Genomic DNA, 72089 nt, shown 5'->3' on the forward strand with positions numbered 1-72089 from the left:
CTAGTCCCTCCTTGGGGCACTGGCATATGGCTCTTCCAGAAGCAACCTCCTCCACACATGTTCCCGGTCACTCTCCACCAGCTCTAAATACCCTGAGATCAGCAGCAGTAGAAAGAAACCATAGGCACAATGGAGAATCTGTTCCCAACACAAGCCACTGGATTCCACGAGGGATTTGTCCCTTTAGCAACCCGAGAGAGAGAGAGAGAGAGAGAGAGAGAGAGAGAAAGTAAAGGAAACAGCAAGAAACAAAACTAGGCCACCTAGAAATACAAGCCAGTCTGAAGGTTTTACTTAAAGTAAAAGCAAAGTGAGAATGATTTTATCTTGGGATCAAGGCCATCCCAGAAAGAGAAAGAGGCACTGGGCCACTTTTTTTTTCCACAGGCAGAGTGGAGAGTGGACAGTGAGAGAGAGAGACAGAGAGAAAGGTCTTCCTTTTGCCATTGGTTCACCCTCCAATGGCCGCCACAGCTGGTGCGCTGCGGCCAGCGCACCGCGCTGATCTGAAGGCAGGAGCCAGGTGCTTCTCCTGGTCTCCCATGGGGTGCAGGGCCCAAGCACTTGGGCCATCCTCCACTGCACTCCCGGGCCACAGCAGAGAGTTGGCCTGGAAGAGGGGCAACCGGGACAGAATCTGGCGCCCCAACCGGGACTAGAACCCGGTGTGCCAGCGCCGCTAGGTGGAGGATTAGCCTATTGAGCTGCGGCGCCAGCCAACACTGGGCCACTTTCCTACTCCCTTTTCCTGCCACCAACCAGAGACAGAACATAAATATGATCTTCAAGTATATAAAAGACTAGCACACAAACAAAACAAAAGGAAAAAAACAGACTGCCACTTGCGGGGGTGGGGGCCCTCAGGGTAAAGGTACAGCATGACATTTCTTTTTTTTAAGATGAATAAATTTATTTGAAAAACAGAGTTATAAAGAGAAATAAATGGAGAGAATGAGCAAGAGAGGGCGAAAGAGAGAGAGACAGGCAGAGAGAGAGAGAGAGAGAGAGAGAGAGAGAGACAAAGTGACTTCCATCTACTGAGTCATACCCCAAATGACTGCAAAGGCCAGAGCTGGGCCGATCCAAAGCCAGGAACCAGGATCTTCTTGTGGGTCTCCCAAGTGAGTGCAGGTGCAGAAGCACTTGGGCCATTCTTCACTGCTTTCCTAGGCACATTAGCAAGGAGCTGCATCAGCAGTGAAGCATCCAGGACTCAATCCAGTGCCCATATGTGATGCTGGCGCCTCAGGTAGCAGCTTAACATACTTCACCACAGCGCCGGCCCCACTGTGTGATATTTCAACACTCCTGTACAGTGTATGATAACCAGGATAATCAGTATACACATCTCCTTAAACATTTAACCTTTCTTTGTGTTGTTAACATTCAAAATTCTCTCTTCTAGCTATTGTGAAATAAACAATTAGTTGCTATCAATTACAGTTATACCACTGTACTACAGAAGACATTCCTCTGAGCAAACTGCATCCCTGTACTCGCTCACCATCCTCCTGCACTACGGTTTGGAAGTGGTTGAGTTTGAGCCATGATACTTTGTTAATGGTGGGTCATCAGAAAAACAAGGAGAGTGCTGGCATTGTGGTATAGTGTGTTAAGCTACCACCTACAAAACCAGCATCAATTATGGGTGCCAGTTCAAGTTCCAGCTGCTCCATTTCCAAAACATGTCCCTGCTAATAAACCTGGGAAACCATCAGAAAGCGGTCCAGTTCCTTGGACCCCTACAGCCACATAGAAGGCCCTAATGGATTTCCAGACTCCTGACTTTGGCCTAGCCCAACATTAGCCATTTGGAGGTGAACCAGCAGATGTACAATTCTCTCTCTCTCTCTCTCTCTCTTTCTCTCTCCCTCCCTCCCTCCCTTCCTCCATCCCTCCCTCCATAACTCTTCCTTTCAAGTTAATAAATCAATCTTTTTTTAAAAAGCAACTAAAAGAGAAATAAAAATTGTTTGAAATAAATGAAAAGAAAAAAAGCATAGCAAAGCCTGTGGGATATTAAACATATTAATAGTAAAAGCAATATTATGACAGAAGTTTAGGTAGTTTCCAAGAAGGCTGAATAGGGAATTGATTTGCTGCTTCTGACCAAGGGGAAACCTCAAAAGAAAAGTTGAGGAAGTGCATTTCCAGGGGAGACTTGGAGAGAAGATTGTAGTGGAAATTCTACGGAAGGGAGAAGGACATTATGGAGCAGCATCAAGGGTGTAGGTTTGCACTAGTGAGTGGGGACACCACACATGGGTGCACCACATGGGGACACCACACATGGGACTCCTGCAACAGCCAGTGCTGTTGGTGATCTTGCCTGAGGGAACACTTTGTGGACTGCACAGACGTTGATCTCAGCCTGGAACCCTAATACTGGGAAGGTACCCACATAGTACAGTGAGAAAAAGCACATTTCTTTCTCCCTATACCCTCACAAGGGCACCTGGCAACTGGAGCAGAGGAGGTACCATTTTAACACCAGTAGACTCTGCAGCAGGCACTCATGTGGGCATGTGACCAGAGAGAAAAATCTGTGTTCCTCACTTTGAGTCTAACTAGGAGGAAAGTCAGGGAGCTAGGCATCCACATAGGACTGTGAGGTGCCCCCATCCTCTCAACATATGAGGCTCCAGGGTTCAAACGGACATGGTGGAGCACCTCAATTCCCCATGTTCATCATTGGACAGATCAACTAGACAGAAAATAAACAAATAAACAACAGAAACAATGTGCACTATGGACCAAGTGGAACTGATTTCTTTTCTTTTCTTTTTTTTTTTTTTTGGACAGGTAGAGTAATAGACAGTGAGAGAGACAGAAAGAAAGGTCTTCTTTCCGTTGGTTCACACCCCAAATGGCCGCTATGGCTGGAGCTGCACCGATCTGAAGCCAGGAGCCAGGTGCTTCCTCCTGGTCTCCCATGTGGGCGCAGGGCCCAAGCACTTGGGCCATCCTCCACTGCTCTCCCAGGCCACAGCAGAGAGCTGGACTGAAAGAGGAGCAACCGGGACTAGAACCCAGCGCCCATATGGGATGCCGGCACCACAGGCAGAGGATTAGCCAAATGAGCCATGGCGCCGGCCCTGGAACTGATTTCTACAGAACATTTCATCCCACAGTTGCAGAATAAACATTCTTTCCATCAGTGCATGGAACCTACTCTAGGACCACATGCTAGCCATAAAACTAATCTCAGAAAAATTTTTTTTTAAAAAACCTGAAATCTTGCCATATATCTTTTCTGACTACAATGAAATGAGGCTGGAAATTAACAACTCAAGAATCTCTACGAAATATGGAAAAACATGGAGATTAAACACCACACACCTGAATGAATAGTGGTTCATAGAACAAATCAAAAGGGAAGTAAAAAATCCTGGAAATGAATGAACATGACAACACAATATATCAACACATGGGGTATAGCAAAAGCAGTGTTAAGAGGGAAGTTTACTGTAATTAGTGTATACATCAACAAATTGGAAAGGCATCAATAAATGAGCTATCATTGAATCTTGAGGATGTAGATAAACAACAAACCAGGGCTGGCAATGTGGCGCAGTGGGTTAAAACCCCAGTCTGCTGTGCCAGCATCCCATATGGGCACCAGTTTAAGTCCTGGCTGCTCCTCTTCCAATCCAGCTCTCTGCTGTGGCCTGGGAAAACAATAGAAGATGGCCCAAGTCCTTGGGCCCCTGCACCTGCCTGGGAGACCCAGAAGAAGCTCCTGACTCCTGGTTTCAAATCAGCTCAGCTCTGTCCATTGCAGTCATTTGGGGAGTGAACCAGTGGAATGAAAGATCTCTCTCTCTTCTCTCTCTCTCTCTCTCAACCTCTCTCTGTACATCTGTCTTTCAAATAAATAAAATAATTATTTAAAAGAAAAAAACAATTCAAACCCAAATTGGTAGGAGTAAATGAGGAATTAAAATTAGAGAAAAAATAAACAAAATTAAAAAAATCAGTGAAAGGAAAGGTGGATTTTCCAAAAATAAGAAAAATTCATATACCATTGGGCTAACCAAAAAATAAAAAGACCAATGTCAATGAAATAAGACATAAAAAAGGAGATGTATCAATGGATAACACAGAAATAAAAAGAATCATCAGGAATTACTAAAAACAACAATATGCCAACAAATTGGAAAATCTAGAAGAAATGGACAGATTTCTAGAAACATGTAATCTACCAAAATTAAGTCATGAAGACATAGAAAAGACAAACAGATCACTAACCAAGACAAAGGTAGAGATTGAATCACTAACAAATACTCTCCAAACAAAGAAAAGTCCAGAATCAGGTGACTTCACTACTGAATTCACAGCTGAAACTTTTCATGAATATCTAATTCCAATTCTTCTCAAAATAGTCAACAGAATTGCAAGGGAGGAATTGCAGCAGCATCACCTTAATTCCCAAACAAGAAAAAGATAAAACAAAGAAAGAGAACCATAGACCAAAATCTCTGGTGACCATAGTTGCAAAAATCCTCAACAAAATACTAGTTAATCAAATCCAACAACACATCAGAAAGATCACTCACCTGGAACAAATGGGATTTATCCCTTTTATGCAGGGATGTATCAACATACACCTTAACATACATCTTAACATACATCTTAATGTGTTGTATCACATTAAGAAATTGAAGGGGGTTCCAAGATTGTGTAGTAGGGACGGAGCTTACTGCTCTAGCCCAGAAGATAATTTTTTAAAAGTGAAGATAATATAGTCTCAGGGAAGAGTTAGAGAAAAAACGGCACAGGAAACTCTAAAGAAATTAGAGGGATATGTGGACGTATGTGGAAGGCATGGGCGCCCACAGCTCGGGACTCCAAGAGCCAAGAGCCTATACACCAGCACTGGAAAGTGAGGTGAGACCAGACTGCAGCAGCCAAAGCCACTGGTGAAAAAGCAGCAGGAAGAGCCTAGAGGGAATGAGACTTGAAGCCCCATAGGGAAAAATATACCAGCCAAACTAAAGGAGAGAGAGAAAAAAAGGATGAGATGCACACCTTTCTCTCTCTCTCTCTCTGATCACTTTACAAAGGTGTACTGTGACAAGCCATAAGAGCAGGCATCATTTTGGACGTACGTAACAGCTGCGCTAGCTCATGTCTGCACCTAGCAATCAGCTGAATGGAGACTCCTGACTCTGGTGGGGAGAAACAACAGGGGGCTAGGAGCGTGTGACTGTGTGAAGCTTCTGAACTGGGGCTGTGAAAAAAACAGAGAGTATGTGGGAGGAATCACAGTGTGGATGGGACTTTGAGCAGTCTCAGTGGGAGATGTCACAAGCTCAGGAGTTCCTTACTTGGTGAGAGACATTGATGGGGAATCTGAACTTACACTGAGGACTACACAGATCCTTTGGTTGTCTTTGGGACAGAGCAGATGAATATTATACCCAACAGGGCTAGCGCTCAGGCACTGGTCTCCACCGAGGAGAAGAGCTCAGCTGAGCAGAATATACGTTCCTTCAGACTAAAAAAAAAGAGTGAGGGATAATTTACCATGCCAAACCTGGGTGTGTCACCTTAGGCATGCCCTTAACCCTGGAGAACTAACTAGAGCTCTCCAGCCATGCCCACTAAAAGCCTCTAGAGATTCACTGAAAGAAGACATTCCACTTATCTACAGAGTCATAGTACAATGATAAAAGCCACCACAGCGAAGAAGAAGGGGAGGAGGAGGAGGAGGAAAAGCGAGAAGAAGGAGAAGGAGAAGGAGAAGGAGAAGGAGAAGAAACCAATGGGTATCTCCACAAATGCTAAACAACAAATGCAATAATCCAAGAAACAAAAATAAGGAAGACAACATGACACTCCCAAAAGAACATGGCACTTCAATACTAGATTGTGAAGACAATGAGATGGAAGAAATGCAAGATACGGAACTCAAAAAATTGATCATAAAATTACATAGAAGTAATCAAAAGCAAACACACGAACTACTGAAATCAATGCAGAACATGAAAGAAAATTTCTCAAATGAAATTGAGATCTTAAAGAGACATCAAATGAAATGAAGAATTTAATAGAACATGAAATTGAGATATTGAAGAGAAATCAAAATGAAGTGAAGAACTAAATAGAACAAATAAAAAATGCAGGGAAGATCCTTAAAAACAGAATCAGTGAGGCAGAAGAGAGAGTATTGGACTTAGAAGACAGAGCACAGGAAAGTATACAGTCAAACCAAAGACAAGAGGAATTTAGAAAACTAAAAAACACTGTTGGGAATCTACAGGATACTATAAAAATACCCAATATACAGGTTCTAGGAGTTCCTGAAGGCATGGAGCGAGAGAAAGGATTAGAAGGCCTTTTTAGTGAAATACTAGCAGAAAACTTTCCAAGTTTGGAGAAAGAAAGGGACGTCCAAGTACAGGAAGCACACAGAATTCCCAATAGACATGACCAGAAAAGATCCTCACCACAACACATTGTAATCAAACTCACCACAGTGAAGCATAAAGAGATACTAAAATGTGCAAGAGAGAAATGCCAGATTACTTTCAGAGGCTCTCCAATTAGATTCACAGAAAACTTCTCATCAGAAACCCTACATGCTAGGAGAGAATGGTGAGATATATTCCAAGTCCTAAGAGAAAAAACTGTCATCTCAGAATCTTATACCCTGCAAAGCTCTCATTTGTGGATGAAGGTGAAATAAAGACTTTCCATAACAAACAGAAATTGAAAGAATTTATCACCACAAGACCAGCGCTGCATAAGGTGCTAAAGGTTGTGCTGCATACAGAAACATGGTCATCGATACAAAAGAAGGTAAACGAAGAAAATCTCGCAGTAAAAGATCAAAGGAAGTTCAAAGTGTAAATTAGGAATATCTTTGGAAAAAATGGCAGGGCAAAGTCATTACTTATCAATAGCCACATTGAATGTAAATGGCCTCAACCCCTCAGTTAAAAGGCACAGACTGGCAGAAAGGATTAAAAAACAAAACCCTTCTATTTGCTGCCTACAAGAAACACATCTTACCAACAAAGATGCATGCAGACTTAAAGTGAAAGGATGGAAAAAGATATTCTATGCCAACAGAAACCAAAAAAGAGCTGGCATATCCATCTTAATATCAGACAAAATAGACTTTAACAAAAAAAAAAAACAGTTAAAAGAGACAAAGAATGGCACTATATAATGATTAAAAGATCAATTCAATAGTAAGATGTAATTATTATAAATGTATATGCACCTAATATAGGGCATCTGGCTATTTAAAAGAAATGTTAAGTGACTTAAAGGGAGACTCAGACTTCAATACAATAGTATTGAGAGACTTCAATACTCCACTTTCAGCAATGGACAGATCAACAAGACAGAAAACCAACAAGGAAATAGCAGATTTAATCAACACTATAGATCAAATGGGCCTAACATTTTTCTACAAAACTTTTCATCGTACAGTTGCAGAATAAACATTCCTTTCAACAGTGATGGAACTTTCTCTAGGGTTAACCACATACTAGGCCATAAAGCAAGTCTTAGCAAATAAAAAAAAAAGCGAAATCATACCATGCATCTTCTCAGACCATAATGGAATGATCTGGAAATCAGCAACTCAGGAATCTCTAGAGCAGATGCAAACACATGGAGACTGAACAACATGCTACTGAATGAACACTGGGTCATAGAAGAAATCAAGAGAGAAATCAAAAACTTTCTGGAAACAAATGAAGATGACAACACAACATATCAAAACATATGGGATACAGCAAAAATCAGTGATAAGAGGAAATTTTATAGCAATAGATGCCTACATCAAGAAATTGGAAAGGCACCAAATAAATAAGCTACTAATGCAGCTCAAGCATCTAGAAAAACAACAGCAAATGAAACCCAAAAACCAGTAGTAGGAAATAATTATAATTATAGAAGTCAACAAAATTGAATCAAAAAAATAAAAATACCAGCAAAAAGAAGAGCTGGTTTTTTGAAAAAAATAAACAAAATTGACATACCATTGGCCCAACTAACCAAAAAAGGAGGAGAGAAGACCCAAATCAATAAAATTAAAGATGAAAAAGGGAATGTAACAACAGACACCACAGAAATAAAAAGAGTCATCAGAAATTACTACAAAGAGTTGTGTGCCAACAAACTGGGAAATCTATCAGAAATGAATAGATTCCTGGACACATACAATCTAGCTAAATTAAACCATGAAGACTTAGAAAACCTAAACAGACTCATAACCAAGGTGGAAATTGAATCAATAATAAAGGCCCTCCCAACAAGGAAAAGCCCAGGACAGGATGGATTTGCAGCTGAATTCTACCAGACATTTAAAGCAGAACTAACTCCTATTCTTTTCAAGCGATTCAAAACAATTGAAAGAGAAGGAATATTCCCAAATTCTTTCTATGAAGCCAGCATCACCTTAATCCTCAGCCTGAAAAAGATGCAGCAGAGAAAGCAAATTACAGACCAATTTTCTGATTCACATAGATGCAAAAATCCTCAACAAAATCCTAGCCAACAGAATCCAATAACACATCAGAAGGATCATCCACCAAGTGGGATTTATATAAATTTATATTAATTAATATATATATTTATAGAAATCGCAGTGGAATTTATCTCTGGTATAAAAGATGGCTCAACAATCGCAAATCAATGTGATACACATTAATAAACTAGTGAACAAAAACCATATGATTATTTCAATAGACACAGAGAAAGCATTGGATAAAACACAACACCCTTTCATGATGAAAACTCTAAATAAATTGGGTATAAAAGGAACATTCCTGGAGCCAGCACTGTGGCGCAGTGGGTTAAAGCCCTGGCCTGAAGTGCTGGCATCCCATATGAGCACCGGTTCTAGTCCTAGCTGCTTCTATTCTGATCCAGCTCTCTGCTATGGCCTGGGAAAGCAGTAGAAGATGGCTCAAGTCCTTGGGCCCCTGCGCTCACGTGGGAGACCCGGAAGAAGCTCCTGGCTCCTGGCTTCGGATCAGCGCAGCTCCAGCCATTGCAGCCATCTGGGGGGTGAACCAGCAGATGAAATACCACTCTCTCTATCTCTACCTCTCTCTGTAACTCTGTCTTTCAAATAAAGAAAATAAATCTTAAAAAAAGGGAACATTCCTCAACACAATCAAGACAATTTATAACAAACCCACAGCCAACATCATATTGAGTGGGACAAATTTGCATGCATTCCCACTGAGATCCAGTAATAGACAGAGATGACCACGCTCACTATTGTTATTAAATATAGTACTGGAAGTTTTAGCCAGAGCTATTAGGCAAGATAAAGAAATCAAAAGGATACAAATTGGGAAGGAAGAAGTCAAACTGTAACTTTTTGCAGATGACATGATTCTTTATTTAGGGAATCCAAAGAACTCCACTAAGAGACTATTGGAACTCATGGAAGAGTTTGGTAAAGTAGCAGAATATAAAATCAATACACAAAAATCAACAGGCTTTGTATGCACAGGCAATGCCATGGCTGAGAAAGAACTTCTAAGATCAATCCCATTCACAATAGCTACAAAAACAATCAAATACTTTTGAATAAACTTAACCAAAGGAGGTCAAATTCTCTACGATTAGAATTACAAAACTTTAAAGAAAGAAATAGAATAAGATACAAAAAAAAAAAAAAACGAAAAAAAGTCTGCCATGTTCATGGATTGGAAGATCAATATCACCAAAATGTCCATTCTTCCAAAAGCAGTTAATAGATCCAATCTGATACCAATCAAAATACCAAAGATATTCTTCTCAGATCTGGAAAAGATGATGCTGAAATTCATATGGAGGCACAGGAGACCTCAAATAGCTAAAGCAAACTTAAACAACAAAAACAAAGCCAGCAGAACCACAATACCAGATTTCAAGACATACTACAAGGCAGTTATAATCAAAACAGCCTGGTACTGTACAAAAACAGATGGATAGACCAATGCAACACAATAGAGACACCAGAAATCAATCCAAACATCTACAACCAACTTATATTTGAGCAAGGAACTAAAATCAATTCCTGGAGCAAGGACAGTCTATTCAACAAATGGTGCTGGGAAAACAGGATTTCCAAGTGCAGAAGCATAAAGCAAGACCTCTACCTTACACCTTACACAAAAATCCACTCTACTTGGATTAAAGATCTAAATCTACGACCTGACACCATGAAATTATTAGAGAACACTGGAGAAACCCTGCAAGATATAGGCACAGGCAAAAACTTCTTGGAAAAGACCCCAGAGGCACAGGCAGTCAAAGCCAAAATTAACAACTAGGATTACATCAAATTTAGAAGTTTCGGTACTGCAAAAGAAACAGTCAGGAAAGTGAAGAGGCAACTGACAGAATGGGAAAAAATATTTGCAAATTATGCAACTGATAAAGGATTAATAAAGAGAATCTACAAAGAGATCAAGAATATTCACAACAACAAAACAAACAACCCACTTCAGAGATGGGCCAAGGACCTAAATAGACATTTTTCAAAAGAGGAAATCCAAAGGGCCATCAGACACATGAAAAAATGTTCAAGATCACTAGCCATCAGAGAAATGTGAATCAAAACCACAATGAGATTTCACCTCACCCCAGTTAGAATGGTCTTCATACAGAAATAAACAAACAGCAAATGCTGTCAAGGATGTGGCGAAAAAGGCATACTAATCCACTGTTGTTGGGAATGCAAACTGGTAAAGCCAGTATGGAAGACAGTTTGGAGATAGCTCAGAAATCTGAATATAGCCCTATCATATGACCCAAGGGGAATTAAATTGGCAAATAAAAGAGCTTTCTGCACCTCAATGTTTATTGCAGCTTAATTCACAATAGCTAAGACATGGGATCAAACTAAATTCTTGGTCAACAAAAGAATGGATAAAGAAATTATTGGATATATACTCTATGGAATACTACACAGCAGTAAAAAAATGAAATCCAATCATTTGCAACAAAATGGAGGAATCTGGAAAACATCATGCTGAGTGAAATAAGCCAGTACCAAATGGACAAATATCACATGTTCTCCCTGATCTGTGACAACTAACTGAGCACCTAAAAGGAAACCTGTAGAAGTGAAACTGACACTATGAGAAACAATGACTTGATCAGCTCTTGTCCAGACTGTCAAAAAACAGCTTATTATTTTATTCTTTTTAATGTTTTATTTTTCTACTTAATACCATCGGTTGAACTCTCTACTTAACACAGAATTGTTCTTAGGTGTTTAAATCCAATTGAAAATTGATTCCTATTTAAAAGAGTGGAAATAAGAGAGGGAGGAGATGTACAGTTCGGCACATGTTCCCTCGAACTTAGCCCAAAGGGTAAAGCTAAAAACTTGCCATGGGACTACTAATCCCATTAAGTTGGCAGGTACCAATGCCATCTTACTAGTTAAAGTGATCAGTTTAAGTTCATAACTGGTAATAAAGATAGGAATAAGTGTCAAAGAGATCACATAAATAAGACCAAGTGTCTGCTAATAATAATTGATAGAATTAAAAAGGAGAGAATGATCCAACATGGGAAGCAGGACACACAGCAGACTTATAGAATAACAAATGCCCTAAACAGCACTCTGGCCTCAGAATCAGCCCTTCAGGTATCCAGATATGGCTAAAAAGCCCATGAGAGCATTTCAGGCATAGAAAGCCAAGACACTGTGGCAAAAAATGATCTAAATGAGAGATCTATGTGAGTGAGATCCCACGGGAAAGAACAGGCCATCAAAGAATGAGGTACCTTTCTCTGAAGGGAGGAGAGAACTTCCACTTTGATTATGGCCTTGTCTAAATAACGTTGGAGTTTGTGGACTCAAGAGGCTTCCATAGCCTTGGCAGCTCATGACAAGAGCCTCAGGTGATCACTGACGTCATAAATAAGAGTGTCAATTGTTAAATCAACAACAGGAGTCACTGTGCACTTGATCCCCATGTAGTACTTCTGTCCTTAATGAATTGTACTGAGAGTTAACGGTAAAACTAGTCTTCATTAGTACTTTATACTTTGTGTGTCTGTGTGGGTGAAAACTGTTGAAATCTTTACTTAGTATAGAGATGATCTTCTGTATATATAGTTAAAACGCATCTTCATGAAGAATGGGAAGGGAGAGGGAGTAGGAATTGGGACGGTTTGGGTGTTGGAGGGTAGGTATGGGGGGAAGAACCACTATAATTCAAAAGCTGTACCTATGAAATTTGTATTCATTAAATAAAATCTTTCTAAGAAAAAAGAAAACTACGTAACAACATTTAAAAATACTTACAGGATAATGCTTTAGTGGTAGAAACAGAGGTGATGGGGGTATTCTGTTCTCCAAATGTTCTTGCAAAAATAAATATTTTTATAACTTTATGAAAATCATTTACCACATTAGGAGACGGCATTTCTACTTATGAATCTTTTAAAACTAATATTTCTTATACATTAAATAAAAATTATTTTTAATATTAAAAAAGAAATTGAAGAATAAAAAACCATGTGTTTATCTCAAATAGAATGCAGAAAAAGCGTTTGATAAAATAAACATCCTTTAGTGATAAAAGTCTTAAGGAAATGGGGTACAGAAAGAACATCCCTCAATATAATCAAGGCAATATACAACAAAGGCATGGTCAGCATCAAGTAGATTAGGGGAAAGATGGAAGCATTTCCATCAAGATTCAGAACCAGACAAGGATGTCAGTTTTCACCATTGTTATTTAATATAGTCCTCAAAGTTTTATCCAAAGACAATAGACAAGAAAGAAAAATAATAAACAGGGTACAAATTGGAAAGGACAATGTTAAATTAGCCTTATTTGCAGATGGCATGATTCTGCATATAGGGGAATAAAAGACTCCACACAGAGATTATTGGGAATCAAAAAAGAGGATGAGAAAGTTGCTGGATATAAAATTAACATGCAAAATCAATAGCCTTTATGCACACCGACAATGCCATGGCTGAGAAAGAACTTGTAAGTTCAGTTTCTTTCACAAGAGCTACAAAAATTTAAATACCTTGGAACAAACTTAACCAAGGATGTTATGGGTTTCTTTGATGAAAAGTATAAAACCCTCAAGCAAGAAATAGAAGAAGTCACAAAAAATGGAAAAATCTGCCACATTCTTGGATTGGATGAATTAATACCATCAAATGTCCATACTACAAATAGCAATTTAAAGATTCAATGTGATTCCAAACAAAATACCAATGACACAGCTATCTAATCATGAAAAAAAACAATGCTAAAATTCACATGGAAGTAAAAGAGAACCTGAAGAGGGACGTGAACACATACCTCACAAAAGAGGAAATTCAAATGCCCAACAGACTCATGAAAAAATGCTCAGGATAATTAGCCATCAGGGAAATGCAAATAAAAAAAACACAATGAGATTTTACCTCACTCCATTTAGAATGTCTTACATACAGAATCAACAAACAACAAATTCTGGTGAGGATGTGGGGAAAAAGATACCCTGATCTACTGCTAGTGGGAATGTAAGTTGGTGCAACTAGTGTGGAAGACAGTATGGAGATACCTCAGAAAACTAAAAATACATCTACTGTATGACCCAGCCATCCCACTCCTGAGAATTTACCCAAAGGAAATGAAATAATCATATGAAAGAGTTAACTGTACCCCCATGTTTATTGCAGCTCAATTCACCATAGCTAAGATATGGACTCAACATATATGCCCATCGACTGTGGGGAGCAACCCGGACTGGACTGAGTTACTGGAATTAAGACTTATTCTATGCATCTGCTCTCCCACAATATGGTGCTGAGAAGGGAGAGACGGCTTCTGCACAGCTGCCTCCAGTTCAACCAATAGGCAGCAGGACCTGCTCCTGATTGGAGGAGAGCAGCGTACTCGGCGTGTGGGCAGCCGAGTTGGGATTGGCGGAGGAGGACTATAAAGGAGGAGAGAGACGGCATGCACCAGGAACATCTAAGGGGAACACCTGTGCAGCCCCCGAGAGAGCCGCTCCCACGCGGAAGTGGGGAATGTGGCAGGGGGAACCGCCCTTCCACGGAGGTGGAAGGGATGGTAGCCAACCCGGGAAGGACCAGCAGCCAACCCGGGAAGGACCAGCAGCCAACCCAGGAAGAACCAGCAGCAAACCCGGGGAGGGCCGAGCAGACGAAAGAACAGCGCAGGGTCCTGTGTCGTTCCTCCACGAAGACGGGGAGCGACATAATGGTGCCGTGACTCGGATATGAAGCCTAGGCAGGGCTTAGTGTCATTCTTCCACGAAGAGGGGGAGCGACAATCGACCAAAGACTTGATCAAGAAAATGCAGTAAATACATACTATGGAATATTATTCAGCCATAAAAGAGAATGAAATCTTCTCTTTCAAAACAAAAGGGATGCAAGTGGTAACCATTATCTTTAGTGAAATAAGCTAGTCCCCAAAAGACAAATACTATATTTTCTCCATGCACTGTGGTAGCTAATTAAGTACCTAAAAGTTAATCTATAGGACTGAAATTTACATTTTGAGATGTGAAAATTTCAACTGCCTTTTTTGTCTCTGTTGTTGAGGAACAGTTTTTTTTTCCTTCTTACTATTTGTTGAACTCTTTACTTACTGAAAGTTTAATCTTATGAGTATAAAGTCAACTGAAAATAGATCTTTATAAAATTTAAGAATGGGAATAGAAGAGGGAGGAAGAAGAAGGGTGGTAGTGTGGGCAGAAAAGAGGGTTTGGTGGTAAGAACCACTATGCTCCTGAACCTGTATATATGAAATATATGTATATATGAAAATATATGTATATATGAAATTTGTATTCCTTATATAAAATATAAAAATAAATACAATTAAATATAGTCTCACAAGACAAAGCAAAAAAAAATCCTCTTTTGACAAATGTCGAGATTCCCATCAACTGATGATTGGATTAAGAAAATGTGGAATGTATGTACATACTATGGAATATGATTCAGCCATAAAAGGGAATGAAATCCTCTCTTTCACAACATTATATGTAATGAAATAAGCCAGTCCCAGAAAGACAATTATCATATATATCCCCTGATATGTGGTAACTAATAGATTATAAAAATGTGATCTTTAATTATTTGCAGTGCAATTTGCATAAAATTATTCCTGTGCATAAACTATTGAGAGGAAATGGCTTAAAGTCTAAGTGAACTTCTTATAACCACATAGGACATATTCAGATTTTACCTTGTCATTGGTTGCATTTCGTTGTAAGGGATTATGAACGACTAATTGACCAAAAATTGTATATGGGTGAAATGGTCATTTATACATTCATTTATTTTTATATCCATGTTCTATATTCCCACTAAACTATGGTATTTTTTTCTGTTTACTTATTAAAACTATTTTTGGTGAAGTATTAAGACTTTTTAGTATAATGTAAATTAAAATCTGTTATCTCAAAAACAAAAAAGAAAGAATGGTAGAAGGGTAGAAGGAGGGAGGGAGATTTCAAAGGTGGGAGGAAAGGCACATCATTATGTACACAGACTCATGTCTACAAATCATACTGAATCTGTTGAAAATTAATTAAAATGAAAACAGAAGCCGGCGCCGTGGCTCAATAGGCTAATCCTCCACCTTGCGGCGCCGGCACACCGGGTTCTAGTCCCGGTTGGGGCGCCGGATTCTGTCCCGGTTGCCCCTCTTCCAGGCCAGCTCTCTGCTATGGCCAGGGAGTGCAGTGGAGGATGGCCCAGGTGCTTGGGCCCCGCACCCCATGGGAGACCAGGAAAAGCACCTGGATCCTGGCTCCTGCCATCGGATCAGCGCGGTGCGCCCGCTGCAGCGGCGGCCATTGGAGGGTGAACCAACGGCAAAGGAAGACCTTTCTCTCTGTCTCTCTCTCTCACTGTCCATTCTGCCTGTCAAAAAAAAAAAAATGAAAACAGAAAGATTTCAGCAAGAATGTATGCAAGGGCTATAAGCAATAAGAAAAAGAAAAGATTTCAGTTTCCCTCATAAACAGTAGAGGTTTGTAGAAGATTTATTTATTTGATTTTTTAACTATTTATTTTTATATGTTAATGATGAAATCACAGAAACAGAAATTCAGAAAGAAATCCCATTCACAATCTCCACTAAAAAGTTAAATATGGAGGAATAAATTTAACAAAAGATGTGAATGATGTCTTCTTTGATAATTACCAAATGTTGATGAAAGAAATCATCCACAGTTCCCACAGCTGGAGGCTGGAGGGTATGCCAAGTTCAGAGAGTGATGTGAGAGGAAACTATAACAGTTAAGCCACTGGTTTCATTGCCTGAGGGAGAACCTTTTTGTGGATCGCACTGTCTTTTAGTCTGGCCTGGAACAACAGCGCTGGGCAGGGTGCCCCCTAATACCACAAAGGGAAAGCACATTTCTTTCTACCTATTCCCCACAAGAGTGTCCAGCAACCAGAGGGGAGAAGTCACCATCTTGACACAAGTAGAGGCTGTGGTGGCTCTCAAGGATGTGACTTGGGGCGAGAGGGTTAACAGAGTGAAAAATCTGCATAATCCAATAACTTTGTGTCTGGCTGCAAGGGTTGAAAGGGGCCCGGGGGGTTAACTTAGAATTGTGAGGTGACGCCATCCCTTCAACCTTTCATAGACTATGGGGCTCAAATTGCCAAGGCAGAGCTTCCATAGGATCCTGGCTCTGGAAATGATTCTGTTCTCTCTTTGGATGGGACAGGCTTGTGAGGCAGAGAGGGGATCCTCTGCAACCTGTGATTGTGGGAACCTTGCATGTGCTGACTGTGGGAATCCTGTTACTGCACAATAGGTAGTGGAGAGTAGCTGGGTTTCTGCACAATCATCATGACTGGTGTCAGAGGATCAGATATGCATGACCACTTGGAGTGGATAATTGTTGAGAGTTCTGTGCTCTCATTGATGATGGTACAGATCGTTTGTGCAGTTCATTTGCCAATGTGAGTGAGTGTTGTGCCCACTATGGGTTAAGCCCAGGCATTGTTCACATGGGAAGAGAGGAGGTTAGGTTGTGATTATGCCAACATAACCATAGCCACTCTCCTGCTAATAGAGATGTATCATGAACAAAATTGGTGTCGCCCTGCATTCTTGCTCCACACTTGTTCCCTAGCCACACACAGAACATACCTCTAGGTATTCACTGAAGTGGTAGGCACTCCACTAAGCCAAAGAGGAATAGTTCAATGACAAAAATCATCAATGGAGAAATCCAAGTGTTTCCAAAAATGCCTAAAAATAAACATAGAAATATAATAAGCAAAGGATGAAGACAACATAACCCCCCAAAGGAACATAAAAAACACTATAATATTAGAATGTGAAGATGAAAATATTGATGAAATATCTGAGAATGAATTCAAAAGAATTACCATAGGATTACTCAGAAGCAATGAGAAGCAAATTCACCAAAGAAATCCATAGATGACATGGATGAAAACTTTCCTGTGAGATTGAGATTTTGAAGAGAAAACAAACTGAAGCACTACAAATGAAGAATTAAATATGACAAATAAAAAAATACAGTGGAAAGCCTTAGCAACTTACTTGGTGAGGCAAAAGAAAGAATATCCATGCTAGAAGGCAAATCTTTGGATATATCTCAGTCAGAAAAAAAAAGAAAAAAGGAGAAAGAGGAGGAGGAGGAAGAAAAGAGAAAGAAATTGAAAACAGCTTTGGAGATTTATGGGACACTATCAAATGACCCAACATATAGGTCTCAGAAGTTCTTGAAGGGATGTAAACAGGGAATGGATTAGAGGGATTATTCACTGAAATAATTACAGAAAACTTCCCTAATTTGGAGAAAGAATGAGACATCCAAGTACATGAAGCAAACACAATCCCTAATAGACATTAACAGAAAAGATCCTCAACATGACACATTATAGTCAAACTTTCAACAAACATACCGAAATAATTTTAAAATGTGCATGGGAAAAAAGCCAGATTACTTTCAGAGGATCTCCAAATAGACTCAAAGCTGATTTCTCACCAGAAATCCTACAGGTTAGGAAAAAATGGAAAGACATACTTCAAGTCTTGAAACTAGATGATCAGGGCAAAATGGCAGAATAGGAAGGGAGCACACTGATAGTCCGGGGAGAGACAGTTTAATAAAAGTGGAGATACTGCAGGTTCAAGGAAGAGTAGGGGAAGAAACAGCAGAAGAAACTCTTCCGGAACTAGTGATTCACAGTGGACCTGCGTGGAGAGCGTGGGAGCCCACAGTTCGGGACACCAGCGGCAGACTCAACCCATCAGCACTGGAATGCGAGGTGAGCCGAACCGCAATAGCCCAAGACACCGGCAGGCAAGCAGAAAGAGGAGACTAGAGGGAACGACCCCGGGGGGAAAAGTTCACCAGGCTAACTAGAAGAGGGAAAAAAAAAAAGTGACCGATACAGACACGAGTTTCTCTCTCTCCGCTCACCTCTCAAAGGCAAGCAAGACAAAGAGCAGGCGCCATCTTGGACATACGTCATAAGCAGAGCGACCTCAGGTCTGCACCGGCCCTGAGCCTAGCAGAAAAACCTGACTCTGGACGGGGTGAATTAACAGGAGATTAGGACCTAATGAATTTGTGGTGCTACTGAACTGAGACTGTGAAAAAAGAGACGGTGGGGGAGAGAACTCATGGAATTCACGTGAGTACTCTCCAGAGACGCTACATTCCGAAACTTTGGCAACCCAGTGGGAGACTGAAGGAGAATTTGAGCCCACTCTGAGGGCAGAAGATTCCCTGTGTGGTCCTTGGGAAAGAGCTTCTGATCTCTGGCTCCTGTGGGTGTATCATTTGCCTGCTAACTACCTCCAACTTCGTTCAGCTGTGCAGAATTACTTCCCTCTTGAATCAAAAAAAGAAAGAAAGAAAGAGAGATCTACCACGCCTAACCTGGGAGTGTCACCTTTGGCACACCAAACAGAGCTCTCAGGCCACACCCATCTCAAGCCACTAAGGCTCCATCAAAAACAGACAGTCCACTTAATCTAGAGTCATAGTATAACAAGAAAAAGCACCACAGTGAAGAAACCAAATATCTCCAATATGCCAAATAACAAACGCAAAAACCGAGGTAATAAAAACAAGGAAGTCACTATGACGCCCCCAAATGAAAAAGACACCCCAATTCAAGATTATGAAGATGATGAGATAGAAGAAATGCAAGAAGCAGATCTCAAAAAATTGGTAATAACATTAAGAAGTTCTCAAAAACAAATTCTTGAACTACAGAAATCCTTAATGGACAAGATAGAAAATCTCTCTCGTGAAAATGAAATATTAAGGAGGAATCAAAATGAAATGAAACAACTAGTGCAACAGGAAACTGGGATAGTGACGAGAAATCATAATGAAGTGAAGAATTCAATAGATCAAATGAAAAACACACTAGAAAGCCTTAAAAACAGAATGGGTGAAGCAGAAGAGAGAATATCGGACTTAGAAGACAGAGAACAGGAAAGGATACAGTCAGACCAAAGAAAAGAAGAGGAAATTAGAAATCTAAAACATATTGTCGGGAATCTTCAGGATACTATTAAAAAACCCAACATTCGGGTTCTAGGAGTTCCTGAAGGCATGGAGAGGGAGAAAGAATTAGAAGGCCTTTTTAGTGAGATATTAGCAGAAAATTTCCCAGGTTTGGAGAAGGACAGAGAAATCCTAGTACAGGAAGCTCATAGAACCCCTAATAAACACGACCAAAAGAGATCCTCACCACGACACGTTGTAATTAAACTCTCCACAGTGAAACATAAAGAAAAGATCCTAAAATGTGCAAGAGAGAAACGCCAGATTACTCTCAGAGGATCTCCAATCAGGCTCACAGCTGACTTCTCATCAGAAACCCTACAAGCTAGGAGGGAATGGCGAGATATAGCCCAGGTACTAAGAGAGAAAAACTGCCAGCCCAGAATATTATATCCTGCAAAGCTCTCATTTGTGAATGAAGGTGAAAAAAAGACTTTTCATGGCAAACAGAAATTGAAAGAATTTGTCGCCACTCGTCCAGCCCTGCAAAAGATGCTTAAAGATGTGTTGCACACAGAAACACAGAAACACAGTCAGCAATATGAAAGAAGGTAAAGGAAGGAAACCTCACAGCAAAAGATCACAGGGAATTCAAAGCATATATTAGAACATATCTTTGGCAAATGGCAGGGCAAAGTTACCACTTACCATTAGTCACATTGAACATTAATGGCCTGAACTGTCCACTGTTGGTGGGAATGCAAATTGGTCTAACCACTATGGAAGTCAGTCTGGAGATTCCTCAGAAACCTGAATATAACCCTACCATTCAACCCGGCCATCCCACTCCTTGGAATTTACCCAAAGGAAATTAAATTGGCAAACAAACATGCTGTCTGCACATTAATGTTTATTGCAGCTCAATTCACAATAGCTAAGACCTGGAACCAACCCAAATGCCCATCAACAGTAGACTGGATAAAGAAATTATGGGACATGTACTCTATCAAATACTATACAGCAGTCAAAAACAATGAAACCCGGTCATTTGCAACAAGATGGAGGAATTTGGAAAACATCATGCTGAGTGAATTAAGCCAGTCCCAAAGGGACAAATATCATATGTTCTCCCTGATTGGCAACAACTAACTGAGCACCAAAGGGGAAACTTGTTGAAGTGAAATGGACACTATGAGAAACAGTGACTTGATCAGCTCTTGTCCTGATGGTTGATGTACAATGTAATACTTTATCCATTTTAGTATTTTTTTTTGTTCTAGTACCATTGGTTGAACTCTGTAATTAACACACAATTATTCTTAGGTGTTTAAATTTTAACTGAAAAGTGATCCCTGTTAGGAATTTGGAAAACATTATGCTGAGTGAAATAAGCCAATCCCAAAGTGACAAATACCACTTGTTCTCCTTGATAGGTGACAACTAACTGAGCACCAAAAAGGAAACCTGTTAAAGTGAAATGAACACTATGAGAAACGGTGACTTGATCAGCCCTCACCCTGACTGTTGATAAGCAACTTAATATGTTATCCCTCTTAGTATTTTTTTTTGTTTGTTCTACTTAATACTTTTGGTTGAATACTGTAATCAATACACAATTTTTTTTAGGCAGAGTGGACAGTGAGAGAGACAGAGGGAAAGGTCTTCCTTTGCTGTTGGTTCACCCTCCAATGGCCACGGCCTGCGCACTGTGGCCGGCGCACCACGCTGATCCGAAGCCAGGAGCCAGGTGCTTATCCTGGTCTCCCATGTTGTGCAGGGCCCAAGCACTTGGGCCATCCTCCACTGCACTCCTGGGCTATAGCAGAGAGCTGGCCTGGAAGAGGGGCACCGGGACAGAACTGGCGCCCCGACTGGGACTAGAACCTGGTGTGCCGGCACCGCTAGGCAGAGGATTAGCCTAGTGAGCCGCGGCGCTGGCCAACAATTATTCTTAAGTTCTGAAACTTAACTGAAAAGTGATCGCTGTTAAATATAAGAGTGGGAATAAGAGAGGGAAGAGATGTGCAATTCGGGACATGCTCAAGCTGACTTACCTCAAACGGTAGAGTTAGAAACATACCAGGGGATTCCAATTCAATCCCATCGAGGTGGCATGTACCAATCCCATCTCACTAGTCCCAGTGATCAATTTCTGTTCACAATTGATCATAATGATAGGACTAAGAGCCAAAGGGATCACATAAACAAGAATAGTGTCTGCAAATGCTAGCTGATAGAATAAAAATGGGAGAGAATGATCCAACATGGGAAGTGAGATACACAGCAGACTCATAGAATGGCAGATGTCCTAAACAGCACTCTGGCCTCAGAATCAGCCCTTAAGGCATGTGGATCCGGCTGAAAAGCCCATGAGAGTATTTCAGGCATGGAAAGCCAAGACACTCTGGCCAAAAAAAAAAAAAAAAAAAAAAAAAACAAAACTAAATGAAAGATCTCCACGAGTGAGATCCCAGTGGAAAGAACAGGTCATCAAAGAAGGAGGTACCTTTCTCTGAAGGGAGGAGAGAACTTCCAATTTGACTAGGACCTTGTCTAAATATGATCAGAGTCAGTGAACTCAGGGGACTTCCATAGCCTTGGCAGCAGCTCATGACAAGAGCCTAGGGTGATTACTGATGCCATAAACAAGAGTGTCAATTGTTAAGTCAACAACAGGAGTCACTGTGCACTTACTCTCCATGTAGGATCTTTGTCCTTAGTGTGCTGTACATTGAGATTTAATGCTATAACTAGTACTCAAACAGTATTTTTCACTTTATGTTTCTGTGTGGGAGCAAACTGTTGAAATCTTTACTTAATATATGCTAAACTGATCTTCTGTATATAAAGAGAATAGAAAATGAATCTTGATGTGAATGGAAGGGGAGAGGGAGTAGGAAAGGGGAGGGTTGCGGGTGGGAGGAACGTTATGGGGGGGAAGCCATTGTAATCCATAAGCTGTACTTTGGAAATTTATATTCATTAAATAAAAGTTAAAAAAAAAACTAGATGACTTCACTGCTAAATTCTACCAGATCATGAAAGAACTAAATCTGTTTCTTTTCAGACAATTCAAAACAATTGAAAATGGGGGGGGGGGGCAGCGCTGTGGCACAGTGGGTTAACACCTTGGCCTGAAACGCCAGCATCCCATATGGGTGCCAGTTCTAGTCCTGGCTGCTCCTCTTCCAATCTAGCTCTCTGCTATGGCCTGGGAAAGCAGTAGAAGATGGCCCAGGTCCTTGGGCCCCTGCACCCACGTGGGAGACCCAGAAGAAGCTCCTGGCTCCTGGCTTCGGATCGGCGCAGCTCCGGCCGTTGGCAGCCATCTGGGGAGTGAACCAGTGGATGGAAGACCTCTCTCTCTGTCTCTACCTCTCTCTGTAACTCTGTCTTTCAAATAAATAAAATAAATCTTAAAAAAAAAGAAAATGAAGGATTCCTCCAAGACTCCTTCTATGAGGCCAGCATCTCTTTACTTCCAAAACCAGGAAAAGACACAACAAAGAAAGAGAACTATAAAAATCAATACTGCTGCTGCATATAGGTGCAAAAATCTTCTGCAGAATTTGACCTAATCAAATCCAACAACACATCAGAAAGACCACTGACCTGGAGCAAGTGGAATTTATCCCTGGTATGCAAGGATGGTTCAACATATGCAAATCAATAAATGTGATACATCACATTAACAAATTGAAGAATAAACACCATATGATTATCTCCATAAATGAAGAGAACACAGATGATAAAATACAGCATCCTTCCATGGTTAAAAATAAAACTTAAGACAATTGGGTATAGAACTAAATTTTCTCAAAACAATCCAGGCAATATACAACAAACCCACAGCCTTCTTCATATTGAGTAGGGAAATGTTGGAATCATTTCTACTAAGATCCAGATCCAGACAAGCATGTCCACTTTCAACATTGCTATTCAATATAATTCTGGATGTTTTAGCAAGAGTCATAAGAAAAAAAAGAAATCAAAGGGGTATAAGTTGGAAAAGAGGCAGTCAAACTGTCCTTGTTTGCAGATGACATGACTCTATATATAGGGGGAACCAAAGGACTTCACCAAGAGAATACTACAACTCATAAGAGTTTGGTAATGTTGCAGGATATAAAATTAACAAACATAAGTCAATAGCCTTTGTATACACAGACAATGCCATGGCTAAGAAAGAACTTCTTCAATCATTTCCAATAGTAAAAGCTACAAAAAAGAAAACCCAAAACATCTTGAAATAAATTTAACCAAGCAAGTGAAAAATCTCTATGAAAAAAATAGTAAAACATAAAAGATATAGATTTTTTTAAAGATTTATTTTTATTTATTTGAAAGGCAGAATTACACACAGAGAGAAGGAGAGGCAGAGAGAGAACATGAGGTCTTCCATCTGCTGGTTCACTCCCCAATTGGTTGCAACAGCCAGAGCCGCGCCAATCCGAGCCAGGAACCAGGAGCTTCTTCCAGGTCTCCCACATGGGTACAGGGGCCCAAGGACTTGGGCCATATTCTACTGCTTTCCCAGGCTATAGCAGAGAGCTGGATCAGAAGCGGAGCAGCCAGGACTCAAACCGGCACCCATATGGGATGATCGGCATTGCAGGCAGTGGCTTTACCCACTACACCACAGTGCCGGCCACAAAAGATATAGATTTTTAAATGTCGACTTGTGTTATACCACTTAGCCAATAATATACCCTTAGTCTCTCATTTTGTGTTCTTTTGCAAGTATCCCATATTTTGTGATGTAATATTCCTGGTCTCGAGAAAAATAGTATGTATGTGTGTATATATATATATGTATATATATAATATTTACATTTTAAGTGAATATAGCAAAATAGGAAAAGTTTTTAAATATATGTGTGCTCAGTGAACTCCTTTTACCCTTTTCTGTATTATTCAAAGCTTTTAAAATAAAAATGGTAAAAATAATTTAGGTTTCAAAAACAATTAAATAAAACTGAAATTTATTGAGGAAATCTAAAATATATTTAATTTCAGATAACATAAGTCTTTCTAAGCACAGATAAAAACAATTGTAGTTGGAAAATCTTTTTAAATTTTTTAATATTAAGAGATTTCATGTACTTCATAGGTACAGTTCTAAGAAGATCTAGTTTGACTTTTTCAAAATTATGTCTTTACAACAACTGATCTCATAAAAATTTAAATGATAAATGAAATTGTTGAAAAAATATTTTTACAACCCTTTGTGTATGATAGACACTGGCTAAATATCTTTATATTATAAATAATTTTTAGCAACCAATAAGAAAATATACATAATGTTGCATTTGGGCAAAGAATGTGAAGACATATCCCCTTTGAAAATTCATATATACCTAAAAACATGTATCTATATATGTGAAATGTGTTTCCTCCTCTAGTAATCAAAGATGAATAATAAAATAACGTGGCACTATTGTCCACCTGTTAAATGTTTAAAAGCTTTTGGTAAATTATTACATTCAATACTGCTGACAGTTTAGAAGATTCGCTCAGATACCAGCGGTGGGCGTGTGGATGTGTACAACCTTTATCACAGATCTACAAGGCTTTGAGTTGGTCACTTCCCTGAATCAAAATTATTTTTGAGGGAAATCCTGAAGTTTAAATCTCGAGGGAATAGAGAGTGGCTCGACCCAAAGAGATGGTGGCAGTGGGCGGGGCTACAGGGTAGGCGGAGTGAGGCAGACAATAAAGAATGTGGGCTTCCTGTGTGACGTTGGTCATTGCGTCAAAGCATCCCAGTGAAACTAGAGCCTGGGCAATGGTGTAGGCCACAGCAATGCTAACGTGAGAACTTCTCTACAAGGGATTCTTCCGAGGGTGCTGGGAGCCTTTATCTATGGGACAGCTGAGCAGCCACATCTTGCAATGGAGAGAAACGCAAACAGTGGATCCGGAGCCGCCAGAAGAACAGGCAGGCCCCAGCTATATTTGTGGCAGTCGCAAGCGTAAGCAGGGCAGTGGGCCCTCCTTGGGTCCAATGTCTGAAACCCACAGATCTCTAAACCAGGGAACCAATCTACACGAAGTCTCCAACACACGCTATGGGAAGAAAGCTAAGATCATATCCAACTGTGCTTACCGACGTTTATTTTTGAATGGGGAAACCAGTGACATTAAAATCCGTGCTCTGGGGAAGGTATGGTGTTTACACAAAATGTTCCTACAGCAATCAGGTTACTTTGCTAATATAATCAGAGATTGTTGGGAAGAATCACAAAATGATATTATTGAGCTGGACATTTGTGACCAGAACATAGATGTACAATCTTTGCATTTTGTACTTGGTTCATTATACAGGGACGAATATATTTCAATTGAGCCCCTTCAAATTCCAGGAGTTCTGGCTGTTGCATACTTGCTTCAATTAGAGGATTTAATTCAGCAATGTGATGAGACCATGAAGGAAACAATCAGTGCGAAAACTGTGTGTCGTTATTATGCAGCAGCAGAAACATATGGGTTAGATTCTGTAAAGCAAACTTGTTTTGAATGGCTTCTCCACAATTTGATGACACAGCCAAGTGTCGAGCTTTACAAAGAAATTGATATAGAGCTCATGAATCTTCTCATCTCGTCTCCCAATTTACTAGTAATGCAAAAAGAAATGGATGTATACACGACTCTTAAAGAGTGGGTGTTCCTTCGCTTCAACCCAGCGTGGAAAGGCTCAATGAAACACCTTTTAGTCACTGCTAACAACTGGCTTTCCAAGTATAGTGAACAAGTCGATAACATCACTTTTCTTGAAACAAACGAAGGAATAATATTTCAACCAGTATTTAAAACATTGAGGTTTCAGCATATCATCTGTGACCTGGCAGCCACAAAAGTTATTGAACGAGATAATCTAATACCTTCAGAATGGTTATCAACTGTTTACAAAAAAAAATGGCTTTCCTTCCTACGAGCACAGCAGTGCAGGGAAATTGGGCCTCGACACATCAATAAAGCAGAACTTGAAGGGTATAGCATGAGATGTGGTAAAAGGATTGTCAAGGATGGAAGATACTCCTGGAAGTGGTCAGGTTACAACTTCGGCTTTCCTTTACACGTCATCTTTACCAGCCATTATATAATTTTCAAACAAAATACTTTCAGGCAGCTATGTGAGGGTTCTGCCTGTACACAATGTATACGAAATATTGCCTTCAGATTAACCTTGGCATATTTCGATTCTAGTGGGAATCTAAGCTTCAGCAAAACAACTGGTTATAAAATCCTGACTTTTGAAAAGGATGAAGAACAAGTGGTAATGAATTTGGATAGTGTTGTTCTGAACTTCCCTTTATATATTTTCTGTAACTTCCTGTTTATGTCATCAGAAAATACAGGAAACTTATAATCTTATCAGTATGAATATACTAGCATTTTGAAAACTTGAAATGCTTATTTAATTTAAACACAATTAAGATGAGCAATGAACACGCTATTAAGGATATGTTAACATCACAAATATTTACCATCCATTTTTATTTATTTCTATCTATGAAGACAAACTATAACTGCAAGAAATATCTGTCAAATCAAGCAGTAAATGATGCTAGCATTTTTTGTTTTTCATTTGCAATCAACAGCCATGTTCCAAATTGAAATGACACTATACTTCTATGGAACTGAAAGAAAATTTACTTGTTAGACCAATTCTATAATAACTAATGTTGAGACAAAATAAAAGGTTCTCTCCATTGAAGAAACCGCGATGTAAATGTGCCTTAAATTGTGACAATATAACAAGAGGGACTTCAGTCATCAGGTAAAACCTGCAATTAACTATTCTGTTGTGTACTTCATAATATATGGTATTAAATAATACCAAATAATGCCAGCTTTTACAACATTATATAGTATATAATTTAGTGATTTTTTTTTCAGTTTGCCACATGGCTTATTTTCTATATGACTTTCAGAATTTGTATTGTTATTTATCTGCATGTATTTGTGTATTCATATATTTTTCCCAGATAAATAACATTATTTCCTAGGCACACTAGCAGGGACCTGGATCAGAAGCAGAGTAACTAGGACTCAATCTGCTGCTTAGATATGGGATGTTGGCATTGCAAGCAGGTGGCTTAACCCATTGCACCAAAATGCTGGCCCCATTTTTTAAAGGATTTATTTTACCCATTTGGAAGGGAGGGTGGAAGGGAGGGAGGGAGGGAGAGAGACAGATATGTTTCTTGGATTTCCTTTATAATCTTTCTAGGAAAATTGGTGCATCTATCATTTGAAATCTCCTAATGATGATGGGTAACATTTACTGAAAATAGAGCTTAGTTCATCCAGAAAAAAATAGTGAGAAATGAAGCATAAACCATAAAGAACTGAACTGGTTTACTGAATTTGAAGGCTCAGATAAATACTCAAATGAGTAAATATTACCTAAATTATTTACATTTTTACTCATACATTGGGATTGTCAGACGTGGTATGTAAATAATTGATCTCCATTTATTTGGGGGAAGGTATGGAACATGACATTCATTTTTGTATTGCTATCATCATCCATTTGCTTCTATGTGACACTGAGTAAGGTAATTCAGGAAGATGGGGCAGACATATCTGTTGAACCATTAGGCAGCCTTTTGTAGAATATCAAAGACTATTAAATTGCTATGTGCAATCCTGCTTTTATTCACAGGCTTTTTTTAAAATGTTGAATATTCATTTTATAAACATTCTAAGACTGTTAATTTAGGATTTCAGGATTAAATAATATGTTAAAACATGTAAAGACTCTGCCTGATAAGAGGATAGAATAAAAGATCCAAGAATGTTCTTTAGGTCATTGATCAATGACCCCCCAAATAAGTTTAGAAGCCAATTATTAGCCTCAAATTAATACCATGATATAGGGGTTTTTCTGATGAGAATTCAAGTATAAATGGACTTAAGTCATTACCATTGTTATATATCAAAGTCTTGGGAACAGAAGAAAGCATACCAGAGGAGTGAGAGTGAGCTTTGTGGCACAAGAGATTAAGCTGCTGTTTCGGATACTTGAATCCCATTCTAGAGTTCTGAAGAGAGTCCCAGTTACTCTGCTTCTGATCTAGCATCCTGGTAATACACCTATATGGTTCTGAATAATGGCCCAAGTACTTGTGTCCCTGCCATTTATGTGGAAGACCTGGGAGGAATTATAGACTCCTAGCCTTGGCCTGTTCCATGCCTGGCTATTGTTGCTACTTGAGGAGTGAACTAGAAGATGAAATATATCTCTCTCCCTCTCCCTCTCCCTCTCCCTCTCTTTCTCTCTATTCCTCCCATCACTCTGTCTTTCAAATAAAACAAATAAGTCCTTTTTTAAAAGGAATACCAGGGGGCCGGCACCGTGGCTCACTTGGTTAATCTTCCACCTGTGGTGCCAGCATCCCATATGGGTGCCGGTTCTAGTCCTGGTTGCTCCTCTTCCAGTCCAGCTCTCTGCTGTGGCCTGGGAGGGCAGTGGAGGATGGCCCAAGTGCTTGGGCCCCTGCACCTGCATGAGAGACCAGGAGGAAGCACCTGGCTCCTGGCTTCGAATCAGCACAGCGCCGGTCGTGGTGGCCATTTGGGGAGTGAACCAATGGAAGGAAGACCTTTCTCTCTCACTGTAACTCTACTTGTCAAAAAAAAAAAAAAAAAGGAATACCTGAAACCATAATTTTTAAATTACTATTAATACAAAGAGAACAGATTCCATGCATTCCACAGGTACAGTTTCAAGTTTCAAGAAGACAATCACACTTCCCTCACCCCCTGCTCCCTCCCAATCCTCCCCTCTCCCTCTCTTCTCTTCATCAGTTTTTGCAAGTCCCTAATTTAGTCCACTCTATAGTCACAGAAATTTTTTTTTTACAGAAGATCAGCTTAGTATACATCAAGTATGGATTTCAACAGTTTGCTCCCACACAGAAACATAAAGTGAAAAATAATAGATGTTTTTTTAAATGATGATGAAATCAGAGCAGACCTATTGTCATGTTTAATCCCAGTAAGAGTCAAGTTGGGACTTGATAATTTCTTTTTTTTTTTCTTTTTTTTTTTTTTAGTCACAGAAATTTTTTTAAGATTTATTTATTTATTTGAAAGGCAGAGTTAGTGAAAGACAGAGGCAGAGAGAGTTAGAAAGATCTTCCATCCACTGGTTCACTCCCCAGATGGCAGCAATGGCCAGAGTTAAGCCAATCCGAAGCCAGGAGCCAGGAGCTTCTTCAGGTCTCCCACATGGATGCAGAGGCCCAAGGACTTGGGCCATCTTCTACTGCTTTCCTGGGCAGTAGTAGAAAGCTGGATCAGAAGTGGGGCAGCTGGGACACAAACTGGCGCCCATATGGGTTGACGGCACTGCAGGTGGCGGCTTTACCGGCTACACCACAGTGCCTGCCCATAGTCACAGAATTAATTAACTAATCATAATAGCAAGTAAAAAGTAGGAAGACAACAGTTCCGCATGAGCATAAACAAGGGCTAAAAACGACAATCATATCCCAAAATGACCATTTCATTCCTGTGTATCTTGTTATTCTATATTAACTGCCACATATCAGAGAAAACATGATATTTGTCACTAAATATGAATGCATAATTGCATAATTGCAGAAACCATAATTATTAACATTGAGAGTAGGTGTTGTGAGTAGATGAGAGTATATCACTAGCAGAATTGAGAAAAGGACATAAGCAATTATGACCAGATGACCCTATAGGTATCTTTGGAAAACACTTTCAGGAATGAGAAAATCCTGTAGGTCTGGCAAAATTACATAGTTAAGTAATTCTTATATCTTATGTCAGCCAAATATGCATTAATGGCTAGTGTAGGCTCTGTGAAACACTGGATGTGTTGGGGATCTCAAATACCACCCCAAGTTTCTGAGATTCGCAAGGAGAACTCATGGGACAAAGAATGGCTGATTGTATCTGAATCATACAATGTGGTGTATACTAAAAACCTGATTTACATCTGGAAGTCTGGAATTTTGGTACATGATTAAACAGTGAATACATACATGGTTGGCTCCTAATCAAAAATTTTGAGTGAATATCTAGGTGGTTTTCCTGAGAGACAATGTTTCATAGGATTGTAGCAGTTTAATCCTGGAGGAATTAAAAGTTGCCCCTCTTCCAGTCCAGCTCTCTGCTGTGGCCAGGGAGTGCAGTGGAGGATGGCCCAAGTGCTTGGGCCCTGCACCCGCATGGGAGACCAGGAGAAGCACCTGGCTCCTGGCTTCGGATCAGCGCGGTGCACCGGCCACAGCGCGTCGGCCGCAGTGGCCATTGTAGGGTGAACCAATGGAAAAGAAGACCTTTCTCTTTGTCTCTCTCACTGTCCACTCTGCCTGTAAAAAAATGTTCTGTTTTACTTCAATGAGATAAGATTCTTGGAAGTTCATGCCTGATTTCTTATAAACTTTACCTGATTTACTATTTACCTTTGCTGATTAATTTGTAATCTTTTGCTATAGTAAATCTTAAACCATAAGCAAAACCTGATCTATTCTTACCAGTTAAATTTGGAAACCATCCCTAAATGAAGGTTCTTGTATTTCAACAAAGATCTGATATTTCCAACAGGTCTTTCTAAGGATAGCAGTATTAAACCTGTCATACTCTCCAAATGGCCATATGGGGAGGGCTTGGCCAGGCAGAAGCCAGGAGCCTGGAATTCCATCTAAGTCTCCCACATTCATTGGCAGGAGCCAATCTTCTGCTGAAAGCTAGGTCCAAAGTGGAAAAGTTGTGACTAACCCGTGCTCATGCGGGATGCTGGAATCACAGGCAGCAGCTTAACCTGCTGTCCCACAACACTGGCCCCTAAGTTTTCTTTCTGAGATCCAGGTTATTAATCAGAAAAAATTAGTATCATGAATAACTTAGAAAAGTTGAAGCTCTGACTATAGAAATGTAAAAAAAAAAAAAAACCCTTTTTTAAAAGATTTTATTTATTTGTCAGCCAGAGTTACAGACAGTGAGAGAGAGAGACAGAGAGAAAGGTCCTCCCTCCGTTGGTTCACTCCCCAAGTGGCCGCAATGGCCAGAGCTGCGCAGATCCGAAGCCAGGAGCCAGGTGTCTCCTCCCGGTCTCCCACAAGGGTGCAGGGGACCAAGCACTTGGGCCATCTTTCACTGCTTTCCCAGGCCGTAGCAGAGAGCTGGACTGGAAGAGGAGCAACTGGGACTAGAACTGGCACACATATGGGATGCCGGCGCCACAGGAGGAGGATTAGCCTACTGCGCCACAGCACTGGCCCCTAAAACCCTTTTTGAATGTAAATAAATTGCTAAATAAATCAATAAATGAAAATTTAAAAGTACTTAATATGAAGAAGTTATATTAAGAAGTAAGAGCTGAGTGCCTTAGCCTTAGGGTACAGGTTGAGACACTTGGATTGCCCAGATTTGAATCCTTCATCTGCTCTTGATTAGAAATTCTTGCTAATGTGCACCCTGATAAGTGATAGTTGGATACCTGTATCCCCATGGGAGGTCTGGATTGAGATCACTGCTCCTGGCTTTGGCTCAAGATCAGGGCTTTGCAGCTATTTTGAGAGTTAGCCAAAAAGATGGGAATTTTTTTCTGGGCCTCTCTCTCTCTCTCTCTTATCTATCTATCACTCTCCCTGTCTGTAGCTCTGCCTTGCAAATAAATAAATAAATAAATATCTTGATATCATTTTTGATTTCTTAAATGATCCATTGCTCATTCAGGAGTATATTGTTCAATTTTTACATATTTTTAGATTTTCTATTGTTTCTCTTCGTGTTCAATTTTAATTTTATTCCTTTGTGGTCTGAGGAGATAAATGATATGATTTTACTTAATTTTAATTAATTTAAATTTACTGAAACTTGAGATGCAACCCAATATATTATCTGTCTTAAAAATATTTCATGTACTAGGGCTGGCACCGTAGCACGCTAGGTTATTCCTCCACCTGAGGCAACCGCATCCCATTGTGGGCACCAGGTTCTAGTCCTGGTTGCTCCTCTTCCAGTCCAGCTCTCTGCTGTGGCCCAGGAAAGCAGTGGAAGATGACCCAGATTTTTGGGCCCATGTACCCGCATGGGAGACCAGGAAGAGGCACCTGGCTCCTGGCTTCAGATCTGCATAGCTCCAGCTGTTGCGGCCATTTGGGGGATGAACTATCGAATGGAAGACTTTCTCTCTCTCTCTCTCTCTCTCTCTCTCACTTTCTGTAACTCTACCTGTCAAATAAATAAATAAAATCTTAAAAAAATATTTCATGTACTGATGAGAAGACTTTGTATTCTCCAGCTATTAGACATGTTCTACAAATGTCTATTAAGTCTGTGTTCTCTATAGTATGCTTTAACTCTGATGTATCTTTGTTCATTTCCTGTGTAGATATCTGTACATTGGTGACAATAGGGTGTTCTACTATTATTATTGTATAAAAGAGGCTATTTCTCCACTTAGGTCTAAAAAATTTGTTTTAGATATTTAAATGGTCTTGTCTCGGGTGCATAAATATTTATGATTTTATATTTTCTGGTTGAATCAGCCTCTTTCCCATGTAGAATGTCCTCTTTGTTTCTTTTCGTTTGTTTCAGAAACACAATGAAATTTGCTATAATCAAAGAATATATCTTTTTAAAACTGACTTTGCTATATACATGGGTTTAATACTGTGTGAAATTTTAGATCATTTGTCAAACATAGAAAATCTCCTTAGAAAGGTCTCATTGTACATGGGCACCTAAAGTTTATGGGAACTTTTTAACAAATGTACCTCCGGGGCCGGCGCTGTGGCATAGCAGGTAAGGCTGCCGCCTGCGGTGTTGGCATCCCATGTGGGCGCTGGTTCGAGTTCCAGCTACTCTAGTTCTGATCCAGCTCTCTGCTTTGGCCTGGGAAAGCAGCAGAAGATGGCTCAAGTCCTTGGGCCCCTGCACCCACATGGGAGACCTGGAAGAAGCTCCTGGCTCCTGGCTTCGGATCGGCACAGCTCCGGCCATTGTGGCAAATTGGAGAGTGAACCAGCAGATGAAAGACCTCTCTTTCTCTGTCTTTCCTTCTCTCTCTCTCTCTCTCTCTCTCTCTCTCTGTAACTCTTACTTTCAAATAAATGAATAAATCTTTTTTTAACTTTTATTTAATGAATATAAATTTCCAAAGTACAGTTGATGGATTACAATGGCTTCCCCCCCCATAACTTCCCTCCCACCAGCAACCCTCCCCTTTCCCACTCTCTCTCCCCTTCAATTAAACATCAAGATTCATTTTCAATTTTCTTTATATACAGAAGATCAATTTAGCATATATTAAGTAAAGATTTCAACAGTTTGCACCCCCATAGAAACACAAAGTGAAATATACTGTTTGAGTACTAGATATAACATTAAATCACAATGTACAGCACATTAAGGACAGAGATCCTACATGAGGAGTAAGTGCACAGTGACTCCTGTTGTTGACTTAACAAATTGACACTCTTGTTTATGGCATCAGTAATCACCCTAGGCTCTTGTCATGAGTTGCCAAGGCTATGGAAGCCTTTTGAGTTCACTGATTCTGATCATATTTAGACAAGGTCCTAGTGAAAGTGGAAGTTCTCTCCTCCCTTCAGAGAAAGGTACCTCCTTCTTTGATGACCTGTTCTTTCCACTGGGATCTCCCTCGCGGAGATCTTTCATTTAGGTTTTTTTTTTTTTCCAGAGTGTCTTGGCTTTCCATGCCTGAAATACTCTCATGGGCTTTTCAGCCGGATCCGCATGCCTTAAGGGCTGATTCTGAGGCCAGAGTGCTGTTTAGGACATCTGCCATTCTATGAGTCTGCTGTGTATCCAGCTTCCCATGTTGGATCGTTCTCTCCCATTTTTATTCTATCAGCTAGTATTTGCAGACACTATTCTTGTTTATGTGATCCCTTTGGCTCTTAGTCCTATCATTATGATCAATTGTGAACTGAAATTGATCACTGGGACTAGTGAGATGGGATTGGTACATGCCACCTCGATGGGATTGAATTGGAATCCCCTGGTATGTTTCTAACTCTACCGTTTGGGGCAAGTCAGCTTGAGCATGTCCCGAATTGCACACCTCTTCCCTCTCTTATTCCCACTCTTATATTTAACAGCGATCACTTTTCAGTTAAGTTTCAACACTTAAGAATAACTGTGTATTGATTACAGTATTCAACCAAGAGTATTAAATAGAACAAACAAAAAAACTACTAAGAGGGATAACGTATTAAGTTGTTCATCAACAGTCAGGGCAAGTCACCGTTTCTCATAGTGTTCATTTCACTTCAAAAGGTTTCCTTTTTGGTGCTCGGTTAGTTGTCACAGATCAGGGAGAACATATGATATTTGTCCCTTTGGGACTGACTTATTTCACTCAGCATAATGTTTTCCAAATTCCTAACAGGGATCACTTTTAAATGAATAAATCTTAAAAAAAATGTACCTCCAGTTTTTATTATCAATATGCATATATAATGAAAGTTTTTGTCAAAGTGGTCACATTTTTTAATATTAAGAGAACAGATTTCAAGTATTTCATAGATGCAATTCTAAGAACATAATGATATTTCCTTCCTCCAATCAACTCTCTCATCCCTCCTTTCTTTTTCTTTTAATTTTTGTGATAACATATTTCAGTTTACTTTGTAAACATAGGCTTAATGCACAATTAAATATAGTTTTCAATAAATATAAAATAGAGAGACCACTGTTCCACAGGAATATAGACAAGCGCTGTAAATATTAATCAAATCACAAGATACTCTTATACACTCACATATTCAGTTTTTTGTACTCTCTATATTAGCTACCAAAAATTCGACAAATCATTCATATGTGTCTCTTTGGGTCTGGCTTATTTTACTAAGCATAATGGTCTCCAGTTGCATCCACTTTATTGCAAAGGTCAGGATTTTAAGTTTTTCAGATGAGTAGTATTCCATCATGTATATATACCACATTTTCCTTATCCAGTCAACAGCTGATAGTCCTTTGGGTTGATTCTATATCTTAGCTATTGTGAATTGAGCAGCTATAAAACATGGAGGTACAAATAACTTTCATATTCTGATTTTGTTTCCTTGGGATCTATTCCATCTATTATCTAATATGAAGTTAGCTGCCCCTGCTTGCTTTTGTTTATCATTTGCCTGGTGTATCTTTTGTCAATACCTCAAATTCAGTCTATGTGTAACTTTACCAGTGAAGTCAGTTTCTTGTAGGCCGTATATAGTTGGGTCATGTCTTTTTAAATGCATTTGGACAATGCATGTCTTTTCACTGGGGAATTTAATCCATCTACATTCAAAGTTACAAATTTGATTAAATAATGTGTCTATTTTGCCTTTTTTATGTTTATTAATATAAAGAATGTCTTGTTTGTCACAATATTTCTATAGTATTTTGTCAAAACAGATTTTGTGATGCCTCAATTCATTTTCCTCAAGATTGTTTTGACTCTTTGGTATCAGTGAAATATACATATACATTTTCAAACTATTTATTTTTTGACTCTATAAAGAATGAATGCCATTGACATTTAGATGAGGATTTCATTGAATCTTTAAATTACTTTGATAGTATCAATATTAAAGATTGATACTTCATTTTTCATGTTAATGTGATATTAATCCAAAGAGAACAAATTCAATATAGTTTATAGGTACAATTCTGAGAACATAATGATATTACCTTCCTCCCTCCTTCATTCCCTCTCCCTTTCTTCCTACTTTCCTTCCTTCCTTCCTTTTTTCTTTCTCTCTCTCTCTCTCCCTCTCTCTCTCTCTCTCTTTCTTTATGTCTGTTTTTTGAGACATCACCTTTTTGAATCTACATTACAGTCAAGGGGTTAATGCTCCACCAAATATAAAGTTCAACAAGTAAAAAGTCCCAGCTGCTCCACATCAGATCCAGCTCCCTGCTAATGTACCAAGGAAAATAGCAGAAGATTGCCCAAGTCCTTGGGCCCTGGCACCTGTATGGGAGGCACAGAAGAAGCTCCTGGATCCTGGCTTCAGGCTGGACAAGTTCTGGCCATTGTAGCCATTTGTGGAGTGAACTAGTGGATTGAAGATTCTCTCTCTCTCTCACTGCCTTTCAAATAAAAATAAATAAATCTTTAAAAACATAAAAAGTTAAAAGACCCTAGTTTCATGGGAATATAGGCAAGGCCTCTAAATAATAATTAAATGGAAAAATGACAATTTCACTCATATACAGTAAATTTAAAGTTATCATAGATCATTAAAGCTATACTAGTATAACATTCTTTACCATTGATTTGAAGAATATATAAACAAGTTTGATAAAACTATGTTTGCAGCAATGCTGATACACCTAGGCATTTTTTTCTTTTTTCCTTTTTTGTCTTTTAATTTTAGCTCACACATATAAGGGAGGATTTGTGATATTTGTCTTTCTGTATCTGTATTATTTCTGTCAACATGATGTCATCCAGTTGCATCTATTTTGATGCAAGTGGTAAAATTTCATTCTTTTTATTTATTTATTTATTTTTGACAGGCAGAGTGGACAGTGAGAGAGATACAGAGAGAAAGGTCTTCCTTTTCCATTGGTTTACCCCCCAATGGCCGCTGCGGCCAGCGTGCTGTGCTGACCCGAAGCCAGGAGCCAGGTGCTTCTCCTGGTCTCCCATGGGGTGCAGGGCTCAAGCACTTGGGCCATCCTCCACTGCACTCCCGGGCCATAGCAGAGAGCTGGCCTGAAAGAGGGGCAACTGGGACAGAATCCGGCACCCCGACCGGGACTAGAACCCAGTGTGCTGGTGCCGCAGGTGGAGGATTAGCCTAGTGAGCCATGGCACCAGCCTAATTTCATTCTTTTTAATAACTGATATTCCATTATTCATTTTTATTAGAGAAATTTTTCACTTTCTTTGTTAAATTTAGTCCTAGAGATTTTTTATACTATTGAAAATAAATTTTTTCATGATTTCTTTCTCAATAATTTCATTAGTCTTGTATAGAATAGCTAATTAGTTTTATATGGGATTTTGTGCCCTACAACTTTACTGAATTAATTTATTATCTCTAGTAGTCTCCCAGTGAATTATTTGGGATTTTCAACATATAGAATCATATCACCTGAAACCTGAGATAACTTAACTTCTTATCTTCCCATTGTTTCTTCCTGTTGACAAATGGCTCTGGCTAAAACAAGAGAAGGGGGTGGATTACAACACAGTAACAGTGTTGAATGAGAATGGTGAGAGTAGACATATTGTGTTCCCTCAAGTTGTAGTGGAAAAACTAAGCTTTTCACCATTCAGCGTAGTGTTGGTTTGGGGATGTCATTTAAAATTTTTATTATTTGGGGGTATATGTCTTTATCTAACTTATTCAGGGGTTTTATCCTGACGGATGTTTAATTTTACTTATGTTTTTTCTACATCTATTGAGATTATAATACTTTTTGTCTTTCATATTGTTTAATATTTAATTACATAAATAATATGAAAGACAAAAAGTATTATAATCTCAATGTTGAACCATCCCTCAGATAAATTCCACTTGGTAGTAATGAATGATCTTTTTTCTATATTGTTAGATTTTTTCATTGTTTGAGTATTTATGCATTTATTTTCATAAGATACTGAATTGACCTATTGTTTTCCTTTTTTGTCGTGTGCTTCCCTGGTTTTAGTATCAGTGTAAGTATGAACTCATGAAATGTGTTTAGAAGAATTCCTTCCCTTTGAGTTTCTGAAACAGTTAAGAGTAATTTGTGTTATTTATTCCCTAAAGCCTTACCTTAGTATAAGTAAGTAATGAAATCATGTCATTTGGGCTTTTCTTCATGGAAGATTTATTTAATGATTCAGTCACATTTCTTGTTATTAGATTGTTCTGGTCTCACATGTCTGCATGCTTCAATTTCTGCTTGTTTATATGTCTAGGAGTATATCCATTATTTTCTTGATTACCATTTCTGTTGATGTACTTCTTGCCAGTCCCTTGTGATCTTTTGTAATTCCATGGTATCAGTTGTAATGTTTGCTTCTTCTTTTGTGATTTTACTCTTTTGTTGTTCCCTCTATTTTTCATGAATAGTCTAGCTAAGAGTTTGTAGATTTTATTTTTTCATTGGGTGCTCTTCATGGACAACCTTGGAGCTCAGTGGGTTAAGCTGCCACCTTGCATCCCATATGAGGCCAGCTTGAATCCTGGCTGCTCAGCTTCTGATCTAGTTCACTGGTAACATGCCTGGGAAATAAATGGAAGATGGCTCAAGGACTTGGGTCCCTTCCACCCATGTGGGCATCCCATAAAGGTGTTCTGGGCTCTTGGCTTCTGCGTGGCCTAGCCCTGGCTGTTGTGGCCATTTGGGGAGTAAATCATGAGATGGAAGATATCTCTATCTCTCTCTCTTTTTCTCTCTGTAATTCTTCTTTTCAAATAAATAACTTTTTTTATAAAACACACTCTTCATTTCAATGATCTTTAATTTTGTTTTTGGTTTCTAATTCATTTTTTTCTCTGTTGTGTCATGTGTTTTCATCTACTAATGATGAATTTCATTTATTCTTGCTTTTCTAGATTCTCAAGATGCACTGTTAGATTATTTATTTGAATTATTTATATATTTTGGTGTAGTCGCATACTACAGTAACCTTTCCTCTTACTGCTGCTTTTGTTCCATTTTATAATTTTGATTTGCTTTGTTTCCATTTTCATTTGTTTTATGAAGTTTTTTTAAAGATTTATTTATTTATTTGAAAGGCAGAGTTTCAGAGAGGCAGTAGCGGGGGCAGAAGGGTCTTCCACATGGGTGTAGGGGATAAGGACTTTGGTCATCTTCTACTGGTTTCTCATGCCAATACAGAGAGCTGGATTGGAAGTGGACAGCCAGGACTCGAACTGGTGCCCATATGGGATGCTGGCACTGCAGTGTTGGCTTTACCTACTGTGCCACGGCACTCGCCCCTGTTTCATGAAATTTTAAAATTTCCCTTTTGATTTCACTGATGACTCATTTTGTCCCCTTTCCTGATATTTTGTTTTGTATAACTTCTAAAGATTCCTTTATTACTTATTTACACTTTTATTCCATTATGGTCTCAAAAGATACCTTTTATGATTTCACCTTTTGGAATGTAAATAGACTAATAATACCAATACATTGAAAGTCATACAGAGAGACAGCTGAGAGAGAATTACAAACAGAGCTTGTCACTCTCCAAATGCTGGCAATGGTCAGATCTAGACCTGAATCTAGGATTTGGAAACTCAATTAAAATTTCCCGTGCTGCTGGCAGGGACACAGGTGCATGGTCCATCACTTGATGTCTCTCACGATATGCATAACATGAAACTGGAATTGAGATGGACACTGAAACTTGAACTCTAAATCCTATGATATATGATTCAAGAATCTCAACCAGTACCTTAATCATTCCATCAGATGTCTGACCCCAAGGTTATTATTTATGAGCAAAAACGTCTTTTTTAATTTTGCTAACTCACATTTTAAAAAAAAAATATTTTGTTCTATTCTTCCTTAGCTGTTCATCTTTGTGGTTTGGTAATTTACTGTACCGAAAAGATGTTTTCCTGCATCATTTCTATTTTGTGTATCTACCTTCATACAGCACTTTATAATTTCATATATTGTTTGATGATAGTTATTTTTCTTTTGGTTCTGGTTGTAAGACTATGTAAAGTATTTTTTGTAAGCCTGGTTTGTTGGTGATAAATTCTTTCAAAATTTGCTTGTTTTGGAAAATATTTCTTTCTCCTTCTATTATTTGCTGGCCCATTGTATTTGTTACCCTATGTGCCTATATACCTGGATAGCCATGCATTGTAAATAGCTGAAGAAGTTTTCAGCTATTATTTCAGTGAAAAAGTTTTCTTTTCCTTTTTTAAGATTTATGTAATCATCTGAAAGGCAGAACTGCAGAGAAGCAGAGGCAGAGACAGAGAGAGAGGTCTTCCATCCACTGGCCCACTCCCCAAAGAGCCACATTGGCCAGAACTGAGCTGATCCAAAGCCAGGAGCCAGGAGCCTCTCTTGGGTCTCCCATGCAGATGCAGGGGCCCGAGTACCTGGGTCATCCTCCACCACTTTCCCAAGCTACAACAGAGGGCTGGATTGGAAGTGGAGCATCTAGAACTCAAACCAGTGCCTGCATAGGATGCCCACACTGCAGGTGGCAGCCCCACCAGCCATGCCAAATTGCCATCCCTGTGAAAAGGTTTTCTATGAATTTTCCTTTTTCCTCCTCTTCTGGAATGACCACAATTCTAATATTTGAAAATTCTATCTAAAATACCTCAGAATTCTCTTCATTCTTTATTTATTTATAAATATATATTTAATTGTATTGTTTTGCTTTAATTTTTATTTAAAATAAAAAGCTACAGAAAATGGCACATGTATATTGGACACCGGGGTCTTTCTTTACATGTAAACATTGTATAATGTCCAGTCATGGTAAATATACTTTAAAATGTACTTAAAAATATAACTATACTTATTCTTTCAGGCATTTAACATTTCCTAATTTTTAAATCTAAGATTTCTCTTACTCTTCTTTTTTTTTAAAGTATTACTTTATATTTTTTAAAATTGATGTGTTATTTTTGAGATAATATATTTTTTATTTAAATTATACTCAATGGGTTAATGCTCTCTGGTAAGTAAAGAGTTCAAGAAATGAAAAGTAAAAGATAATAGTTCAGAGTAACACCTGCCAGTATTTCAGTGTCAGCCTGTAGGGAAAAATCAACAGAAGGGTAGATGACTTCAGCTGTTTAAAACCCATGCAGCGCTAGCATCAATATTACAGACTCATGCATCCTACCACTTGATATCCCACTTGGATGACTAGTGTGCACCTCAATTTAATACATCAAAAATCTTGATGGGGTTCCAAAATGCCTGAATAGAGAAGAGGTGATGATTCTGACCAGAAGAAGATAGAAAAAAAAAAGTAAAGGAAGTATATTCCAAGGAGAGAGCTGGAGAGAAGTTCACAGTGGAAATTCTACAAAAAGAAGAAGTCAGCTTGGGAGGTGCAGATATGCAGCGAGCAGGAACACCATCCACAAGTCCTATAGCTGGAGACTGAAGGAGATGCTAGGTTTTGAGAGTGAGCTGAGAGGAGACTGTGGCAGCCAAGCCACTGGTGATATTGCCTGAGGGAATGCCTTGTGGCCCACACTGTGTTTGAGTTTGGCCTGGAACCACAGCGGAGGGGGAGGTAGGGGCAGGGTACCCCCTAATAATGCCCATTCCCCATAAGAATATCCAGCAACCAGAGAGGAGAAGTCACCATCTTGACACAAGTAGAGGCTGTGGTGGCTCTCAAAGATGTGACTCGGGGGGTTTAACAGAGTGACAAATCTGCATTACCCAATAACTTTGTGTCTGGCTGCAAGGATTGAAAGGAGCCTGGGCGCCCACTAAGAATTGTGAGGTGACACCATCCCCTCAACCTTTCATAGGCTATGGGGCCCAAATTGCCAAGGCAGAGCATCCACCGGCACCTGGCTCTGGAAATGGTTCTGTTCTCTCTTTGGATGGGACAGGCTTGTGAGGCAGAGAGGGAATCCTCTGCAACCTGTGATTGTGGGAACCTTGCATGTGCTGACTGTGGGAATCCTGTTACTGCACAATAGGTAGTGGAGAGTAGCTGGGTTTCTGCACAATCATCATGACTGGTGTCAGAGGATCAGATATGCACGACCACTTGGAGTGGATAATTGTTGAGAGTTCTGTGCTCTCATTGATGATGGCACAGATCATTTTGCAGTTCATGTGCCAATGTGGGTGAGCGTTGTGTCCACTGTAGGACAAGTCCAGGCATTGTTCACATGGGAAGAGAGGATGTGAGGTCATGATTATGCCAACAGATGTGATCATAGCCACCCTCCTGCTGACAATAGAGGATATCTACCATGAACAAAATGGGTGTCACCCTGTATTCTTGCCCCACACTTGAGCACTAACAGAGTCCCCTAGCCACACACAAAACATGTCTCTAGGTGTTCACTGAAGGAGCAGGTACTCCACTAGGCCACAGAGGTATAGTTCAATGATAAAAAAAAGCATCAATGGAGAAAACCAACAAGTGTCTTTAAAAATGCCTAAAAATAAACATAGAAATATAATAAATGAACAAAGACAACATGACCCCCCAATGAACATAGTAACACTGTAATATTAGAATGTGAGGATGAAGAGATTGATCAAATGTCTGCAAATGAATTCAAAAGAATGACTATAGGATTACTCAGAAGAAATGAGAACCAAATTATGAGTTAAAGAAATCCATAGATGACATAGATGAAAAATGTTCCTGTGAGACTGAGATTTTGGAGAGAGAAAAACTGAAGCACCAGAAATGAAGAATTCAATATGACAAATAAAAAATACAATGGACAGCCTTAGCAACTTACTTGGTGAGGCAAAGGGAAGAATATCCAAGCTAGAAGGAAAATCTCTGAAAAATAGAAGGATGAGGAGGAGGAAGACAAGGAGAATTAAAAGATACAGACTAGCTGAATGGATTTAAGAAAGACTCATCTATTTGTTGCCTATAAGAAACACAAATCACCAACAAAGATACTTGCAGACTGAAATTGAAAGGATGGAAAAAGAAGTTCAGTGCTAATTGAAACCAAAAAATAGCAGATGTATCCATCTTAGGATCAAACAAAATAGACTTTAACACAAAAACTTTTAGAAGAGACAAATAAAAGTACTATGTAATGATAAGAGATCAACTCAAAAGGAAGATGTGACTACATTAAATGTATATGCTCCCAATTAAAGGGCACCTGGATATTTAAAAGAAATTTAAGGATCGGCAGTGTGGCATAGCAGGTAAAGCCGCTGCCTGTGGTGCCGGCATCCCATATGGGTGCCGGTTCAAGTCCTGACTGCTCCACTTCTGATCCAGCTCTCTGCTATGGCCTGGGAAAGCAGTAGAAGATGGCCCAAGGCCTTGGGCCCCTGCATCCTTGTGCAAAGACCTGGAGAAGGCTCCTGGCTCCTGGCTTTGGATCGGCACAGCTCCTGCCATTGTGGCAAGTTGGGGAGTGAGCCAGCGCATGGAAAGCTCTCTCGTTCTCTCTCTCTCTCTCTCCCTGCCCCTCCTTTTCTCTGTGTAACTTTGACTTTCAAATAAATAAATAAATCTTTAAAAAAAAAAAAAGAAATGTAATGGATCTAAAGGGAGACATAGACTCCAATACAATAGTAATGGGGGAATTCAACAACCCACTTTCAGCAATTAACACATCAACAGGACAGAAAATCAACAAAGAAACAACATAGTTAATATGGACCTAACTGATCCCACGGTTGCAGTTGCAGAATAGACATTCATCTCAGCAGTGCATGGAACTTTCTCTAGGATAGACCACATGCTAGGTCATAAAACAAGTCTCAGCAAAATCAAAAATATTGAAATCATACCATGCATCCTTTCTGACAATGGAATGATGCTGGAAATTAGCAACTCAAGAATCTCTAGGAAATATGCAAACATATGTAGGCTGAACAACACACACCTGAAAGAACAGTGAGTCATAGAAGAAATCAAAAGGGAAATAAAAAAATTCCTGGAATTGAATGAACATGACAGCACATCAAAACATGCATTACTGCAAAAGCAGTGCTAAGAGGGAAGTCTATAGCAGTTAGTGCCTAAATAAACAAATTGGAAAGGCATCAGATAATGAGCTATCAATCCATCTCAAGGATCTAGAAAAACAGCAACAAATCAAACCTCAAATTAGTAGGAGGAAGGCAATAATTGAAATCAGAGAAGAAATGAACAAAACTGAAACAAAAAATACAAAATATCAGTGAAATAAAGAGCTGGATTTTTTCAAAAATAAGAAAAATTGATACACAATTGACCCAACAACTCAAAAAAGAGGGAGAAGACAGACATCAGTAAAATCAGAGATGAAAAAGGAGATGTATCGAGGAATATCACAGAAATAAAACAATCATCAGAAATTAATACAAACAAGTATATGCCAACAAATTTTCCTTTAAATGTCCATTAGATCCATTTGCTTGATAGGATGTTTCATCTCTGATATATCTTTATTGATTTTTTTTATCTGGATGATCATTCCATTGATGAGAGTGGGGTGTTGAAGTCACTGACTATTATTGTATTGGAGTCTAATCTCTCCCTCTAGGTCTAATAGTACTTGGTGTATATATCTAGGTAGTCTTGCGTTGGGTACAAATAAATTTATGATTGTTATGCCTTCTTGCTCTATTGAACCATTATCAAAATAAAATGTCCTTCTTTATTTTCTTTATTGCTTTTTCAGTGTTTGATTTAAAGTTTTTTAAAATCCTATATCAGGGTCTGGCACCGTGGCTCACTTGGTTAATCCTCCGCCTGCAGCACCAGCATCCCATATGGGCATCGGGTTCTAATCCCGGTTGCTCCTCTTCCAGTCCAGCTCTGTGCTGTGACCCGGAAAGGCAGTGGAGGATGGCCCAAGTGCCGGGGCCCTGCACCCGCATGGGAGACCAGGAGGAAGCACCTGGCTCCTGGCTTCAGATCAGTGCAGCGCTGGCCGTAGCAGCCATTTGGGCTGTCTATAACTCTCACTGTCTATAACTCTACCTGTCAAATAAATTTTTTAAAAAATCCTTTTAGATGGCCCAAGTTCTTGGGCCCTGCACCCGCATGAGAGACTAGGAGAAGCACCTGGCTCCTGGCTTTGGATCAGTGCGGTGCGCCGGCCGCAGCACGCCAGCTGCGGCGGCCATTGGAGGTGAACCAATGGCAAAGGAAGACCTTTCTCTCTCTCTCTCTCTCACTGTCCACTCTGCCTGTCAAAAAAAAAAAATCCTTTTAAATGGGAGAGGGAGTGAACCAATGGATGGAAGACACTCTCTCTTTCTCTCTCTCTCTCCCCCCTTCTTCCCTCCCTCCCTCCCTCCCTCCCTCTGCTTCTCTGTAACTCTGCCGTTCAAATAAATAAATCCTTTTTTAAAAAAAGAGACTACATGAATATAAAACTACAGACCTATATCTTTAATGAACACAGATGCAAAGATTCTCAACAAAATACTAACAAATCAAATCAAAATCCACATCAAAAGGATCATACATCATGATCAACAGGAATTTGTCCCAGAAATGCAAGGGTAGTTCAACATTTGCAAATAAATAAACATCATAAACCACATCAATAGAATGAAGAACAAAAACCATATGATCATCTCCATACATGCAGAAAAAGCATTTGATAGCATTCAACACTGCTTCATGATAAAAATCTTCCACAAACTATGTGTGGAGGGGCTGATGTTGTGACACAACAGGTTAAAGTGCCGGCCTATAGCACTGATACCCTGTATGGGCACCAGTTCGAGTCCCCACTGCTCTACTTCCCATCCAGCTCCTTGCTAATGCTTCTGGGAAATCAGCAGAGGATGACCCAAGTGCTTGGGCCCCTGCACCCATGTGGGAGACTCGGAGGAATCTCCTGGCTCCTGGCTTTGAATTGGCACAGCTCCGGCCATTTCTTCCATTTGGAGAGTGAACCAGTGGATGGTAGACACACTCTCTCTCTCTCTCTCTCTCTCTCTCTCTCTCTCTCTGTCTCTCTCTCTCCCACACACAGTCTGCCTCTCTGTAACTGTGCCTTTCAAATAAATAAATAAACTTAAATATATATATTATATATATATATAGGTATACAAGTAAAATTCCTAAAATTTATAAGGAATATATATCACAAACCAACAGTCAATATACTGAATGAGGAAAAGCTGAAAGCACTTCCTCTCAACAAGCCAAAAGCATTTCCTCTGGAACAAGACAGGGATGTCCACTTTCACCACTCTTATTCAATATAGATGGAAGGTTTAGTGAGAGCAATTGAGAAAGAAACAAATGGCATCAAAATTGGGGGAAAAAAGCAAGTCAAATTATCCGTGTTTGCATATGACATGATGTTGTATATGGAAAAAACTGAACACTCCACTGAGAAGCTGTTAGAATTGATAATCCAATTCAGTAAAGTTGCAGGTTACAAAATAAACATATAAAAACCAGTAGCTTTTTGTATGTTATTGATGAATTCACAGAAACAGAAATCAATAAAGAAATCCAATTAACAATTACCACCTAAAATCAAATATTGAGGAATAAATTTAACAAAAGAAGTGCATGATATCCACAATGAAAATTATCAAACATTGATGAGAGAAATCATTAAGGACACAAAAAATTGAAATATATGCATTGTTCATGGATCAGAAGAATCAATATCACCCAAATGTCTATACTACCAAAAGAAACTTACAGGGTCAATGCAATCCCTATCAAAATGCCAAAAACATTCTTTATAGACTTAGAAAAACAATACTAAAATTTATACGGAATCACAAATGACCACAAATAGCCAAGATGCCCTGAGTAAGAAAAGTCAAGCTGGAGGTACCACAGTACCTGATTTCAAATCACGAAACAAAACTACAGTAATTAAAATAGCTTGGTATTGGCATAAAAACCGATGCATAGATCAGTGGAACCGAATAGAGAACCTAAAAATTAATCCATATACATACAGCCAATTGATTTTTGACAAAGGTGCTCACACCATAGAGTGGAGTAATGGCAAGAAATGGCACTGGAAAACATGGATGTATGTATGTTGAAGAATGAAATTAGATTTGTACCTGTCATCCCATAAAAAAAATCAACTCAAGATGGAACAAAGACCTAAATTTAAGACCTAAGACTATGAAACTACTGGAAGAAAATGTAAGGGAAACACTCTAAGACATTGATGCAGGGGGTGACTTCTTGGACAAGACCCCCAAAGCACAGGCAACAAAAGCAAAACTAAGCTAATGGGACATATCAAACTCAGAAGCTGCTGTACAGCAAAGAAAACAACCAATAGAGTGAAGAGACATCCATTTGAAAATACTTTCAAACCACCCATGTGACAAAGATCAATATCTTGAATATATCAGCAACTTCATAACTCAACAACAACAAAACACAACCAATCCAGTTGAGAAATGGGCAAAAGGCTAAATATACAGTTATCAAAAGATGAAATCCAAATGGTGCAGTGGGTTAACACCTTGGCCTAAAGTGCCAGCATCTCATATGGGCGCCGGTTCAAGTCCCAGCTGTTTCACTTCCTATCCAGCTTTCTGCTATAGCCTGGGAAAGCAGTAGAAGATGGCCCAAGTCTTTGGGCCCCTGCACCTGTGTGGAAGATCCGGAAGAAACTCCTGGCTCCTGGCTTCGGATCGGCGCAGCTCAGGCTGTTGCAGCCAACCGGGGAGTGAATCAATGGGTGGAAGACCTCTCTCTCTCTCTCTCTCTCTCTCTCCCACTCTCTCTCTCTTTCTCCCTCTGCCTCTCCTCTCTCTGTGTAACTCTGACTTTCAAATAAATAAATAAATCTTTTAAAAAAAGAATGTTGTGCTACCATAGCTTTAATGCTTGCGATTACTTTAAAATTTCCTCTGTGTGGGTAAAATAGTCATTTTTCCACTCAATTATTGTTGAAAGCCATTCTCTATATTCCCACTAAACAAGAGTCTTTTTTCTTTTTACTTGTTTAACTTCTTATTTGCTGAAGTATTTACCTTTCTACTGTTATGTAATATTTAAATGTTATCTCAAAAACTAAAATATAGACAAAAATGGGAGAAGGAAAGAGGGTGGGAGGAAGAAGTGGGAGGGAGGGAGGGAAGGAGGAAGGAAGGCAGGGATTACTGTTTTCTTTTTTAAATTATTTTTTATTTATTTGAAAGAAAGAGTTACAGAGAAAGGGAGAGACAGAGAGAGGCGTCTTCCATCTGCTGGCTCACTCCCCAAATGGTTGCAATGGCTGGAGCTGCGCCGATCCAAAGCCAGGAGTCAGGAGCTTCTTCTGGGTTCCCCACATGGGTGCAGGGGCCCAAGGACTTGGGCCATATTCTACTGCTTTCCCAGGCCACATAACAGAGAGCTGGATGGGAAGTGGAGCAGCCGGGACTCAAACCGGCACCCATATGGGATGCCAGCACTACATACGGTGGCTTTAACCCACTATGTCACAGCTCCGGCCTCAATTATCATTATTTTTTTAGAGTTGTATCTACAGATTCCAAGACGGTGAAACAGATAAGAGGACATACTGCTCTAGGGTAGGGGAAATAGTAAAAAAAAATTGTAATAAATGCATTCTCAGGGGAGAGGTAGAGAGAAAACTGCAGTGGAAATTCTACAGAAGGAAGAGGAACACAGTGGATCTGTGTGGAAGGTGAGGACACACAGCAGCAAACACGGACACAAGACATGACTCCAGTGGACAAGAGCCCGATAAAGCACCAGCTTATGAGAGCAGATTGCATCATCCCGTGTCACGGGTGATACAGCCAGATGGAGAGCCTGGTGGACTACACTATCTTTAAGTCAGTCCTGGAGCCCTAAGGGGAACAGGGTATCTGCTAGCCCAGCAAAAAAGAAGGGGCAGGTTTCTTTCTCCCCATAGCCCCCAAAATGGCCCCCTTCTGAGAGAGAGCAGGCACCATTTTGGACATAATTAGTAGGTGAGGCATGCTCTTGTGCATGCACCAAGCAACTGGAGAGGAAAAGACGCCATCTTGACAGCAGTAGCTATGACAGCAGCTCCAATGCACGCAACCAGCAACAGGTGTGGAAAAGCCATTCTGACAACATTACTGACTGCAGAGGCTCTTGTGCATGCCTGGCAGGGTGGGCGCAGGCATGGGTGCAAGGGCCCAAGAACTTGGACCATCCTCGTCTGCTTTCCCAGGCCATAGCAGAGAGCTGGATCAGAAGAGGAGCAGTCAGGACTCGAACCAGCGTCCACAAGGGATGCCTGCACTGCAGGCGGCGGCTTTACCAGCTATGCCACAGCGCCGCCCCCCAAAATAAATCTTTAATAATAAATAAATAAATAAATGAAATCGTTGATTTATAGTGCTTAGCCCCATTTCAGGCACATATGAAATGTGGTATGATCTGCATGTCACAGATTCTGGAAAATTCTCCCTTTCCTTCCAGCAATTGGCAAAAGCACACCTTTGCTCACAGTCTCTGCTGCCCTCAGAGTGCTTAAGCTCTTTCATTGTAGCAAATCTAGGATGTGAAAATGCATTTTTAGTTCATATCCTCATGATCAGTGGTGGAGAACATGTCTTGGGGATGCTGTGGGCCAGTGGTAAACTTGCTTCTGTGACTTAAAGTGGATTGGAAGTTCCTGTGGGCTTGGGGTTATGGGAGTGGTTTGTAAAATCTGACACCAAAGAGGCAGGCCAGCGAAGTGTTACAGGCTCCCAGTCCCGGATATTTGAATACAGGTGGAGCAGCTGCAACAGAGACAGCACAGCCAGAAGCCTTAAGATACTTGCCACGAGCTGAGGCCTAGGCTGACCTCTGGTCATTGGAGACGGGTTTGCTCGTCCATGTTGCTACGAGGACGTAGGTGTGGTAGTGGAATAGAGCCTACACATCGTTCCTACTTGACGGCTCCACAGCCACCATTACACGACCCTGAGGCAGAGGCTGCCACCTGCCCCGAGCTCTACAGTGAGGAAACCGAGACCCTGAGACCCGGCTGCCCCTCTAAGGCAGATGCCAACAGTGTGGGAGGGAAAGGAAGGTGGGGCGAGCCCAGGACGCGCACGTTCCGCCACAGGACTGGCCACCAACCACCCAATCGCGCGCCACGATTGGCAGCCACTGAATGACCCTGTCCCTATTGGCTGGGTCTTTCCTTGAGTGGCAGCGCAGGAGGGAGTGCCAACAGTGAGAGGTGGGCTGGGCGTCACGAGAGACCACGAGGCAAGCCTCGCGTGGTTTGAGGAGGTTCCCTTCGACCCTTGCGGTAACGGCCGGGTCCAGGCGTCGTCCTCCTGACGCGCCCCTTCCCACCGCGAGGATTGTGCCCAGTCCACCGTCTCCCCTCAGCCCTGTCCGCCCGCACGTGCGCCATGAGCTCCCACAGTGGGGCGTCAGGCTTTAGCGATGGTAGCGGCCCAGAGCGCGAGGAGCAGACCGCCGCAGGTGGTGGCGGAGCCTCGCGGGCAGCAGCAGCAGGCTTGGTTTGGGGGCCAGCGGGCAGCGGCGAGGGCCAGCCCCGGTGCGAGGGCGGAGGGGACGGCGGGCCCTCCAGCGTGCAGGCCCCCAAGTGGCAGCTGGCGTCGGATCGCGGGGCCGAGGGCCAGCCGCAAATGGCCCAGGCGGGGGCGGGAGTGCTCTGGGGTGCTGAGGGCCCGCCTGGCACCCCCGTCCTGGAGGGCGAGGGCACGGGGGCTCCCGCGTCCCAGGTCGCTGAGGGCTGTGCGGGCCCCGAGCGGCCACTGAGCGGCCCGGGGGACGGGGCCCGGCGCCGACTGCCGAGCGCTGAGGCGGCCGCCATCTTGGCTCGCGTCGAGGCCGGCGGTGGCGGCAGAGGCGTGCTGGGGGCGAGCTGTGAGGAATTCCTGCAGGCTTGTGCGGCCCCTCTGCAAGTGAGTGCCCGCAGGGAAGGCCGGGCCGAGGCCCGCAGCGAGATGGGAGGCGGCAGCCCTCGGGGGCAGCGCGCCTACGGGGAAGGCCCCGAGGGGCTGTCTTCCGGCTCAGAGGCCTCCTCCGAGCTGGAGGACGTGCAGCCCAGGAGGGGGAGCATTCGGCTGAAAGCAGGGGGCCAGGCCAAGGGCAGCAGCTCCGAGGTTCTGGCAGAGAGCCCCAGGCACGCGACTCCCCACAGCAGGGAGCAGTTCGCCCCCACGCCAGGCCCTCCCCGCACCTCTGCGCGGGGTCCCACTTGCCACCCAGAAAGGCCGGCGGCGGGGGAGCTGGGGCCCTCTGCCTCTAAGAAAATGCAGGGCGAGGTGTCCGGGAAGGCAGGGGCCAGGCCAAGGCACCCAGGAGCGGCTGCAGCTGCTGCCAGGGCAGGGGGCTGCTCTCAGGCCACTCCCCGGAGGAAGGTGACCCAGGAGAACCCCCCAGGGGTTGCCCCCGAAGTTGGCCCGGGCGCAGCCTTTGCTCCCTGGCTCCAGAGGCAAGCCACAGCTCCCCGGGAAGCGGCCGGCTTGCTCCCATTCTGCGCTTCACTGCTTGGCAAGCCCAGCACAGCGTTCCCTTGGGGACGCAAGCCGTCGAAGCAGGGTGGCGCTGGGAAGAAAGCTCAGGCCAGGAGGAAGTCCCAGGCTGTGGAGACTCGAGAGAGTGGCGCGAAGAGAGATCCAGTCGCCGGTGCGCACGTAAGCACCGCATGCCTTCTGCTCTCCATCCCGGTCCACGTGCGCGCTGAGATTCCTCCCCTGGCACGCACCCGTCGTCTCGGGCTCCCCGTCCCTTCCCGGAGGCAGGCTGTTCGAGCCCTCGGTCATCCGCTGTGGAATTGAGGTCCTCAGGGCAGGGACAGATGTTGAGAGGGCACCTGCTAGGTAGCGGCACTGTTCTGCACGTCTGCGTGGTCCTGCTTCCTGTGCAGAGGGGAGCTGGGGCGGACGGCAGGGCTGCGGCTGATGTGGAACACGGCATTGGGCTGCCAGCCTCAGGGTTGACTTTCCGCAGCCTCCCAGTTCCTGCCTGCCAGCTGCATCCCAAGGCCGCATGGCAGGAGGGGTGGGCTTCTCCTCACCTCCATCATCTCCCTGCCTCAGAGATGCCCCCTGGCCTGAGGTTCCCGGATGGAGAAAGAGCCTCCAGGTCCACTGCCTTCTCCTGACCTCACCTCACCATGGCCGTACGTGCCCGCCGCACACTCCCACAGACGCCTAGCGCCCCTACACACACACTGCACTCTCACTGATGCCTGGCGCCCCTGCGCACACACCACACACTCCCACTGACGCCTAGCGCCCCTGCACACACACCGCACACTGTCACTGACGCCTAGCGCCCCTGCGCACACACCGCACACTGTCACTGAAGCCTGGTGCCCCTGCGCACACACCGCACACTGTCACTGAAGCCTGGTGCCCTTGCGCACACACCGCACACTGTCTCTGACGCCTAGCCCAGCTTTGAGAAATTTTGGTTTTAGTTTCTGTCTAGCAGGCCCCCGACGTCTTACCAGCATCGTGGAGAATTCAGCATGGGGTCCCTACCCCCCAAGAAGTACGAGCTCTGAGGAACCTGCAGTCCCTGTTGCAGAGCTCGGGAGCTGTCCCACCTAGAGGCCGTGCACGCTCCGGTACTTTCAGTAGGGTTCATTCGGGGAACTAGGAGGGATAGAGGAGGGAAGCCCCCGGCCCTGTCACCTCTGGGGTCTCAGCCTTGCTCCACGGCTTCCCTGCCTATGCAGTCAGCTGTCCACAGGAAACGGGGGTCATCAGGGATGCCCCGAAGCCACAGCCTCCTCTGAGTGGAGTGTACGTGGTGGGGGTGGTTTGTTGCTGGGCCCCAAGCTCCAAAACCAGAAGTAGGTGGACAGTTTAACAGAGCTGTTCCTGCGAAGTCCTGCATAGCTCATGGCCCCTCTCGGGAGCTGGCTGGGCCTGTGGCTCTGCTCTGCGCCCCAGAGCCACAGTCCTAGGGAGCCACAGTGGCACACGGGCTGACACGGTGGGGCAGGGAAGGCTGGCACAGAGCAGGGGTCGAGGCCCTGGGCAGAGCACGGGCAACTTGTTGTCAGCAGAGGTCGAGGCTGCCTCACATTAGACCACTCCAGGCCCTTTCCACCTCACTCCCGGGCTGGGAGCTGGATTGTGCTTTCTGTTTCAGGAGACCAGGAGCCACCTGTCCGTCCTCGGAGACCAGCAGTGCAGCAGTTACCACCTGGAATCGAGGGCTGTCCTCGGGTAATGCTGTCTCCGGCTGCTAGAAATGAGGGTCCAAATTCCCTGGTGGGATCCGTGTCCTGGTCCAGCTCACCCTTGTGCCCCTGCTCACCGTCGCACACGCCATGGATAGTGGGCGCTCCTTTCATTTCGCATTTCAAGGCAGCCTGCCCACCGGGGTGTGGGAGGTGCCAGACGTCAGGGCCAGCGAGGCGGATGGGGAAGGGGGAGGCCGTAATATTCTCTCTCTCTCTCTCTCTCGTTCATTGGTTCAGTGTGTTGTGCTACAGAAGGAGGTAGAAGACCTTAAAGAAGAACTAGGTATGACAAAGCCCAGGCTGGGATGGGACTGGGGCAGACCAAGTAGTCGTTTTGTGAGCAAGCAGTCACTTTGCAGGTGCCAGAGCATGGGGTGGAGGTGGGTTGCGGGTGCGGGCAGTAACACTGGGACCCTCATTCCAGAGGAGAGCAGAACCAAGCAGGCCTCCTGGAGCTCTGTGTGTTTTTGTAGCCAGGGGTTGCACAGGGGGAAGTGCACTTCCGAGCTGAATTTTGCCAAAGAGACCCAGAGATCTCCTTCCTCGAGATGTTTAGAGCTACTGCATGGGTTTGGCCTGGTGGTGGTGCTTGTTGTGACTTGTGAGGGTTCTGCTGTTGGTTGGTTGGTTGCTGTTTAACATGTTCTGAATGGTTCTGATACGACCCGACGATTGAGAACCACTGGTCCGTTTTGGTCCTGTTTAGAAGAAGTTTCCACAGGTAATTCAGGCGATGGTGGGTGGTGTGTCCCAGGCTGTTTGGGGGGGGGCTGGAAGGGTTGCACGGGGGCAGGGCTAGGTGATCGCTTCCCCCCTCCCCGGGAGCACAGAACCAGGTTTCCGTAGGGCTGACTGCAGTGCCTTGTGTCTCTGTTCCAGCCATCTTGATGTGCATCACTGAGAAGTTCGGGGGGATGTGAAGTGAGTGTTCCCCTGCCATGCCACTTGCCACCATCCTGGCTGTTTAGGAGGGAGGCGGGCAGGCCCTGGCCTGGGTTCGACCTTGCTCTGGCTCTGCTCTACTCCACAGGGGGAACCCAGAATCCTCCACCAGACACAGAGCCGCTTCCCTCCAGATACACGTCAATAGGACCTTCCTCTCTGCGTCTGCTTTTGCCCCTTCCCCAGTTCACCCCAGTTCCAAGTTAAATTACCTCTCGTGTTCTGTGCTCTGCCCTCTCTGGCGCATTGGGAGCTGCACCATGTCCGAGCGTTTTACACGCAGTTCCCCTGTTCTGTTTGCACCACAATAAACTTGTGTTTTAATTGCATTTTCTGCCAACATTGCGTGGAATTCCTGTGTTGGCCTCATCTGCCCCGGGGCCCGGGGCAGTTCAGATACAGTCCCATATCTGGACTTGTCGCCCTCTGGTAGCAGTGTGCTCAGGGAACGCTCATGCAGACCCTGCAGGTCAGCCTGGTTTCCTTGGCAGGCCTCAGCTTCGAAAGTCAGTCAGCAGACGCTTGTGGTTCTCCTTGCCCAGTTTCAGTGGAAGGGTGGAGGCAGGAGTCGCATCCCAGAGAGTGCTGGAGCAAAGGGCAGGCTCACCTCTGGATTAGCGATGGGGAAGTGAGTCTGTGGTTCCTTGCGGGTGAAGTGAAGACCCGCTGACGACGAGAGCGTCCCCATCCTTCACATCCTAGCCGCCCAGCCGCTTCTCTGCTGATGAGCTCCATGTCCCCGCTGGTGAACGGCCGGTTTGTTTCTAGGGCCAGCGGCAGCCTCGGATTGGAATGTCCTGCATGGTCCTCATCAAAGGGGAAAACTCGAAACAAGAGACTACCACTTTAGGGCGCGTCAAGGCAAAGTCGCCAGAAGAGAGGAACATTGAGATACTGAATAAATGCCAGCTCTAGCAATCAGAATGCTCGCCCTGCCCTGGGTTGCTTGTCTGTGAATAGTCCCTGTATGTGGGTGGGGGAGGAAGAGGTAGTGAACTAAACTCTCTACCCAGAGGTAGTACTCTAATACAAGTATATCATTAGGGGCCATTGCTGTGGTGTAGTGGGCAAAGAAACCGCCTGCAGTGCCGGCATCCCACATGGGAGCCAGTCTGAGTCCCAGCTGCTCCAATTCCCGTCCAGCTCCCTGCTATGGCCTGGGAAAGCAGTGGAGATGGCCCAACTTCTTGGGCCCCTGCACCCCCATGGGAGACCCAGAAGAGTTTCCTGGCTCCTGGCTTCAGATATGCGCAGCTACATCCATTGCAGCCATCTGGGGAGTGAACTAGCAGATGGAAGACCCATCTCTCTGCCTCTCTGTCTTTGTTCTGTCTCTCTCTCTCTTTCTGCCTCTCTGTGACTCTGCCGTTCAAATAAAATAAATAAATCTAAAAAAAAAACAAGTATATTATAAATACATGATTTGCATGAGGTCCATGTCCCATGGGTTAAAGCTTCATCATTGATTCAATTGGAGATCCAGTTACGTACTAAAGTATTTGTCTAACAAAAAGACAAAAGGACACTGCTTGGCTTCTTGGCCTTCATAACATTGAGCTTCTAACTTCACTATAACATGTGCCAAAATGCACTACTTGATAGGAAATCACAAATTTAATTCTTGGACTCAAATTATCATTATACCTGGGGATTCCACTGATATTAGAATCTGCTCCTAGGGTCTGGTGCTGTGGCCTAGCAGGTAAAGCCGCCGCCTGCAGTGCTGCCATCATATACGGGCACCGATACGAGTCCCAGAAAAAGACCCTGGAAGCACAGGCATTAAAAGCCAAAATTAAGAACTAGGATTGCATCAAATTGAGAAGTTTCTGTACTGCAAAAGAAACAGTCAGGAGAGTGAAGAGACAACCGACAGAATGGGAAAAATATTTGCAAACTCTGCAACAGATAAAGGGTAAATAAGCAGAATCTACAAAAAGATCAAGAAATTCCACAACAACAAAATAAGCAACCCATTTAAGAGATTGGCCAAGCACCTCAATAGACATGTTTCAAAAGAGGAAATCCAAATGGCCAACAGGCACATGAAAAAATGTTCAAGGTCACCAGCAATCAGGGAATTGCAAATCAAAACCACAATGAGGTTTCACCTCACCCTGGTTAGAATGATTCACATACAGAAATCTACCAACAACAGATGCTAGCTAGGATGTGGGGAAAAAGGGACACTAACCCACTGTTGGTGGGAATGCAAACTGCTAAAGCCACTGTGGAAGTCAGTCTGGAGATTCCTCAGAAACCTGAATATAACCCTACCATACAACCCAGCCATCCCACTCCTTGGAATTTACCCAAAAGAAATTAAATTGGCAAACAAGCAAGCTGTATGCACCTTAATGTTTATTGCAGCTCAATTCACAATAGCTAAGACCTGGAATCAACCCAAATACCCATCAACAGTAGACTAGATAAAGAAATTATGGGATATATACTCTATAGAATACTATACAGCAGTCAAAAACAATGAAATCCGGTCATTTGCAACAAGATGGAGGAATCTGGAAAACATCATGCTGAGTGAAATAAGCCAGTTCCAAAGGGACAAATATCATATGTTCTCCCTGATCGTTGACAACTAACTGAGCACCAAAAAGGAAAACTGTTGAAGTGAAATGGACACTATGAGAAACGGTGACTTGATTGGCCCTTGTCCTGACTGTTGTTGAACAACATAATACTTTATCCCCTTTAGTATTTTTTTTGTTCTACTTAATGCTCTTGGTTGAACTCTGTAATTAACACACAATTATTCTTAGGTGTTTAAACTTAACTGAAAAGTGATCCCTGTTAAATCTAAGAGTGGGAATAAGAGAGGGAAGAGATGTACAATTTGGGACATGCTCAATCTGACTTGCCCCAAACGTCTGTAGAGTTAGAAACACGCCAGGGGATTCCAATTCATTCCCATCAAGGTGGCATGTACCACTGCATCTCACTAGTCCAAGTGATCAATTTCAGTTCACAATTGATCATAATGATAGGTTGAAGAGTCAAAGAGATCACATAAACAAGACTAGTGTCTGCTAATACTAACTGATAGAATTAAGAAGGAGAGAATGATCCAACATGGGAAGTGGGATACACAGCAGACTCATAGAATGGCAGATGTCCTAAACAGCACTCTGGCCTCAGAATTAGCCCTTAAGGCATTTGGATCCAGCTAAAAAGCCCATGAGAGTATTTAGGCATGGAAAGCCAAGACACTCTGGCCAAAAAAAAAAAAAAAAAAAAAAAAAGAAATAAGAAAAAAAAAAGAGGACCTAAATGAAAGATCTCTGTGAGTGAGATCCCAGTGGAAAGAACGGGCCATCAAAGAAGGAGGTACCTTTCTCTGAAGGGAGGAGAGAACCTCCACTTTGACTATGACCTTGTCTAAATAAGATCAGAGTCTGTGAACTCAAAATGCTTCCATAGCCTTGGCAACTCATGACAAGAGCCTAGGGTGATTACTGATGCCATAAACAAGAGTGTCCATTTGTTAAGTCAACAACAGGAGTCACTGTGCACTTACTCCTCATGTAGGATCTCTGTCCTTAATGTGCTGTACATTGTGATTTAACGCTATAACTAGTACTCAAACAGTATTTTACACTTTGTGTTTCTGTGTGGGTGCAAACTGTTGAATTCTTTACTTAATATATGCTAAACTGATCTCCTGTATATAAAGATAATTGAAAATGAATCTTGGTGCGAATGGAATGGGAGAGGGAGTGGGAGATGGGAGGGTTGCGAGTGGGAGGGAAGTTATGGCGGGGAAGCCATTGTAATCCATAAACTGTACTTTGGAAATTTATATTTATTAAATAAAAGTTAAAAAAAAGAAAGTACTAGACCTAACACATGAGGTGGGCAGGAATAGGCTGGACCATTCCAGATGCTCCAGAGATGGTTTGGGTCTAACAGTAAAATGGGTATGCGGTGCAAAGAATATCCTGAAAGACTCTGGCATGTTTGAATTGCATCCCACCCTGTAACAGACTGAGGCAGCCTTGAACCCAGAATTTTCCAAGAGGGGGGTAGGTAGGCAGGAAGGGAAAGGGAAAGGGAAAATCAGCAACGTCCTAAACATCATGACTTTTCTGCACTACAAATAGTTTCTGAATCCAGATTTCTCTTTACATGATGGAATAGAAATCAGAAGGGAAACGTGTGTGTGTGTGTGTGTGTGTGTGTGCTACTTATTCCAAGATTGCTACTGGAATGTGTTTTGTGGTCTCAGGAGCCATGTTAGGTTTCTCACATAGCTGCAAAGACAGTTTGTCTCTGATATTGATGTATTGTCATATGCTAAGTTTAGGTTCAACTCCTCAAACTTTTTAGGACTTAAATTTTCAGAGGCCTTAATAATGACACAACATAAAATATAAGACAACCTAACTTGAGGGAATTCATCGCAACCAGACCAAGCTTAGAAAAAGATGTTTAAGAGAATCCTCAAGGAGCAAAAGAAAAATAGCTACCACGATAAAACACATCAAAGTACAAATCCCACTGGAAGAGGAGTTAAACAAAGGAGAAGTAGAAAAGAACCATATTTTATCAATACAGTAGAATCTTTCTCTCTCTCTCTTTCTCTCTCTCTCAAATAAATAATATTTAAAAATTATAGAAATCAAATATATAAGAAATAATGATGACCTAATGATATTCTGCCTACAAGAAATTCACTTCTCCAGGGAAGATACACATGGACTAAGGGCTATAAAAAGATATCTATGGTAAATATCTTCAAGGGAAAAAATAATAGGCAGACAAATCAGAAAGGAGGAAATCAAATTTACTTTACACGTAGATGATATAATTCCATATACAGAGAAATCCAAAGGCTCCACCAAGAGTCTATGAGAACTGGTAAGCAAGTTCCAAAACGTTGCAGGATACAAAATCAATTCAGTAGAATTTTATTATTTTATTCCTATATTTAAATTTTATTGATCCAGCTCCAGGAAATGTGCCTGGAAAAGCAGTGGAAGATGGCCCAAGTGCTTAGGCACCTGCCACCCATGTGGGAGACACAGATGGAGTTCCCTGCTCCTGGCTAGGCCTGACCAAGCCGTAGTCTTTTCAGCAATTTGGGTTGATACACCAAATGGAAGTTACATCTCTCTCTCTGTAACTCTACCTTTCAAATAAATCAATAAATGTTTTTAAAAATAGAATGCTTTCAAATAAAGAATCAAATGGTGCATTCCAAGGAAACCGAAAAGCATAATTCTCAGAGAAAATATGTGAATCACAGACCAAGAGATTTTTGGTTCCCAAATGATGCCTTCAAATTTGGTAAGAATTCCTTGTTTCCCATCTCATCATCCAATTCACCCAATAGCTGGCTCAGTTATTCACCCAAAGATGTGGGAAAGCAGTCAGGCTGGCATCTCCCGGAACAGAAATGTTATTGCCTAGAGTGGTCCTGTCAGAAGTTACTGTAGCCTTCCTAAGAGTTACTGTAGCATGGCTACATGTAGCATGGCTGTGCCTTGCAAGGCTGGGACCCGTGTCTGCTGTGTATGGCCTGTGGTCCCTGTGGTGTTTCCTGGCTGTGGTTAAGCGGCTCCAAGTGCCCATACACACCAGTAGTCATCGTGGTTCTGGAGTTTCAATAATAATTAGTACAGCAGGAGGGGCTTGCCCTGGAGCTGCTTCGCTCCAGGGACCTGAAGAATTTTCTGCACCAGCACGGCCACCTCCACCCTCCTCCCAGTTTCACCTGGCTCTTCTCTCCTTTCATTATCCTCTTCCTCCTCTTCCTTCCTTGCAATGCCTGACCTCCCAGGCCTCCACAATCCACCTCCGTCTTTTTGCCCAATCCTCTCATCTTCGTCCTTTGGAGCGGCCTTCCTAATGGTCTTGGAGCCTGGGGCCCCTGGGCCCCCGACGCCAGTGCCATGCACCCTGCCGGTGGTTTGGGCCTACCTGCTGCTCAGCCCCTTCTTGTCCCTCTTGGCAAAGACATTTCCAGGCTTCACTAGTCCATGTCGGGCATGGCCGCAGCCTCTTTGGCCAGAATGATGGGGCTGGTCCGGGCGTGGACCACAGGGTTTTGACCTAGGGCTCTAGGTGGGCTCTGTGCTCATGAAAGCAGGCTCAGCGCCTTGGTGCCATGAATTGCGCCTTAATCAGTGCGGGGTTCGCCCTCTCCATAGCCCCGGGAGAGCCCCTTCTGGGCCCATGGTGCAGGGAGAGGGCTCAGCTGGAGGCAGCGGGTGCCACGCAGTAGTATTAACATAAGAACTTGTTCTGAAGGAAATCACAACAGCGTTCTCATTCTCCATGGCTATACACACACACATACACATTTACCCAAGAGTATGAAGAACTCTACAAAGAAAATTAGAAACTGCTGTTGAAAACAATTCAAGAATAATGCAACTGAAAATAAATATTTGTTAAAATTAGGAGTGGAAATGTGAGAGGGAGGCAGAAGAAGGGTTGGAGCTTGGGTGGGTAGGGGAAAGTATCACTATGTTCCTCAGTCTGTACATATGAAACATGTGAAACTTGTATAACTTAAATAAAATTTAAAAAATAATAACACAGTGAAAAGACTTGTATAGTTGGGGCCGGCACTACGGTGTAATGTGTAAAGTCTCTCCCTGAAGTGCCTGTATCCCATATGCATGCCACTTCGAGGCCTGGCGGTTTCATTTCTGATCCAGCTCTCTGTTAATGGACTGGGAAACAGTGGAAAATGACCCACGTGCTTGGGCCCCTGCACCCACGAAGGGGACCCAGAAAAAGCTCTTGGCTCCTGGCTTCGGATCAGCTCAGCTCCAGCCATTGCTGCATTTGGGGAGTGAACCAGCAGCTGGAATATCTTTCACAGATTTCTGTCTCCCTCTCTCTGTCTGGAACTCTACCTCTCAAAAAATTAATAAATCCTTTAGAAAAAGACTAGTAAATTTAAAATTGTTCATATGTCTCTACTACTAAAATTGACTTACAGATTTAGTGCAATCACCATCAAAACACCAATGACATCCTTCACACAACTAGAACAATTCTAATACTCATATGGAAGCACAAGGTTCCCAAATAGTTAATGAAACCTTGAAGAAAAGGAACAAAGCTGCAGGTACCATGCTATCTGATTTGAGGGCACACTACGGCTCTACAGTAACAAGAATTGCGTGGAATTGTAATAAAGAGACACACATAGAATGATAGAAAAGAGATATAAAATATATCCACACAGGCTGGCGCTGCGGCTCACTAGGCTAATCCTCCACCTTGCGGCGCCGGCACACCAGGTTCTAGTCCCAGTCGGGGCGCCGGATTCTTTCCCGGTTGCCCCTCTTCCAGGCCAGCTCTCTGCTGTAGCCAGGGAGTGCAGTGGAGGATGGCCCAAGTGCTTGGGCCCTGCACCCCATGGGAGACCAGGAGAAGTACTTGGTTCCTGCCATCGGATCAGCGCTTGTGTGCCAGCCGCGGCAGCCATTGGAGGGTGAACCAATGGCAAAGGAAGACCTTTCTCTCTGTCTCTCTCTCTCACTGTCCACTCTGCCTGTCAAAAAAATTAAAAAAATAAAAAAAATATATCCACACATCAACAGCTAGTGGGTTCTTGGAAAAGCACAAAAATATGCATTATATATAGGAAAGCCTTGTTGACAGATGAGTGCTAGGGCAAGTGGGTAACCACATTTAAGATTCATGCTTCTTTGTGTTTGGGGCAATGAACTTATTAATTTTTTTAAACCAGGCTCTTGTTTCCCACAGAGAGAAATACTAAGCATAGACTGGTATTTTGTGCAAACAAGAACAGTTTATTCAGCACTGAGGGAACAAAGATACATTCTTGTGTGAGTGTGGCTGCCCTATACACAGAACTATACAACATGAGTGCGACAAAGAGTTGCCCACAAGTAGGGAGGATAGGGAAACCAAAAGTGGTACCTGCAATAGGGAAGGTCTGTCTGAAATATAGGGAGGCTGGAAAGTGGAATTGCTCAGGTTGGAGTTCTGAGGAGAAAAAAATGAGTGCCAAAAAGATGGGTACTCTTTTTATTTATTTATTTTTTTGACAGGCAGAGTGGACAGTGAGAGAGAGAGACAGAGAGAAAGGTCTTCCTTCGCCGTAGGTTCACCCTCCAATGGCCGCCACGGCCAGCGCGCTGTGGCCGGCGCGCTGTGGCCGGCGCATCGCGCTGATCCGAAGGCAGGAGCCAGGTGCTTCTCCTGGTCTCCCATGGGGTGCAGGGCCCAAGCACTTGGGCCATCCTCCACTGCACTCCCTGGCCACAGCAGAGAGCTGGCCTGGAAGAGGGGCAACTGGTACAGAATCCGGCGCCCTGACCAGGACTAGAACCCCGTGTGCCAGCACCACAAGGCGGAGGATTAGCCTAGTGAGCCACGGCGCTGGCCAAAAAGATGGGTACTCTTACCTTTTACCAAGATCCATGGCAGGAGCTATCGACCACTCTCTGGTCTTCAATACCTTTTTCCATTCCTTTCAGCTCCTCTGGGCAGGTCCCAAATGTAACAGGTACATAAGGGAAGACAGACATTTTGATTGACAGGTAAGGGTGGGGAGTAGCAGTGATTTTTGACACCCAGGTCTGCATACCAAACTATGTGCTTGCATTTTCAGCTCAGCAGATTAACTAACTGCTCGCTTACCCAAGTCTGCAGAAACAACCAGCTACTTGCCTTACTGGCCCTGCAGACACAACTAGTTCTCTGCCTATCTATCCCACATCAATTCTCTCTTCTCACCCTGTATAAAACCAACTCAAAATGGAACACACATATAAATTTAAGGCCACAAAGGATGAAACTACTAGGAAAAAACACAGAGGGGAAACACTCTAAGACCTTGGTATATGCAAGGCCTGTTGGATAAGATACCAAATGCATGTTTAATTAAAGCAAATGCAGACAAAGGGGGTACGTAAACCATGAAATCTCAACACAGCAAAGGAAACAGCAAAGTGAAGAGAGAATCTACTTACAAGGGAAAAATTTTGCAACTTATTTTTCTGACAAATATTTAATATCAGAATATATAAGGAACTCAAAAACATAGTACCAACAAAACAAATAATCCAATTAAAATGGGCAATGTATATGAATAGACACTTCTTAAAGGAATAAATTCAAATGTCCAATAAATTTTTGAAAAATGCTAAACATCACTTGTTCTGAGGGAAATACACAAAAATGGCACTGAGATACCAACTCACTTCAAATATAATAGCTATAATCAGAAAGTCAAAAATAACAAATGTTGGTGAAGACATAGAAAAAGCTAAATCTTGCACATTGTTGATGGGAAAGTAAATTAGTACTGCCATTGTGGAGAACAGTATTAAGATTCCTCAAGAAACCTCAAAAAACATCTACCATATGATTCAACTGTCCTGCTTCTAGGTGTATATCCAAAGGAAATGAAATCAGCATATCAAAGGGATATTTGCACTTCCATGTTTACTGCTGCACTATTCACAACAGCTAAGATATGGCCTCAACTTGGATGCTCATCAAGGGAAGGGAGAATGTGGTATATCTGTACAATGAATTATTATTCAGCCATGAAATGAAGGAAAGACTATCATTAGCAACAAAATCGATGGAACTGCGGACAAAACGTTAAGTGAAATAAGTCAGACACAGAAAGACAAATACCACATATTCTCTTTCATATGTGGAAGCTAAAAAAAGATTGATCTGAACTTAAACTGGAGATTATTAGAGACAAGAAATGGTGCAAGAAGCGTGTTAGAGGAAGATTGAACCCCATGTAGCAAAACACAGACAGGAGCCATCCATTCACACATTATCCACAACAGTGGGATAGCTGTAGTTCACAATTCAGTATAACATACTTCAAAAATAAAAGGAGTAGAGGAGACAAAGAGCCAAACATGAAATTATGATAAGAAAAGTTAATTACCGATTAGACCACTAAACTTTGTATACATTGATTGAAATATCACACTGTATCCCATCAATATATGTGATTACTAAATGTTAACCTTGTTTCTATAAAAGTTTGAGGCAGAAATTCTAACAAAACTGATTTAATCATCACACATTGAATACATGCATAAATTACCACACATTATCAAATAAATATGTACAATCAAAAGAATAATTAGAACAAAAATAAAGGATACCAGTAGTTTGGTAATTAAATGTTGTGTATGATCCTTAGTTGGAAATAGGATTTCGTACAAGCAACATTGTGAACATTATCCAAAAATCTCAAAATATCTCATGTGATCATATAGTAGAAAACTGTTTCAGTGTTCTATTTTTTCAGAGTGATAATTGAATTAAGATAGTATGGGAGACCATATGGGAGACCATTCCTTTTCTTTTTTCCCCAGAAACCTTTTATTTAAGGTATATAGACATCATGCATTTCATGAATACAACTTTAGGAACACATTGATACTTCCCATTGTACCCATTGTCATACCTGCACTCCCATCCTTCTTCCTCCTCCCTCTCCTATTCACATTCTTATTTTTTACTAAGATCTATTTTCAATTAACTTTATACACATAAGATTAGCTCTATACTAAGTAAAGAGCTCAACAAATAGTACGGAAAAAATTGTTTCTCAACAGCTGAGACAAGGGCTGTTCAAAGTCATCACATCTTAGAGCGTCAATTTCACTGCTATAGATAACTTTTTAGGTGCTCTATTGGTTACCACAGATCAGGGAGAACATATGGTATTTGTCCTTTCAGGACTGGCTTATTTCACTATGTATGATGTTTTCCAGTTACATCCATTCTCTTACAAACGACAGGATTTCATTTTGTATTGCTGTGTAGTATTCCATGGTGTACATATCCCATAATTTCTTTATTCAGTCTTCAGTTGATGGACATTTGGGTTGCTTCCTTTTCTTAGCTATTGTGAATTGAGCTGCAATAACCATGGGGGTACAGGCAACTCTTTCATATACTGATTTCCTTTGGGTAAATTGCCAAGAATGGGATTGCTGGGTCATATGATAGGTTTATATTCAGATTTCTGAGGTATTTCCATATTGTTTTCTATAGTGGCTGTATCAGTTTACATTCCCACCAACAGTGGATCAGGGTACCTTTTCCCCACATCCTTGCCAACATTTATTATTTGTTGATTTCTGTAGGAAAGCCATTCTAATCAGGCTGAGATGAAACTTCATTGTGGTTTTAATTTGCATTCCCTGATGGCTAGTGATCCTGAGCATTTTTTTATGTGTCTGTTGGACATTTTGGATAGCTTCTTTTGAAAAAAAAAAAAAAAAAGACCAGTCAGAAGGCCTGATTTGCAATCTTTTATCCTGTCTGGCTTGCTGATGATAAAACAAAGAGCCATCAGTTACTTTACAATAAACTGGGAGCTCAGTAGGAATTGCCACTCCCTTGCTATTCTCATGATAAGATTGGAAGCTTTCAAGGAATGGGTAGGTGGTTACTTTGGATCTTGCTAAAGGTATTTTTGGGGGGGACATTTTGCACTGATTTCCACTTGGCTACCTATTAACCCATCTGATTCCTCATATCCACTCCCCAAGAAGAATGAACCCAAACTTCTGGTAGGGGAACTGGGTGATGATTGCTCTGGCTGCTTCATGCTGAAACGGGGGTGTCATTGGGAATGGCAGTCAAGACAGGGTTCCAGCAAGAGGTGGCTTCTCAGCAGGAGGTGGCCTCTAGAGAGGTATGGCAGAACCAGCTTGCAGAAACTGCTTCTATCCGAGGTTCCATGTACATGGCCATCTAGAATTTCACTGTTTCAAGTCTGGAGAAAACAAATATAACAAGCAGTTTAAAGTCACAGAGTCTAAAACAAAAACAGAAGTTCCCAAAAGTGGCACAACAAGAGTGTCTAAAATGAAACTTTGCATGACCATCACAGAGATTTATCAGTAGTCAAAATGCCTTGCTCAAAAGTCAGGCTTCTAAACTGAATACTGTCAAAAATTCTAGAAATAAATAACATAAATTTGACAGAACCTCTTGCAGAAAATAGAGAAGGATAAAACTTCTCAACTCACTTTCTGTGGTTTGAATAACATGCACACCAAAATTAGGCAAGGAAAATTTGAGAGAGAAAAATCAGAGGTCAAGCACACACACTCATGGCAGAAGTGAAAATCAGAAATGCAATGTTAGCAAAGTGACTCCCACAGGATATTAGGAAAGCCCACAATTTACTGTGTGTGAATTGGGTTCATCCCAGGAGTATGCACTGGATGGAACTTCAGGAAATAAATATAAAAAATAGCACACTAGGAGTGAAAAACACAATCACAATCTTCATATTGAGAAAAATTAGTGAGTAAATTTCTTATTCTGGTTGCTCTGCCTCAGTTAAATTTCTTATAAAAATTCTAGACGATGGAGGGGTAATGTCTATGCTTGCCTACAAACTTGGTATGTGCCTACTGCTATGGAGCCAACACCAGAAAGCAGATACGTGCGTCAGGGGTAGGCACACAGTTGAACACATCTACAGTGCTCCTGCTGAGCTGAGTGGCAATGGCGAGCACTTCCTTAGGGTATTTACCATTTCTCTGGAGCACCGGACTTCAAAATGAGTGGTTTAAGCAACAGGTTATTAACTTGTACTTCCAGATGACAGAAATCGCTCACAGGTATCAATCACTGGGCTAAAATTATGTGGTCCTTGCTAGAGGCCCAGGTTACATAGATTTCCTTTGTTTTTAAGCTTCTATGATCTGCTAGCATTCTTTGCTTCAATTATTCTTTCCTCCCACTTCTGTTCCACCAAGACACAGTCAAGTCCTTCTCAGGTGGCTGACCTCTTCTGCTGTTTTCCTCTTCCACTCTAAGGACCCCAGTGATTACAGGGAGCCCACCCAGATATTCCAAAAGAGTCCATATCTATCCTGAGGTCACCTAAGTGGCAGCTTTCATTCCACCAGCGACCTTAGCATTACCCTATCGCACTGTCATACATTATAACACACTGGCAGATTCCAGGGATGAGGATGTGTTCATTTTGGATATTATGATTCTGCCCCCGACACCCAGCTTGCTCACCATTTCAGCTCCCTCTCCATCCCGCCGCTTTTCCAACCTGCCTTGTGTGCATGAACCTCTCCTAAGAGACTAGAGACAGCAGCTGGCCAGTGGTGTTGTGGGGAGGGGACTTGTACCCAGGGACTATTTAAGGAGCAAAAGGAGGCAAGAAAGGTCCTAGAGCTTTCCAAGCCAGTACCCTCTTTCTCTCGGTGGAAGAGGAGACTTGAGGGATGAGTAAAAGTGGAGGGAGCTGATATCCTCCTTTCCAATGGAATGGACATGGATTTCTCCATCCTGAGCCTCAGTATCTGCCACTTATTCTCTGAAAATCGGAAGGCTCAGTCTTTGTGACAGCAAACCATAGTAGCATCATTTTGGGCCTTGCCCCTCCTTCTGATTCCTTCTCCTCTTTCTGTCAGAAGAACCCAGTCATGGACCAATGTAGCTGGTACTACTCTGAATTCATAAAGCTAAAGTGTTTTCACAAATCTGATAAAAAAGTCAGAAAGCACAGGAGGATGCTTGAGTGGCTAACTCCTGGAATAGTAAAGGAATGTTGGAACGTAAATTCCTGCCCCTGCTCTCTACTGACTTTTTTTCAAAACAGATTTATTTATTTGAAAGGCAGAGTTACAGAGAGAGGGAGAGACAGAGAAAGATATAGAGGTTTTCCATCCACTGGTTCACTCCCCAAATGGCCACAACACACAAGGCTGGGCTGGGCTGAAGTCAGGAGCCAGGAGCTGCATCAAGATCTGCCACTTGAGTACAGGGGCTCAAGCATTTGGGCCATTTTCAGCTGCTTTCCCAGCGGCATTAGCAGGAGGTTGGATAGGAAGCAGAGCAGTCGGGGCTTGAACTGATGCCCATATTGGATCCTGGTGTCACAGGTGTCTGCTCAACTAGCTATGCCACATTGCTGGCCCCCACTACTGACTTTTAAATATATAGCATCTTGCCTAATCTGCTTCCCTATATTGAGAAAGGCTGGCTACAGCATTTTGTATGCCTAGATCATCTTTCCAACACTCTTTGGTACAAAGTAGTTCAGTTTCCCTAATACAGACTCTTTTCCTTAGATGGAGATTCCTTTTTCATTCTTCAGTGCCAGAATTCCAACCTGTGCTGCACCTGTTGTGGCAATATTATTGTGCAGTGGTTGGCCTGAGAGAGAGAGTATGTTTAGGGGAGGAAGACAGGGTTGGTAAAAACACAAAAGGATGTGTTTGTCCTCACCTTCACATATATGTTTTAAAAGCAATTATTGGCCGGCGCCGCAGCTCAGTAGGCTATTTCTCCACCTGCAGCGCCAGCACACCGGGTTCTAGTCCCGGTCGGGGCGCCAGATTCTGTCCCAGTTGCCCCTCTTCCAGGCCAGCTCTCTGCTGTAGCCCAGGAGTGCAGTGGAGGATGGCTCAAGTACTTGGGTCCTGCACCCCATAGGAGACCAGGAGAAAGCACCTGGCTCCTGGCTTCAGATCAGCGCCATGCGCTGGCTGCAGTGCGCTGGCTGTGGCGGCCATTGGAGGGTGAACAAATGGCAAAGGAAGACCTTTCTCTCTCTGTCTCTCTCTCTCACTGTCCACTCTGCCTGTCAAAAAAAAAAAAAGAAAAAACAATTATTTATTTGAAAGGCAGAGAGAGAGAGAGAGAGAGAGAGAGAGAGAATCTTCCATCCACTGGTTCACTTTCCAAATGGCTTCCACAATGGGTAGAGCCGGGCCAGGCCAATGTGCCAGGAACCCAGTACTTCTTCCAGGTATCCGATGTGGGTTCAGCGGCCAAAACACTTGGGCCATTTTCTTCTGTCCTCCCAGGCACATTAGCAGTGAGCTGGAGTGGAAATGGAGCAGCCGGGATTCTAACAGGTGCCCATATAGGATGCCAGCATGAATTGGCAACTTCATCTGCTATGGCACACCACCAACCCACCTCTCATGTATTTTCTGCAGTGCTGCTCCCTTTCCTCACCCTTCTGACAATAGCCCTAAGCACCCCAAGGCAGGCCAGTGCCAATGGCAGGTATTTACTGCAGTCAGAACAGGCCTTCTCCCATGGCAGAAACCCAGCTGGAATGTCTCTACCAATTTTCTTTACTGAGACACTAGTATTCCATGTTATCATCTCTTCAACAAATAACACCTTGGGTCAGGGTTCAAGGCTTAGCCACAGGACACTAGTCACCCTAGCCAACTGAGGGATTTGTCGTGGATGTTTTATTCCTCACTGTTGCTCTTTTCTGGCTTCGAGGCCTGTGGTTGCCCAACCATATGTATTTTGATCTCTCTGCCTGCCCTCTTTCCATAGGTCCAGTAAGGAAGATAGAGGAAGAATATGGGGAAGGGGTGGACCAAACCTGACCGACATTCCAAGAGAAGCCCCTCTCTCCTCCTTTACATATGCACAATGACAATCCTGCCAAAGTCTTACTTAGTTCCAGTCATGACCATCTCCCCAGGAGCTCCCTATGTCAGGCATGAGACCCATCTCTGATATTCTGAGGCATCTAGTGTCTCATGATAATTCCATGGGTACAGAAGGGATTGCTGAGTGAGGCATCCTGTTCACCCTGCATGGGATGGAGAATCATTTAGTGAGCCCTGACTCCACTTTCTGCTGTTGGGGTCAGTCCTGTTCAGTGTTTTCCTACTTGAACACCTCCTGTAAAAGGTAGATCTCTCCCTTGCTTTAGTTCATTTGACCCCTTATGCATTGTTGATCCTTCACTCAACTTCCTTTCCTCCTCAAGACAGAGCTCTCTCCTTCAAGAAAGACCACCCTTGATTAATGTGATTCATAAGCACACAGAGACCTTCCCTCACAAAGAAACACACATAGACGCACACCTTGTAATCTATACAGTCATGTGCCACTTCACAACTGTGACCTATCTTTAGCGATGGGTTGTTAGGCGATGTCAACATGTAAGCCCCGTGGAGTGTACTTACACAAACTGAGGTGGTATACACCAATCACTAGGCAAGACATCTTGACACAGTCAAGAGACGCTGTAACAGATGTGTGAGATGGCTGCTGGTTTAACTCAGCACATTGGTTTACAGTAAATTCTTTCTATAGACAGATAGTAATATATTGTAGTACAACAAGAAATTGTACAGTAAACACATAATCCAGTTAACACTTGCATATTATCAAGTAGTACATATTATACATATTTGCACATGAAATAGTTTTATTTAACTGGCAGTTCAGAAGGTTTGTTTATAACAGCATCACTGCAAACAAGTGAATTAAGTACTGTGCTATCATATCATGGCCATCAAGTCACTGGGCAGGAGGTAGATTTTGGCTCCGTTATAATATTATGGGATCATGTTATTTATGTGGTCAGTTGTTGACCAGAAGTTTAATTCCAATGTCCATGACTATATTCATTTGTCAGCTTTGTCTACTGAACACACATCTGTCAAAAGTGGGAAGTGGTCATTAGATCATCCACTCCAGCTGTGGAAAGGCGGGTCCCCAGATTGATGCACAGGCACCAGAACATACTTCCCCCACTTATATCGAGAGATGAACCTGAACCTTGTCCTGCTTGTGCCGTACTCGACCTTTCCTCCACCACCCACTGGGTTGTGACTCCTTTCTCCACACTTCCACTAAACTGAAGAGGAGAAATGCCAGCATCTGGTAGCAGACTCTCCAAGTGAGGGCTGAGGAGAAACAGAATGACATGCAGCTTCTGGATGAGCTGTCGCTATGAACGGTGCCACCAGAGGGAGATCAGGAGTCCAAAAATAGGATCACATTTCTCAGGGGGAAGGGGAGCCCAACACTAGAACATACATAAATTTGGTGGAAAATGGAAATCAAAAATATATTTATTGTGGTTCACATTAAACAGGGAAATTGTTCTTAAAATGCTCTGACATGGAGCAGCTCCTCAGCTCCCAGAGACAGCAGAGCACAGATCATGAGAGGTACTTTAATTTGGAACCACTGTGAACTGGGGTGGGGAAAGAGACAAAAGCAGGGGCTGAGAGGAGACTCTGGCTAAAGAGAAACTGGAGGGAAGTGGCTGAGTCACAGATGCTGGCTTCCCCAGATAATAGCTGCTTGTCTGGTAGAAGCTGCTGGATTCAACCTATGAAGCAGAGCAGAGTCAAAGCAAGGTCCAGCCCAAGCCAGGGCCTGCCCATATCTCTCCTAAATGGCCAAGATTGTGGCAAAGGGCATGGTGTATGTAATACTCACTTCTAAGAGTTTGGAATGTCCCAGTGAGGGACCACATCACCACTGAAAGAGACACTACAAGACAAGATGCTCCAGACATTGACCTATGGAAACCTCTATCTGTGCCCCCAGGGAGGGGTGAAAGGATCACTTAGCCCTGCCACCTGCAACCCCTCTAGCACCATCCAAACAGCCCTAGGACAGATCCATCCACTCATCACCAGAGTTACATGTTGGAACATCTAAACAGGAACAAAATGGATCAATCATTCTCAAATGCTGGATCACATCAGAACCATTCAGCACATGTTAAGAATCAAGTAATCAAGCAACAGGAGAAACCTCACAAGCCACAGTGAGCAGAATTTCCAGAAAAACATATGCAGTAGCTCTAAAGGTCCTAAATGAGATCTCTGGGACTCTTTGGCAAAGTACACAGGTAGCTCAGACAATGCATTTCCCCTGTGTGCCGTCCTCGCAATAAATTTACACAAGGCTCAAGGGCCAGGACAGCTTGGTTCTCCTCCTGACAGGATCAAGGTTCCCAGTGATACCACTTGCACCTGAAGCCTATCTCCACCTTCTGCTCTGGCTCCTGTACAATGACTCCTTGGTTTGGCCAAGTCCCAACCCCAGCCTGAGGTTTATCATACTCAGTTGGTCTCTAACGTGTTCTACTTCACACTGACCAAGTGTTTGTGTCTGTGTGTGTTTGAG

At 42.2% G+C, this 72089-nt stretch overlaps 2 protein-coding genes across 3 annotated transcripts; both read left to right on the forward strand.

Moving 5' to 3' along the window:
* The first annotated feature begins 25226 nt into the window (after positions 1–25226).
* LOC100350594 (germ cell-less protein-like 2) lies at positions 25227–27234 on the forward strand. The gene has a single exon (XM_002720090.4). It carries the CDS (start codon positions 25319–25321, stop codon positions 26822–26824), a length of 1506 nt encoding a protein of 501 aa, XP_002720136.2. The 5' UTR covers positions 25227–25318; the 3' UTR covers positions 26825–27234.
* A 23014-nt stretch (positions 27235–50248) lies between these two features.
* Positions 50249–54530, forward strand: LOC103351888 (uncharacterized protein CXorf49 homolog). Of its 2 annotated transcripts, XM_051827206.2 has the most exons (7): positions 50249–51669; positions 52458–52607; positions 53138–53214; positions 53469–53514; positions 53938–53952; positions 54111–54152; positions 54262–54529. In XM_051827206.2, exons 1-2 carry the CDS (start codon positions 50416–50418, stop codon positions 52542–52544), a joined length of 1341 nt encoding a protein of 446 aa, XP_051683166.2. In that variant the 5' UTR covers positions 50249–50415; the 3' UTR covers positions 52545–52607; positions 53138–53214; positions 53469–53514; positions 53938–53952; positions 54111–54152; positions 54262–54529. The 2 variants fall into 2 exon arrangements, with proteins under 2 accessions (XP_051683166.2, XP_051683165.2); XM_051827205.2 differs by having other exon boundaries at positions 53469–53952; positions 54262–54530.
* The last annotated feature ends 17559 nt before the right edge of the window (positions 54531–72089 follow it).

This window comes from Oryctolagus cuniculus, chromosome X (genome assembly GCF_964237555.1).
Source record: "Oryctolagus cuniculus chromosome X, mOryCun1.1, whole genome shotgun sequence".
In the NCBI taxonomy this organism is placed as follows: Eukaryota; Metazoa; Chordata; class Mammalia; order Lagomorpha; family Leporidae; genus Oryctolagus; species Oryctolagus cuniculus.

Coding starts and splice junctions, on each gene's coding strand:
- LOC103351888 (XM_051827205.2), top strand. CDS start 50,416: ATGAGCTCCCACAGTGGGGCGTCAGGCTTTAGCGATGGTAGCGGCCCA. Junction 51,670..52,457: donor ATCCAGTCGCCGGTGCGCAC/GTAAGCACCGCA, acceptor TTTTGGTTTTAG/TTTCTGTCTAGCAGGCCCCC.
- LOC100350594 (XM_002720090.4), top strand. CDS start 25,319: ATGGGACAGCTGAGCAGCCACATCTTGCAATGGAGAGAAACGCAAACA.